This window comes from Heterodontus francisci, chromosome 13, assembly GCF_036365525.1.
Source record: "Heterodontus francisci isolate sHetFra1 chromosome 13, sHetFra1.hap1, whole genome shotgun sequence".
NCBI classification, from domain to species: domain Eukaryota; kingdom Metazoa; phylum Chordata; class Chondrichthyes; order Heterodontiformes; family Heterodontidae; genus Heterodontus; species Heterodontus francisci.
The window spans coordinates 86,924,611-86,996,699 of record NC_090383.1 but is presented as its reverse complement, the minus strand read 5'-3'; the positions used below and the strand labels follow the sequence as shown (position 1 = coordinate 86,996,699).

General features: G+C 43.0%; 1 protein-coding gene across 1 annotated transcript; it reads right to left on the bottom strand.

Annotated features, from left to right (window-relative positions):
- Positions 1 to 15,678: 15,678 nt before the first annotated feature.
- Positions 15,679 to 69,749, bottom strand: pkdcca (protein kinase domain containing, cytoplasmic a). The gene is made up of 7 exons (XM_068045134.1): positions 68,865 to 69,749; positions 56,878 to 57,000; positions 54,790 to 55,061; positions 52,061 to 52,140; positions 48,186 to 48,293; positions 19,918 to 20,091; positions 15,679 to 18,130 (listed from the first exon to the last, which is right to left on the bottom strand). Exons 1-7 carry the CDS (start codon positions 69,579 to 69,581, stop codon positions 18,045 to 18,047), a joined length of 1,560 nt encoding a protein of 519 aa, XP_067901235.1. The 5' UTR covers positions 69,582 to 69,749; the 3' UTR covers positions 15,679 to 18,044.
- Positions 69,750 to 72,089: the final 2,340 nt, after the last annotated feature.

Below are 72,089 nucleotides of genomic sequence, written 5' to 3'. Positions count from 1 at the left end.
TTTCCACTGGTGGGGGAATCTCGAACTAGGGGTCATAGTTACAGAATAAGTGGGCACACATTTAAAACTGAGATGTGAAGGAATTTCTTCTCTCAGAGGGTGGTGAATCTCTGCAATTCTCTATCTCAGAGAGTTGTGGAGGCTAGGTCACTAAATGTATTTAACGAGGAGGTAGACAGATTTTTGAAATGTCGGGCAGTTGAGGGGTATGCGGAGCAGGCCCGAAAGAGGAGATGAGGCCTGGGACTGATCAGTCATGATCTTATTGAATGGCGGGGCAGGCTTGAGGGGCTGAATGGCCTACTCCTGCTCCTATCTTTTATGTTCTTATGTTTTTATATCAATCAGCCATCATCTTCCATTATCATCATTCCTGGGTATGTCCTGCCCCACTGGCAGTATATACACCCTAGAGGTGGGTGAATGGTTGCATATAGTCAGGTGATCTTGGACATATTGACTCCAGACCCCAGAAGTCTCATGTCTTCAAGTCAAACAATAGTTAGGAAACCTCCTGCTGATTGACTCCTGCTGAACCCTATCAATTCACAAATTAGTCCCCTTCCATATGAACAAAACTTGGAGGATGCATTGAGGGAAGTGAAGGCAGAGAAGGTGAGGGATTTCAGTGGTAATTACAAGAAGTGTTTTGGTAACATTTCTGAAGGACATAGCTGGCAGGTTGAGCCTGAATCCGGTGGTGATGGAACCAACATAAGAAGTAACCGATTTCACTTTGTCCTCACTGATTTATTAATTGCAAACATTATGCCCATGATGACACTGGCAGGAGTGACCACTACCCAGTCCTTGTGAAGACCATTGTCTAATTTTCACATTGAGATATCCTCCATCTTGCAGTGTGGCATTGCACCGTGGTAGGCGGAATAGACTAAGCACAGAATTAGCAGGTCAAAACTAGGCACCCATGTGATACTGTGTGCCATCAGTAGAATGTTATACCACTATAATTTATAACCTCACATCCTGACATCCCTCACTTCTCCATCACCATCAAGCTAGAAGATCGACCATTGTTCAATGCAGAGTGGCAAAATGGTGATGGACAATCCATATTTGAAGGGAGCAAGCGGTTCTATAAACTATTCGCTATTCTCAACTATGGTGGAGCCTAGGACATGAGTGCAAAAGGCAAGGTTGATAGGTTTCAAGCACCTTCAGCTAAAAGTGCAAAGTTGACAATCCCACTCAGCTTCCTCTTGTGCTCCCCACCATCATAGAAGATAATGTCCAGCCAATTTGGCTCACAGTGCAACATTAAGGAATGGTTGGACACAGCAAAGACTATGGACCCTGACAACCTATGAAATAGAATTAGTTGCCACCCTAGCCAAGATATTCCATTGCAGCTATGACACTGGCATCCCAACAAAGTGTAAAATTTCCCAGTCATGTCTAATCTAAAAAAACTTGTCATTGCTCATCCTATTCGCCCACTATAAACATCTTGGGGTCACCACTGACCAGAAGCTTAACTGAACCAGTCACATCAACAATGGAGCTGTGAGAACAGAGAAGATACTGGATACAGTATGACAAATAGCTCAACTCCTTGCTCCACAAAGCCTCTCTGCCACCTACAAGGCTCAAGTAGGACTGGGATAGAATGCTCATTACTCACCTGGATGGATGCAACTGCAACAACGATCAAGAAGCCCACCACCATTCAGGACAAAGTAATCTGCTTGATAAGTGCCCCTACCACTAGTTTTGACATCTATCCTTTCCACTGTGGCACACTGTGGCTGCAATATTGGCACAGCAGCAACTCACTAAATTTACTTTAGCAACTCTTCCCAACTCCACAACTTCTACCATCAAGTAGGACAAGAGCAGCAAGATTATGGGAACATCATGGTCTCCTCATTCCCATCCATCCTGACTTGGGCATATGGCACTGCCTTTCATCACTGAGCCAATATCCTGAAATTCCCTAATTCCTTTAAGGGAGCACCATACGCAGAAGAACAGCAATAGTTCAAGGAGAAGGCCCAGGATCACCACCTCAGGGCAACTAGGGATGAACAATAATTGCAGCCTTACAAAGTGTCACACATGTCTTAAGAATAAAATCAAAAAGTATCAGTGATGACTGATTCTTGAACTTGTGTGAAACTGTATGAATGTGGAGAACAGTGTCTCTTGCTATAACTCTGGATTGTGTTGTATTTCTTTCCGTAATGCCATTGAACTTGGCCAAAAGCTTATCAGAAGCAACTCAGCCTTCAAGCACATTACTCACCTACTTTCTGTAGAGACAACTGATATATTGATTTTTTTTTTTACAGAAAACCTCATGAAGATTTCTGTGAAAATATTTGATGAGTTCCTGCCCAATAATATTTTGCAATCTTCTTTAAAAACATTTGGTAGCCTGAAATGCTATGGTAGTTTTGTAAAGGCTTGTACTGCTGCAGTGGCACTAACCCAAACTTCCCCACGTGACACAATACATCAACATGCAATTGAGGGCATTGACAGAAAATCAGAAGTCCTAATTTACTCATGAATCCTGCAATTTTGGGAAGTTTTTTCAACAGCGAGCAGTTCAAGTAGAAACTTAAGCGTGTAGAAAACTGCTGTTACATTTTCCTACCCGAAACATGGGCATTTAAAAACATTCCTGAAAATCTTGGGGTTCATGAATCAATTGATTTTTGGTGCTGCTGGAGTAAGCATACCTGCACCAGGTAACAGAAGAGAAAAGAGCCACAAGAACTTGTCATTTTCATGCTACAGAAATTCCTTTAAACTCTGAAATAAAATCAGAAAATGACCAACCTGTAAATCTATCGCATGGTGTGGCGTTGAGGGAGCCTTTATATGTCATGAAGATCCTATATTTGATTGCCAGTCTGTGATGAATTAATTGATTTCATTTGAGCATTGCGTTGATCTTGATGCCCCTGGCCTGATTCCTGCTCCTGCTCCTGATCACTAACCCGTGAACCTTGCTGCAAGAGCTTGTGATTGGACATTGAATGAGTACAGGATCAATGTTGCCTGTGTTGTCCTTTAAGGGTGCATAACCTGCCAACCTTTACTGTTTTAGGCATCCACGTGAAGTCTGGCCAAATTGTATCCCTGGAAGAGTCTAGAGAGGAGAAATGTCAAAAGAACAAATCAGACAGATCTTTTAATTTTTAACTAATTGTTCTTGGATTTGCCTTATGCTTGCTCCTAAGGCTTCTGAATTATGTATGAAACTCCAGAATCTCCCTGGAGGATTAAAGCAAAACGATGAAAGCAGATGCTTACATTTTCAATGACCTAGTCATCTGAGAGATAGCTCCACTCTGCAGTTTCCCTGACTTCACAACAGAAGATAAAACACTTACAGATTTGTGCCAGACAGGTAATAGCACTTTGTGTGAGTGACTAATAGAGAGATACGTGTGTACTTTGTTGTGGAAACATCCATTTTTGTGACCGATAGGACTGTGCATGTTGGAGATCATAAAACTGAAGTCTATATTAAATACTGCCAACAAATTACTTAATGAAACCATTAGCTTTCTTTAGTGATGGGCATCTATCCAGTTTGGCTGAAAGTTTGAGAACATTAAGCTCCTGGATACCTACAACAAATAATTCAAGCTGACAATTTTCCCTATTCAGCGCTCTGGCTATCATCAAGTATTTCATTTCTCAAATCCCTGGCACAACAGAGCTTTCATTTATATTTTGACAACTAATGGAACTCTTAATAAAAATCTGTGCTTTACAGACAGTAACACTCAAAGCTCTGATGCTGAGTCAGTACTGAGTTAGCTGATTTCAGTTAGGTCCGTAGAATGGGCACCACAATTAGCTTCAGAGCTTCTTGGCTAAGGAGAGAAAAAATGTTTGAGGATTCCTACTCTTTGATGTTATCCAGTGAGATTTGCTGGACAATGTATGTGTGGACATTGGAATCTAGATTTTTCACTTTTTTAAATCATTTGTGGGATGTGAGCATCACTGGCAAGGCCAGAATTTATTGCCCATTGCCCTTGAGAAGGTGGTGGTGAGCTGCCTTCTTGAACTGCTGCAGTCCATGTGGTGTAGGGAGGGAAGTCCAGGATTTTGACCCAGCAACTGCGAAGGAATGGTGATATAGTTCCAAGTTAGGATCGTGTGTGACTTGAAGGGGAACTTGCAGGTGGTGATGCTTCCAAGCGTCTGCTGCCCTTGTTCTTCTAGATTGGTAGATGTTGTGGATTTGGAAGGTGTTGTTGAACGAGCTTTGGCAAGTTGCTGCAGTGCATCTTGTAGATGGTACACACTGCTGCCAGTGTGCACCATTGGGGGAGGGAGGGAATATTCAAGATTGTGCATGGGGTGCTGATCAAGCGGGCTGCTTTGTCCTGGATGGTGTCGAGCTTCTTGAGTGTTGTTGGAGCTGCACTCATTGGGTAGAATTTAATGCAGCCATTTAAGTTGGGAATGGGGGTGTGAGATGACAGAGAATCACATTGGAACTGTCCGCCCGGAAATCTGCCATCATGACATTGTTCCCAGATACCGTCAGTGGCTGGAAAGCACCATGCTGGCATTGATGCCCCCACGTGACGGGAAGCTATTTTAAATCGCTATTTAAATGCATTTAAATGTAATTAAATGTAATTATTTCAGATTTAATGATTGGCCCTTGATTTTGTGGATGGTGGGCAGCACTCACGTGCCTTCGGGTTGATGACCGTTAAAACCTGGTGGCACCGAGGTGAGAGGCCACAGTGCTGCTACAGGGAGGCAGCCCTGAGCATTGCTGCTTACTGGAAGAAGGGGGTTTGGAGACCATTGTTGGACTGTAATGCTGTGTACTCTGCAAGGGTGTTCGGGCACTTGGGGGCCATGTAATGGGGCTTGGGGGCTCTGCAAGGGGGTTTCGGGTCTCGGGGCTATGCTGTTTAAAATCCCCCATGATTAGTGACGTACCTTTCTGACAAGCTCCCATTATTTCTTCCTTTTATACTCTGTGGTTACTGTTTGGGAGCCTGTACACCACTCCCATGACTTCTTACTGTTATCATTTCTCATCTCTACCCAAATCGCTTCTACATCCTGATTTCCTGAACTTAGGTCATCCCTCTCTAATGTGCTAATACCATCTTTAATTAACAAACCTTTCCAGCTTTTCCTAGCTTCCTGTCCTTCCTAAATGCCATGTACCCTTCAATATTCAGGTCCCAATCTATGTCGTCCTGCAGCCATGTCTCTGTAATGGCTATCAGATCGTACTTATTTATTTCTATTTGCGCTATCAGTTCATCTGTTTTGTTTCGAATGCTACGTGCATTCAGATACAGAGCCTTTAGTTTTGTCCTTTTATTATTTTTGTATGTCTTGCCTTGACTGCTGATTTACTCTTATATTTGTACTCTCTATCCTTTCCTGTCACGGTCTGTTTATCATTTCCCATATTAATACCCTTCCCTCTTGCCTTGTCTCTACTTTTTGATTTATTACATCTTCCCAAATTTGATCCCTTGTCCCCACTATTTCGTTTAAAACCCTCTCTATTTCCCTAGTTATGTGGCTCGCTAGAGCACTGGTCTCACCATAGTTCAGGTGTAGACCGTCCCCACTTTCCCGAGTACTGGTGTCAGTGCCCCACAAACCGGAACTCACTTCTAACACACGAGTCTTTGAGCCACACATTTATTTCACAAAACTTATTTGCCTTATGCTAATTTGTACATGGCTCAGATAATAATCCAGAGATAATTACCTTTCTCCATCCACAGATGCAACCAAACCTGCTGAGTATTTCCAGCATTTCTTGTTTTTATTTCAGATTTCCAGCATCTATGGTATTTTGCTTTTAATTACCTTTGAGGTTCTGCTTCTTAATTTTGTGCTTAGCTCCTCATACTGACTATGCAGAACCTCCTTCCTTGTCCTGCCTATGTCTTTTGTACCTGCATTGACCACAATGACTGGATCCTCCCCCTCCTACTATAAGTTCCCCTCCAGCCCTGAGCAGATGTCCCAAACCTTGGCACTGGGCAGACAACACAACCTTCTGGACTGTTGCTCTTTGCTGCAGAGAACAGTGTCAATCCTCCTCATTATACTGTCGCTGCTACCTCTTGAAAGGCTTTCTGTACCATGGTGCATGGTCAGTTAGCTCATCCACATTAGATGTGATTCTGTGATTGGACAAGATTTGCTAAATAATCCACAGTGTGCTAAGAATTACACTGACAACCTATTTAAGAGTGTAGGACTCGCAGTGTGGTGCATTTGCGCATACTGGAAGCTACATATAGTAATGAACAAGGCCCTGTTCTTTGCAGACAGTAAGAACATGTACACACATTGCACCTGTTTCAGCTGAACAAAATAAGTGACAGCCATTCGCTGGTTCATTCCTCAGGGTAATGCCTTGACCAATCAAAGTCAAGCTGCCTGGTTTCAATTTCAAACAAAGCTTGGCAGTTAAGTGTCAATCACCGTAAACTGGTGCATTCTCAATGGAAATGCCTCTACCAATCAGAGTTCACTTGCCAACTAGTCAGCACTCTCCTCTCATGCAGTATAAGTTGTTGTTCTCCCTTACATTGGTTATTCTTGTATATTGTTCTGATGAGTGCAAGACAAAAAGCTTTGACAACATGTCTCTATTTTCAGCAATTCTCAAGTTCTGTACCATCAAACGACTACAAGTCTTATTTCATATTTGATTAGTTTAGATTAAATTAAATTAAAAGCTTACCGTGGCCAACTTTCTGTTCCCCTGCTCGCTCTGTTGATTGTGACGTCACTCTGATGTCACTTTTTGATTTTTTTTCTGCTGCTCTGCTCCCGCTGCACTCTCTCTCTGGCCTCTTAACTTTTGACGCGCTTTTTAAATCTCTACTCTGCTCCCATTGCTCTCTCTCTCCCACTGCAGAGCACTGCAGGGGTGGGGGGAGCCTTACATGATGATGAGATGCCGGAGTGACACTTCTCCACCGATAAGGAGGACGCAGAGGAGGAAGAAGGGCAAGCAGCAATGGATGGTGAAAACCTTATACTGGAACTTTACTGAGCAAGGAGGCAAGAGACAAGCTCATTATCACCTGCTTCCAGCCACTCAGATGTCCACTCACAGAGAGCCCAATAAAAACTCACTTTAATGCATGTAGTCTGTCACCTCCTTTTCATTTGTGTTCCCTATCTTGGAACCAGCTGCAATACGCACTAGTGCCCATGGGAGAACATATGTTAATGAGGGTTGTGGTCACATTGGCCTTGCGCTAAGGGAGAAGGGGGAAGTCAGCAGCTCGCAACTAAGGCATAATGGAACACAGTTTCAGACAATGATGGCTAATGATTTGCACAAAAGAACTTTTAATTAATCACTACATTACATATGTCCCACACCTGTGACATCCAAAGTGTGGCTGCATGGTCTTCTTAATATGTTTGCAAGTGCCCCTACGCGGTGAACCCTGTGACAGCAGCTGGGCTGGAAGCAGGCAGCTGATCAGGCTGCCTCTTGGCCTGTGCTGACTTCAACAGCTGTCCTCTGGCTGCCTGAGGTCTGGAAGACTCCAGCTGCCTGAGGGTGTCCTGGACTGGTGCAGGACTCTCCTGAGGCACCGTGCCTGCTGGAGCTGGGCTCACTGGCAGAGGGGCTGAGGAGCCGCTGTCCATACTCAGAGCGCCATGAGGCGTGCCCCAGCTACGGAGGTCAGCCTCTCCTCCTCCCTTTCAAGGCTCACTTGAACCTCCCTGCTCACCAGAGAAGGACGAGGAGCTGGAGAAGGCTTTATTCTCCTGTTCCTTCTCTCATCTTGTCACTGTTGCATTGAGCTCATGGCCAAGGTGATGGTGTGCAGGTTTGTGCGCATCTGTGGGATCGGGCTGTCCATGAGGGTTGCCAACCTCTTGATGGAGGAAACCAGGTTCTCACATGCCAAAGACATGGCAGCACTCATGGCATGGATGGAGCTCATTCATCATCTGCTCATGGCTGCGCATTGCATCTCCACCAGGTGTTGCCTTACCTTGCTCTGCAACTCCAGCATGCCCTGTGCTGTAGACCCCAGAGGCTCATCATCAGCCTGGGCTCAGCATGGGCCTGGCCACCCACAGTCCTCTGGCTGTCAGAGGCCTTGGCTGTCTCAGCCTCTGCCAGCTGCCTGGGTACATGTGTGGTGCTCTCACCAGCTTGTGACCCTGATTCTCCAACCGAGCGGAAACCCACTGAGGTGAAAGTACCTGCGCCGGTGGAAGGTGCAGAAGCGTCATGGGATGGTGCTTCCTCTGACTGACCTTCCTCTTCAGAGGTTGACGGCTGTCCCCCTGTAGCTGCAGTCTCCTGCGCATGCCGACCTGTATGAGAGAACACTAACGTGTGGGCTTGGCTGTGCAGATCTCATCATGCCCACGTCATGTGGGTCTCCAAGCTTAATAAATATGTCGATGGAAGACAATCCTCACTGTCTTGTGCAGGGAATCCAATCTGCCTGTCTGAAATTGTTGCTCTGGGTCTCCACCAGTTCCATGGCCTCTTCCTTGGCAGTGGTGAGACAACACAGATCAGGAACTCCTCCGCCAGTCTGGGTCTTCTCCCTCCTGTTGTGGGCCCTCTTGTTATGCAAGAGGAAGAATGGAGATCATAGAAATTGGCGGAGATCAGCATGACAGTTCTGCAAGTGTCAGCCCCTCATCCCCTACTGGGGGATCTGCTATATCTCATTCTGCCACATGCTGTCAGGGGAGTTAATGGGGGTGAGCTATGAAGGAAGGTGGCCTGTGGCTCAGATGCGGCCATGCGTCTGTCAGGATGAGGTAATACCCTAGCCTCTCTGCCATCGCCATGTTAGTGCCACCCTCCCCATGTCATGCACGCTCCCGTGTCGTCACATTCAGACCCCCAAAAGGGAGAGTGGTATGGAGCACTCACCTTGGCCGAATGCAGGAGATCGTTGACCCTCTTTTGGCACCGTGCCCAGTTCCAGCGGGTGATCCCACAGCTGCTGACCTCCTTTACGATCTCCAGGCCTGCTTAGTCAGGTGGGAGGACCTCTTCTTGCCATCACTGGGGATGTGATGGCAAGAAGAGGTCATACCACCTTTCCCTTGCAGCCTGGAGTGGGGCCACCTTTTGTCTTGCCTCGGCCATCCTGTGCTCTCCTCCTCACAGGGTTGAGGGGGGTCCAGGAATCAGTTAAGTAAAGTTTTAAGCTGAACAAAGCTGCAAATGACTCTAAGGCAGGAGTGAATGCAGCGTTGGCACCTGCACCAGAGTCATCTGATGCCGTAATTGGTGACTCACATCTCCACCTGTCACGTGATTGTGATGGAGCCGCAGATCACTTGATGGACAGGAATGGCACCCATTTCCGAGCCCGCCACTGGGACTGGCTGAAGATGGTTGCAAATGCTTTAGCCTTGCCTTTTGCACTGATATGTTGGGCACTACCATCATTGAGGATGGGGATGTTTGTGGCGCCTTCTTCTCCAATTATTTGTTTAATTGTCCATCACCATTCACGAATGGATGTGGCAGGACTGAAGATTTTTTATCTGATCCGTTGGTTCTGGGATCATTTATCTCCGCCTATTTCATGCTTCTTCCACTGTTTAACATGCATGTAGTCCTGTGTTTAGCTCACTAGATTGGCAGCTCATTTTTAGGTATGCCTGGTGCTGCTCCTGGCATGCTGTCCTCTACACCTCATTGAACCAGGGTTGATTCCCTGGCTTGATGGTAATGGTAGAGTGAGGGATAGGCTGGTCCATGAGGTTACAAATTGTGTTTGAATACAATTCTGCTGTTGCTGATGGTCCACAGCATCTCATGGATGCCTAGTTGTGAGCTGCTAGATCTGTTCTGAAGCTATCCCATTTAGCATGGTGGTAGTGCCACACAACATGATGGAGCATGCCCTCAGTGTGAAGATGTGACTTTATCTCCACCAGGACTGTGTCCTAATAATACGGCAGATTGGTGAGAGCATGGTCCAGTAGGTTTTTCCCTCTTGTTGATTTTCTCACCACTCGCTGCAGGCCCAGTCTGGCAGATATGTCCTTCAGGACTCAGCCAGTTGGCCAGTAGTGGTGCTACTGAGTCACTCGGTGATGGACATTGAAGTCCTCCACCCAGAGTATATCCTGCGTCCTTGCTACACTCAGTGCTTCTTCTAAGTAGTGTTCAAAATGGAGGAGACTGATTCATTACCTGAGGGAGAGCAGTAGGTGGTAATCAGCAGGCGGTTGCCTTACCCCGATGCTCTGAGACTTCATGAGGTCTGGAGTCAATGTTGAGGATTCCCAGGACCACTCCTTTCTGACTGTATACTACTGTGCGGCCACCTCTGGTGGGTCGGGGCATACCCAGGATGGTGATGGAGGAGTCTGGAACATTGGCTATAAGGAATGATTTGGTGAATATGACTATGTCAGGCTGTTGCTTGAGTAGTCTGTGGGACAGCTCGCCCAATTTTGGCACTAGTCCCCAGATGCTAGTGAGGGGGACTCGGCAGCATCAGCTGGGCAGGGTGTGCCTTTGTTATTTGCAGCACCTAGGTTGCTCATTGGTTGGTCCATCCTATTCTGTTCTTATTTAACTTTGCTGTAGTTGTTTGATATAACTGAATGGCTTGCTCAGCCATTTTAGAGGACAGTTCAGAGTCAACCACATTGCTGTTGGTCTGGAGTCACATGTAGGTCAGATCGGGTCAGGACAGGAGAAGGACGCCAGTAAGCCAGGTGGCTTTTTACAACAATCTGGTAGTTTCATGATCATTGTTACTGAGAATAACTTTTTATTCCAGATTTATTGATGAATTGAATTTAAATTTCCCCTGCCATGGTTGAACATACGAACATATGAATTAGGAGTAGGAGTAGGCCATTCGGCCCCTTCGAGCCTACTCCACCATTTAATAAGATCATGGCTGATCTGATTGTGGCCTCAACTCCACTTTCCCGCCAACCTCCAATACCCTTTGGCTCTCTTGTTTGTCAAGAATTTTCCTACCTCTGCCTTAAAAATATTCAACTCATGCCTCCAGAGCATTAGCCCAGGCCTCTAGATCACTAGTCCAATAAGATTACTACCATGCTACCATCCCCCTACATCAATGAAAAACCAGAGCAGAAAAATGTCAGAGTTTGATTCGCACCTGCTCACTGGGAAGAAGGCCAACCCTGTCAGAATTTCTGAAGTCAGTCCAATTTGAATACTGGGAATAAACATCCTGTACCATGGGTGCTCATTACCATTATTCAAATTAGTCTTTGATGTTGCCAGGTTCACCGATGGATCTGTGCAAGTGCTTTTCCACAAAGTTAGCCAGAGACAGAAGGCATTGTTTGGCACTCAGAAGTCACAAGCACACATGGAGAGCAGAACAGCAACAGGTGAAGGAGCTGGCCAGGGTGGTCAGTGCCAACTCCAAAACTTCATGGTAACAATGCCAGAGTTTAATGACCTCGCCGGGGGGGGGGGGGGGGGGGCAAAGTAAAGGGGACCAGCTACAACTTCCAAGAATACACTAAAGATTGCAGCTTACAATCACCTCTCCCACACTGTGTTAACACTCTTGAATGACATGCCAACAATGTCTATGAGGTAATACAATGTTCTTTATACCTCTAGCCTTCATCTGCAAGTATCCCTCCACTCACATCCTTACATGGTTTCACCCCACTAAAAGCATCACATGGCATGTAATTGCTTGGCTCATGTACCTATCATCACCCCATTATGGGTGGCATGCTGATATCTGAGTTTGACTGCATCTTAACCAGAAGACCACCCATAATAACTTACAAAAACTGATGACAGAGTGAACCACTAAACCACTGTCTACTTATCCCAACAAAGAAGAAGTATTGGAACACTTGGGAGGGTGGCCATAGAGGAAGAAACAGATGGAGAGATAGCAGGGCAAGTGGCAGCTGCAGATTTGTCATTATATTCTGCTTCTCCTTATCCTCTTGTATTGGGCATTAAATAACGTCACAAAACCCTTACGTTACTTTCATAACTGAAAATGACATGTGAACTCTATCCCTTAGCAACTCATTTCTCTTTTCTTCCTCTAGATGTGTCTGGAGAAAATGAAGATGATGATTCAGGCTCCTCTACATCTGGCCCTGCTGGCACTTCAGAATATGTGTCATCGCTCACTCCCTCCCTTTCAAGTACCAGCCCCAAGAAATCTGGGAAATAAGAGAATGTGTCAGAGGGAAATACATTGGTTGAAGCAGGGCACAAATGAGCAGGATTAGCTGTCAGTGGAAGGTAGAGATGAAAATATTGCTGACTAGAATGTTTCCCCTCAGTTCAAGAACCTGGAGGACCAATTCTGACAGATCCTGTTTTTAAAAGGAGATTGCTTGCAGAGTATCAAACATACATGCAAGTACTGAAGAACATTCCAGACAGTGTGGATAAGTGGAGGAGTCCAGTACCTGCATGTATAGTAGAGTGATGGATAGCTTTGAAGTGTGTGGAAGCTTCAGCCAGACCTTCACCAAAACTCTGCAAAACAGACACCATATGGGTCATCTGTGCTTGCTCAATGGATTCTCAGGTTGAGGCCTGGAGCATCAGACTGAGGAGGACTGTCTTGTCTGACCTCAGAGTGATTGGCACCAGAATACAAACTGTTATCTGACTTCTCGATCTCAATAATACTATTAGGCCTTCTTTTCCGTAGATAAACGGCTATGCTGAGGCATTTAATAAGTACTAATGATGTGGCAGAAATTAGTGCAGATGATGTTGCTTTCTCTCATGATTGCAGCATATGTGACCCCCAACTACCCACTTCCCATACTGACGTTTCTGAAATGGCCAGACTGGTCATGCAGCTGTACAAGAGGTGTAGGCTGCAGCAAGTCCATCCTTCCATGAGACGAGGGCCATCTCAGTTCCAAAAGGCTCATATAGATTCACAACAGGCAGCTATTTCCTGGACTGCTACCATTTGTGTAGTGCCCAGAAGACAAGATGACAAGAGTTCACACTGGCACCAAGGAGAAGCATGGCACTAGATATGCACACAATATGGTTTTCGATTAAAATTATGGTTATGTTGTATATTGTAGACATTGCTCTTGACAGGATTTAAGGGTCAATTTTATCTGGTGGAAGGAATGGGATATGCATGTTTTAAAGCATACAGGGAAAATTCTGTCAGTGAGGGCATGCCATTGGTGGGAAGGGGAGAAGATCTGTTGATGGACAGCTTAGATGTGCTACTGAGGAGGTGGTTTCCTGCATCATTGTGGCATGAATGGCTTTTCAGGGGACTAAAGGCCATCCTTCATAACATCTTCCATTTACTGCTCCTGCTCATATGATGATAGAATGATAAAGCACAGAAGGACATTCAGCCCATCGTGCTTGTGCTGGCTGCTTGAAAGAGCCACTCCTCTGACATTTCTCCATAGCCCTGCAAAATGTTCCCCTTCAAGTTTTTATCCAATTCCTCTTTTGAAAGTTACTATTGAATTTGCTTCCACCACTCTTTCAAGCAGTGCATTCCAGATAGTAACAACTTGCTATGTAAAAAAACTTGTAATTTTGCCTCGTGTTCTTTTGCCAATTACCTTAAATAGCAAATACAGGGAGAAGATATAGCCTCTGCTATATCCTCCATCATGAGGGTTCCAGTGCCTAGGTGCCATGTATCTCAACTGCAGCTTTACCAACCTGGTTTCCCAATGTTGCTCCTCCTCTTGAGTAAGAAACGGTGGAGACAATGACCCAAGGAGAAACATATTGCACCTTGTTTGTGAGGATGGTTTGGGGTATTAATTATGGCTGTGTTTGCTGACAACGCAATCACTAGATGGTGCAGTACTAGCACAGGCACAAATGCAGCCTCTTCCACTGGAACGTCACTGTCTGTGACGTTCAGACAGCTGGCAGGATTAAAGATGGCACTGCTCAATTTATCACAGAAAACTAAATGGAACCCAAAAATCCACTCAATGGGTGCCATTGCTGCCTCTATTCCACCCCCAACAGTCACCCGCTCCCTCCTGCCTTTGAGCTTCTCTCTATTGGTCCCTCCTGCACCCGCCTTCTCACCGTTGGCTCCCCGCTGCCTTCCCTTATGCACTCGCTACAGCCTCGCCAGTTCCCCGCCCTGCCATCAGCCAGTCGCTCCACACCTCGCCACTGCTCTCCCCTCCGCCACCCCGCTCTCTGGCCACTCGCTTCCTGCCTCCCACCCTGCTGTCTGGCCGCTCGCTCCCCGTTTCCCGCCCCCCACCCTGCTCCCCAGCTGCTTGCTCCCTACTCCACCTCCTCCAGACACTAGCTCTAGGCCACGCCACTTCCCTCCTCTTGGCCCCACGTTCAGTCATTCTCCACGTGCTGCCTGAAGAAGCAAGGTGGGCCGCAAGGGGTGACGGGGTAATGTAAAAGTGAGTGCCTCGAGGAGGGAATGGCGCGGCTTGGAGGGAGCAGCTGGAGGGGTGGGGGGGGGAGCGGGGACCGAGCAGCCTGAGAGCGTGGTGGCAGGGTGAGGGGAGGTGCGGGAAGCGAAGAGCGGGGAACAATTGGCTGAGGGGAGGGGGCGAAGGGAGCAGTGGCCAGGTCTGAGCCAGTGACTGAGGGGGCAGAGCAGCCAGTGGGGCGGGAGTGAGTAGTTGAGTTGGGGGGAGTGAGTGGCGGGGATCGTTTTCCTGCTCATGCACCCATTAGTCCTGACAAGGGTGCACAGGCACAGCATCTCTCAGAGCAGGAGACCGTTTGCACATTTGAGCAGCTTGGATGGCGTCGGCGGGCTGCTGCATTGCCAGGAGTCACTTTGATTAATTATAGCCCCACAGCCAGTGACAGTCATGCAGTTTATAAAGTGGTTGGGATGAAAAAAAAGATAATAAAGATTTTGAAAAGCTTTCAATTATCTGTGCTTGGCTCATTAAAATAAATAGCGACTTTTTTCCTCTGTACCTAGTGACCCTTGTTTTATAGTCATGATCACTGCTGAGCACAAATGTGGTACCAATGATGAAAGATGGAATGCATGACATTATCAAGTCAGCAAGTCATTACCCGTTTATTTAAATGCTGCAAATGAAAGTGAAAACTTGAGCAAGAACAGAGATGTCAAGGGTCTGGTCTAATGGATCCCCGCTTGATACCCCACCCGCCCAAGGACCAGGTGAAAATCAGGCAATACTTGGCAGAAAATCCAGACTGAGTGGGTGCAAAATCTGGCTAACCTGTAATACACTGTGGAAGAAAGAGCCCTCCAAACTCAATGTTTTTGCATCCCATGTGAAGACTGATTAGGCATGTTACTGAAAAGATTCTTGTCCCTTTGGGATCTATAATCGCAGCATGAACAAGTGTCTTCAGAAGAGGAGAAAACAGGGGAAGGGGGGCTAGGAAGAAATGTCAAGGGCCGTGCAAATTAAACAGCGTGTTCAATATTTTGACAAACGAACACGTTAGTGCCTCAAACCACCCTCACCCCATCCACACAAAGCTGGATTTGCCAAATATCCACCCCAACCTTTATTAGCAAAATAGGTATTTTCACTCCATTGCTGCTGCAATTAAAGATGTTTAGAAACATTGCAGATTGCCCTCAACAGGACAAAGACGTTAATATGGACTATGTATAAAAAATACCAGTAGCATCCAAACATTTGAGGAAATGTATACTGAATCATTCTGTGTTCCTATTCCTAGTCATCCTATTGACCTAGAATCATTTTTCATCAATGGCTGCTGGTCTTGTACTGAGTAAATATTGTTCAGCTGTTTTTTTTTTTCAAATTTGTTTATCTTGTGCTCTAGGTCAGCCATTCAGCAGACCCCTGGATCTTCTGTCAGTGCAAGGGTTAGAGCTTCTCAGCTCTGAAGTAGAGTGAGTGGATGTGTTTGAAAAGGCAAAAGGGCAGGTCAGTCTGTTTGAACCTCACAGTGAGGATAGAGTAACAAGCAATCCATCACACCTGCCCCATTCAACACGGCCATTTCTTTAATCTGAAGCACTGTCCATCTGTTAAATGGTTTAAACACATTATTTGTCTTACAAATTTATCTATTTCAATGAACAGTTTGGGAGGCTGGAACCCTGCTTCTCTCCCCCATATTTTAAGAGGCTTTGATGGACTGTACTGTGTTCTGGTCTAATCAAGCGTATAATCAAAAATCATTTTGTCCCGGCTACCCACAGACACACTAAGCATATCCTTTGCAGATCTGGTTCTGTGATTGCCAGACTGAACAAGTCTGTCATACTTCAGTTTTATGGGACCCACAACACAATGTGCAACCATTGCAGTCCCAATTATCCAGCTACACCCAAATCATGCCAAGCAACCCTCAGAGTGCAAGTGGCAATTTGTGATGTTTCAAATTGCAGTGATGGAGTGTAAATGCCATTACATCGTAACAACACTACCAAGCAATTTCCCCAATGTGACACTACCCATAGTTCACCAAGCAACTACCACTCCCCATCACTCCACCGCTGCCCCCAACCCCTGCCAAGCTGTGGTGCCCACACCATAGCAAGTAAACCATTCCAGATGTGGCTCTCAGAACGCACCACAACTGGAGAAAATAAAAGCTATTGAGAAGCATAACATCTGCCCGAGAGGTCCCACACCACAGCACTTTCACAGGAACCCAGACTGGCACTCAACAAAATACACTTGATGTTCACTTCATCAAGTTTAATGCTGTTTTTAGTACAAAAAATAAATGTTTACTAAAAATATGTATATCACATTTAAAAAAATATTAAAGAGATGATTTTCTGACTTTATGCTCTCAGTGGAAGCCTTACCCACCAAAAGCACATATCAGAAACTCAGGCACAAGTTTTATAATATCTTAAAATCAATAACTAGAAAACCGTGCACAGTGCATACACCAATTTCCAATATGAGCTTCGATGAGTGATGCTCCCACACTGAAGTGAAAGTTGGAAAATTACCCCTGGAGCCAGAAATGATCATGACAGATGTCACTGCATCAATAATACTTTCATTGAAAGCAAATAAGCAAGACAAACTTTGTCCATCACAAAACATTAATTTAAAAATACACCTGATTGGTTGTCACTTGTGGTTGTGCTCTTGGTGTACGTTTATGCTTTGATTTTCTTGTGTTCTTAGGTTCTCCTTCTCTACTAATGTTACTGAACAGCACTTAACTGAGAAACATTGGTACTGTCAAAATAATAAGACTTGTGCTATTAGGTAGCAGATTAGCGCAAGTGAATGGTAGAAGTTAGTGCCTTGGAATTAGGCATCAGGTGCATTAAAAGAAACAGGTAATGCCTCAGTTAAAATAACAGAAAAAATAATTTCATCTGAGCATATTAATATGCCAAGGGCCTAACTTCAAGGGATAGGTTTCAAACCTGAGATTCCCAGAGATTTTTGGAGATGGAGGAAAAATTTGGAATGGAAGATCTGTTTGCACTGCCCACATACATTCCCCTATCAGGTATTAGGAACTGCACCAGTGGGGACCCGAGAATAAGTCATTGCAGGAACTGAGTGTATAGCATGTAGGGTAGGGGAGGGAAAGACAATACCAGGAAATGAAAATAAGGGCAAATAAAACCCCCTTGTTACATTCCAAGATTAAAAATGCCAGGAGCTCAGTGCTACTTAATTTATTCCTGTATCCTGACAAATGGCAAACTGTCAACCTTATTAATAGATTATTTTAAAAATACCCTTTTCATCTACTCCAAGCAATGACTTATGGTTTGGCTTATTTCACTAGGCATCCTGAGATGGTTTTTTCTGCCTGCTTAGTGACAAAAGAAGTGGCGGAGATTTCCAGAAGGAACAACATCTAAACAAAACAACAATGGCCTTACATTAGAAAATCACGTACACATTTGGATTTTTCTTTTGTTCATTTTCCACACCCTCGCAGTATTGCACATTTTCCAGGTGATCCTGATCACCTCCCTTACATCCCATCACACGGCACTCCAGCGGAGAAAGAAAAACACCAGCAACAGTGCAGGAACACTTCATCCCACAGTGCCCCTTGCTTTTTATTCCCTGCCAGGATCGCTCATACTCTTCAGTGTCAGAAGCTCATCTGATACTCAGTCTATCACTTTCACAAATGTTATCTTCTCTGCAGCAGGCACGGTGCGATTTGAACCAGTTTTGAAGAAAGCAAGATGCCGTCCTGTGAATGGAAGAGAAGTAATATCTGGTCATCATTTCACTCAAGTGAGAAAGCAAATTCTGAACAGCTGGAGTCCCACACAGGCTTGTTTCAGTAAAGATAATCACGGTAATATCAAATGATGAGTTTCCTTCACCTGTCTGCTTTAATTAGATCGACTTTATTTTCAAAGCTTCCTGTTAAATTACAGAAGCAGCATATTATGCTGACAGACAAGCACCCATTACAGTTACTGCTACACTGGTTATCCTTCTGCAGCTCATAGAAGTAATTAAAGCCATCTTTCAATGGAGTGTCATTTGCAGATTTCATTGGTGCCTGGTGTTTTTACACTCTGATCTCGTACAAGCTGAGCTGAGCTCCCACTCACATTCTCCAACAGCTGGACTTGATCCTAGTCCGTGCTGACAATGATCACTGGTGCGTGCATCAAGATATGACAGAGAAAAATAGATCAGTGGTTCATCCAGTTCACCATTGGAATGCACATTGTGACTTGCTGTGACTTTTTTTTTTTTAAAACAAAAATCCCTTCCTCCTCTATGCCATCCAATCATACAGCACAGCCCTTTTTCTTTAGAAATCTTCATTTGCAGATTTATTTAGCAGACTTCAATTTCAACATTGTCCAAGACAGTCCCTAAATTTAAGAGTTTCCTTAAGTCTGTGTACATACATTGCTAAAAAAAATCTCATAACACTGCCGTATCCTGTTTGAATTGGGTGCTATACTAGCTGTAAGAGTGGTTACCCTCATTCTGGGGTTCCTCGAGCATTCTAAATATTGAATTACACTGATGGAAACATGCCTTAAATTAACATTGTCATGATGCTGTGTATTTTGACATTTAAATGAAATAAAACCACATCAGTGTGACAAATAGACATTGAAATGTATGTACTGTGCTCCCCCTGACAGTAGTAAGGTTTATCTTGCACTTTGAATGCAAATCATCAGCATGACTGAGGAACATTATGAGCAAGGTCACTTTTTTACAGAAAGACTAATAGAATAAAATACCCCATAACCGAATGTTGTCACCTAACTCTAACCAGGCCAATGTTCTCACCAAACTTGTCCCAATATAGCAGGTTTTACACCCACTCATCTGGGCTGGATTTTGTTGTCCTGCCACTAGGAGCAGCGTCGGGTGCAGAAAATGGAAGCCCCCCCATATGGGACCCACGCTGCTGCACCACTGCGATGATGTGGCGGGCGGCCACTTAACATATTGATGGCGGCCCCCCTCCCCAGCACATAGTGGGGGTGGCATTGGTGCGCTGTCCATGGCGTCACTTGATGGAGAAGCAAGTGCCGGTGCCATTTTTAAAAGTCTGCCAGCCTTGCAAACAGTCTTACATAATGCAGAGTTAACCCTTTCTACTTCTTCCCCAGACAATTCATGCAGAGTTCACCCCTTCTCCACCTTGGTGGCACCAGCTTCTCCTGGATAGGAAAGTGAAGGCGCATGAGTGCCGCATGACGTGCTCAAGATTGGGAACTGAAGGTAAGATCATGTGGAATTAGATTTAAATTTATGCAGAGAAGTATTTTAAATATTTAAATTAGGATCCCGTCGCAGAGTATCGGTGGTGCCGCCATAGAGCCTTGGCACCGCCGGAAAGATCAGGCCCAGCAATCCCGGCGTTGGGCTCTGTGGCGGCTGCTGCTGCTCCAATTGTCCGGCCCCTCCGCCACGAAACCTGACGTCAGGCTGTGGACAAAATCCAGCACATTATTGACACTATATTAGATTAGATTTTGTCTGGACTAGAATAACTCTTACCTGTCCAAGTTGTCTGATTGGTTAGAACAAAAGCATGGCACTGGGAATGATTATCACAGATCTCCATGGCCTCATTGAGGTCGTAAACAGACAGCAGGCAGCCCTCATGGTGGTAAGATGGCCAACACCTATAGTTTTCATCTGGTACAGCAACATTGGCCAATTGCTTGTATTCTGGAAACCAAGCAAAATAAATGAGGTTAACATCATTGATATAAGAACCAAATCAAACTGCAAGAAACTAGTGGAGCGACTCCCGATTTTCAACTATGAACAGTGTGTTTTAGGTATCCATGCATGCCAAAAACAAGCTGCATCTATCACATCATGTCGATTAATTAATTTTATTCTCCTCTCCTTTTATTCTTGTTCCTTGGTCTCACTCTATTCCTAGAAATGTGAGAACTCCTGCCTCCACAACCATAGAGTCATAGAGCGATACAGCACCGAAACAGGCCCTTCAGCCCAACGAGTCCATGCCGACTATCAACCACCCATTTATACTAATCCTACATTAATCCCATTTCCCTCTCACATCCCCACCTACCCTCAATTCTCCTACCACCTACCTACACTAGGGGCAATTTACAATGGCCAATTTACCTATCAACCTACAAGTCTTTGGCATGTGGGAGGAAACCGGAGCACCTGGAGGAAACCCACGTGGTCACAGGGAGAACTTGTAAACTTCGCACAGGCAGTACCCAGAACCGAACCCGGGTTGCTGGAGCTGTGAGGCTGCGTGCTTACCACTGCGCCCTGTGCCGCCCCCCCACTGCGCCACTGTGCTGCACCAGCACAGTGCACATGCCTAGGAGTTGGCAATTCCTAGGAGAACACTATCTCCTACATGATACTCCCACGATCTGCAGGACAGCTAGTTGGCCTGGTAAAATTGCATATCACAGAAGAGTGGAACATGCTATTAACAAATTACCTGTGAGAATACATTAAGTACACTTCCATATATTGTAGAGTTCAGGCACAATCTCAGCCTTGACCAGGACACAATCCTGTACCTGGTACAGGAACCAATGATGCACATTTTCCATTGCAGCACACATCATGTGGCCATTAGTGGAAAATGGGCAGGAGTTATATACCACTGGTATTCCATCCACTTTGCATCTGATGTATTTTCCAGCAATGGTGCAAGTGTCCAGCTCAAACATCCAGACACTCGAGTTAAATATTGATTTAAGGTTTGGAACGTCCTGCACACCAGTTCCCATCATTCTAGCATGCAGGACATCAGATGTAGATCATGTTCCATGTGAAGTGAATGCCCAGGATTGCTTGACAGGGATAAGTAAATAGTAGGTAATGGAAAGATAAAGTTAAGTGTATTTCAGCCATTTTTTAGCCTTTCTTTTTCGTCTTTCACCGGCATCACCCCACCCCCCAACTCTTGAGTCTTTGTGTCAATTGTACATTCTTTTCCATTACTGACACCAATGTTTTGCCCAATGGGAATTCCTTTAGCAGGCATATTTATAAGACAAGTACCAACATGGATGTCAAACAGTTTAGGCCAACTACAGTTACCTGCACCCCCATATCTGCAGATAGAACATACCTCTCTTTGGCTGAGACTCCTATTGCCATTGGATGGGATGGGATGGGTGGCATCACTAAGATATGTGAATGCCTGGCTAAATGTACTATCAGATCCTCCTACAACTTGTCATGTTTTCAATGTCACTGAATGAAAGAAACCATGCCACGATGAACAACAGCCAATGTACCATGATTAGTCGCACTCACCAAGATGCCATTGATCATCTCTGCAAATCCTGGCCTACCAATGATAAAGACAGGCTTGCATTTTATACAGCGGTTTTCATGACCTCAGGATGTCCCAAAGCAACCAATGAAGTACATTTGACGTGTAGTCACTGTTATGTCAGAAACATGGCAGCCAATTTCCACACAGAAAGGTCCCACAAATAATGTGAAAATGACCCAATAATTAGTATGTTGGTTGAGGGATAAATATTGGTCAGAAAACTGGGGAGAACTCCCCACTCTTCTTCAAATTAGTGACCTCTGTAGTGGCTGCCACCACCTTCTCAATGAAGGGCAGTAAATGTGGCCCTACTAAAAACAAAAAAAAGCATGGAATTGATGCTGTGAAGTGGTACAGAGCGCAAACCTCCTTGTAACCACTTGCACTTCAGTAGTCATCAAATAGGGGCAGGTTACTGGGCTGTTCCATCACTTGCCTGCAGACTTGTGCCTGCATTATCATTCTCCTTTCCCTTCATTTCTGCCTATTTGTTTATAGTTCTCAGCCCATTCAATATTGGCAAAGCTTTTCATGGACTGAGATGCTTTTTAAGGAACTTCAAAAGTTCACAGAAATTGTCCCTTTAATTGCTCCATCCCTTTAAATTTCAGTTACACAAAATCTGCCAGCACTCAGGTAAGTGTGGTGACAGGGATTGCAGGAGTGTCTCACAATAGCGAAGGGTAAGTCCAGGGCAGGGAATGACTCATTTTTCCTAGTGGGGCCCAGAGGCACACTCCTGCTTCTCCTCGTGTCACAAAGGAAAGTGAAAGCTTTACCTTGAATAATCCCGAGTGTTTCCGATCTTATAACAGCTTTCCCATTCATTCCAGAGAGTTAAATTGCAGTCAGAGCCCAAGGTCATAATTGGACTCCAATCTGCATATTTAAAGAGGTACCCTACCAGTTTTGGGTGGGCAACGTTGCTGCTTGCCCAGAAGTGCTGGTAAAAATTGGCAATGGGGGGTTCCAGGCGAGGCATCAGCAGGTTGTTACATGGTGGATGTTGACTGCTTACCTGCCTGGCGTAGAGTTAAAATCCATTCCCCATTTATGTATCTATCAGGGTTTCCACCGACCTTCCACCAAAGTTGCAGAGGCCACTTGGGAGAATCCCAGTGGAAATTCCCAGTGATAGCTTTTAGGATGTAAATTACTCAGAATTTGGGTGTATATCACTGAATAAAGATTATTTTCCACAAGGAAATAATGTGTTATATTTCCAATCAAAAGTATGCCCATTATTTCTCAGTAAGAAGAAACATTTCTGTGAACAGTCTTAATTCTTAGCACTGATCGCAATGCCTTTGTACTTGTTTGTAAAGAGCTGTTTGTGCTGTGCTGCTGAAAAGTACAAAAGCTGCATTAGGATTACAGGTATATATGTCTTTCAATACTGAAAGGGCTATTTTATCTGCTGCATAATGAGCGATGGCAGCTTTTTGCCTGCCATTATTGTAAAAGCATCCTAGATGAACTGAAACTGATGGCCCTTTTGGAACTGGAGCAGTGGCTTGCAAATGTCATATTTTCATGACATAACATGGTCTGGGCCTGCAGTTTTTGCAGGCTGGACTACCCAAGTATGACATATCATTTATAATGTTACTTCTACATGAGATTTTGTTGAAACACACTTCTTTGGAATGCTGCTTTTATCTCAATGTAGTGCTTTTGCTAATCTGATACAAAGCCAGAGGGTTAAGATGAACTGCAACAAATAATTAAAAATATAGATGCATTTTTTTTTTACCTTGGTCTAGTTATTTGCAATTATATGAGTCAGTCCTATATTCATTCTTGCATGTGATTCTGATCTACCATCAAATAGTGCCGTACTATCATAGATCAGGACATGGAAAGATTAAATATCTGTAATTACCAGCTGTAACCAATGAGTCTTTGAACTTGGAGTCCTGGTCTGATTTTGATTTCAAAAAAATGTTAATTGCCTTGTCTTTATCACTCATTGAATTTTATTGGAATTTCTTTGCTTATCCCTTTCTAGAGAATAGAGTGGTATTTTGGAACATAGGAATATAGAAACAGGAGTAGACCATTCAGACCCTCAAGCCTGCTCCACCATTCAATTTGTTTGTGGCTGATTTGTATCTTAACTCCATCTACCCACCTTAACTCTTGATACAATTTACCTGACAGAGTAGAACCCACAGTAAGCTTACTCATCACAAAATCCCGGGGTTGATAGTATCTTTTGGGGTGATCCATTTTCTTCCCTAACTTTCTCTCTTCTCAGTGCACTCTCTAAGATCGACCAAGATTCCAGGGATGCCAGCAGCCCTGTAGTCATAGCAGATTGCAGCACAGCAGAAGCCATTTGGCCTGTCATGCCTGTGCCAGTACTTTACCCAAGTGGTCATTTCTTTTAATGTGTGAGTTTCAACAGTGTTTCCATGCAGCAAAACTACTACAATTAGACAAAAGGTAGGTTTGAGATTTTCAGATGTTAGAGCCACCTTCAAATGGCTCGGAACGCATACTGTGCATCTGACTGCTCACCGCCTCTGGTCCAGTACACCTACTCAGCATCTATGCTCCAACACTCTGCTCCCCACCTGAAGTTAAAGACCAGTTCTATGAGGAACTCCATAATATTATTAGTAGCATTCCTAATACCGAATATTTGTTCCTGCTGGGGGACTTCACCGTCAGGGTTGGGGCCGACCATGACTCATGGCCCTCCTGCCTTGAGCGCTATGGCATTAGAAGGATGAATGAGAATGGACAGAGACTGCTGGAGTTGTGTACCTATCATAACCTCTGCCTCACCAACTCGTTCTTTCATACTAAACCCTGTCACCAGGTTTCATGGAGGCACCCAGGATCACGTCATTGGCACCAGCTAGACATCATTGTCACAAGATAGCCTCTATAAACAGTGTCCAAATCACATGCAGCTTCCACAGTGCAGACTGCGACACCAACCACTCCCTGGTGAGCAAAGTTAGACTCAAAACAAAGAAGCTGCATCACTCCAAGCAGAAGGGCCGCCCGCGCATCAACACTAACAGAATTTCTTATCCACAGCTGTTACATAAGATTCTAAATTCACTTGAAAAAGCCCTTCAAAACACTCCTGCAGGGGATGCAAAGACCAAGTGGGCCCACATCAGAGACGCCATCTATGACTCAGCAATGACCACCTGTGGCAAACGTGAGAAGCAGAATGCAGACTGGTTTCAATCTCACTTTAAAGAGCTGGAACCTGTCATAGCTGCCAAGCGCATTGCACTGTTGAACTACAAGAAAGCCCCCAGCAAGCACTTAAAGTAGTCAGAAGCGCTGCACAAAGAACAGCCAGGCGCTGTGCAAATGACTACTGGCAACACCTATGCAGTCGTATTCAGCTGGCCTCCGACACCAGAAACATCAGAGGAATGCATTAAGAGAGCTTTTGGGCCAACCATCAAGATCGCCCCCCTCAAGTCTAAATCAGGGGACACGTTCACTGACGAACGCAAACAAATGGACCGCTGGGTGGAGCACTACCTAGAACTGTACTCCAGGGAAAATGTTGTCACTGATACCGCCCTCAATGCAGCCCAGTCTCTGCCAGTCATGGACGAGCTGGACGAACAGCCAACAAAATCGGAACTCAGTGATGCCACTGATTCTCTAGCCAGTGGAAAAGCCCCTGCAAAGGACAGCATTACCCCTGAAATAATCAAGAGTGCCAAGCCTGCTATACTCTCAGCACTTCATGAACTGCTTTGCCTGTGCTGAGATGAGGGAGCAGTACCATAAGACATGCGCGATGCCAATATCATCACCCTCTATAAGAACAAGGGTGACCGCGGTGACTGCAACAACTGCCATGGAATCTCCCTGTTCAGCATAGTGGGGAAAGTCTTTGCTCGAGTCGTTTTAAACCGACTCCAGAAGCTGGCTGAGCGTGTCTACCCTGAGGCACTGTGTGGCTTTCGAGCAGAGAGATCCACCATTGACATGCTGTTCTCCCTTCACCAGCTACAGGAGAAATGCCGCAAACAACAGATGCCCCTCTATGTTGCTTTCATAGATCTCACCAAAGCCTTTGACCTCGTCAGCAGACGTAGTCTCTTCAGACTACTAGCAAAGATCTGATGTCCGCCAAAGCTACAAAGTATCATCACCTCATTCCATGACAACATGAAAGGCACGATTCAGCATAGCGGTACCTCATCAGACTCCTTTTCTATCCTGAGTGGCGTGAAACAAGGCTGTGTTCTCGCACCTACACTGTTTGGGATCTTCTTCTCCCTGCTGCTCTCACATGCATTCAAGTCTTAAGAAGGAATTTTCCTCCACACAAGATCAGATGACAGGTTGTTCATCCTTGCCCATCTTAGAGTGTAGACCGAAGTACGGAAGGTCGTCATCAGGGAACTCCTCTTTGCTGACGATGCTGCATTAACATCCCACACAGAAGAGTGTCTGCAGAGACTCATCGACAGGATTGCAGCTGCCTGCAACGAATTTGGCCTAACCATCAGCCTCAAGAAAACGAACATCATGGGACAGGACGTCTGAAATGCTCCATCCATCAATATTGGCGATCACGCTCTGGAAGTGGTTCAAGAGTTCACCTACCTAGGCTCAACTATCTCCAGTAACCTGTCTCTCGATGCAGAAATCAGCAAGCACATGGGAAAGGCATCCGCTGCCATGTCCAGACTGGCCAAGAGGGTGTGGGAAAATGGCGCACTGACATGGAACACAAAAGTCCAAGTGTATCAAGCCTGTGTCCTCAGTACCTTGCTATATGGCAGCGAGGCCTGGACAACGTATGTCAGCCAAGAGCGACATCTCAACTCATTCCATCTTCGCTGCCTCCGGAGAATCCTTGGCATCAGGTGGCAGGACCAACACAGAAGTCCTCGGGGCCGCCAACATCCCCAGCATATACACCCTACTGAGCCAGCGGCACTTGAGATGGCTTGGCCATGTGAGCCGCATGGAAAATGGCAGGATCCCCAAGGACGCTTGTCACTGGTATCAGACCCACCAGCCGTTCATTTCTCCGCTTTAAAGATGTCTGCAAACGCAACATGAAGTCCTGTGACATTGACCACAAGTCGTGGGAGTCAGTTGCCAGTGATTGCCAGAGCTGGCGGACAGCCATAAAGGCAGGGCGAAAGAGTGGCAAGTCGAAGAGACTTAGCAGTTGACAGGAAAAAAGACAGAAGCGCAAGGAGAGTGCCAACTGTGTAACAGCCCCAACAACCAATTTTATCTGCAGTGCCTGTGGAAGAGTCTGTCACTCTCGAATTGGCCTTTATAGCCACTCCAGGCGCTGCTTCACAAACCACTGACCACCCCTAGGCGCTTACCCATTGTCTCTCAAGACAAGGAGGCCAAAGAGAAGTTTGAGATTTTCAGTTGTGAGCCATATGAGACATTAAGAGTTGCTTTTAAAACATACACATGGCTAAAAGCAGTCAGCTGCATCTGTCAGATATGCTGCAGGAGTCAGTCAAATGGCATTAACCTACTCTTTTATCCTATTTTCCTCTTTTCTACTCTTTTTTTTCTCTCTCTCACCTCAGACCAACTGGCAGTGCAATTTCTGTTGCTCTCACTTACTAGAGGGCAAGAAAAATACAGGGAAACATTGGCACAAACAATATGGAGAGCACGATCCTGAAACAGGAGGGCAGGAGATCACAACCTCACACGAGACCCCTACCGAATGTAGGAAAGTTGCTAGGTCTGATTGTAACTAGCTTTTTCTTCCAAATAATTTGCACTGTAGAGAGACACACAGCATAGCGGGCTAATCGAAAACAGATGAATTGATGTATTGTGGTGACTTTAAAGCGGGTTCTAAAAAAACAAAATTGACTGTAGCCTGTCCAGCTCTACAAATTTTTCCTTTCATTACTCAGTGAAGCACGCTCTTTAGCAAAGCAGTGCTGACTTGCCACGTGCAAATTAAATGGACAACAACATATTTACAGCCATGGGACCAGGTCAGTCACATTAGGTACTGGCAAACAGATGGTTTGTACTATCAGTACAATGCCATTAAGTGGGACTCAAAACATTAAAAGATGAGCTTTTAAAATTTGACTAAAGAGCAAACCACTTGGCCACTGAACTTCATAAAAAATGTATTTCCTCTTATAAAAAAAAGTTAATAAGCTGTATATTCTTGATAGATATACCACCAAGGGAGCTCTTGTGAAGGCTTAGTTCCTGGCAAAGTCAGTAACACCCTGCCTGGAAAGCTCAGTGTTTGATGACAATGCAAAATGATATATGGATCGGGTTTGGCAAATCTTTTGCTTGGCAGTGTGGTTTCTCCATTTACTTTCCCAATTTGTCACATTTTCCCAAATGCAATGAATTTTGATAGTTCATGCAGATTACACAACGCTCCAGAATCTTGCCCAAGTGACCATGCTCCACATATAAACCTTGACAGTGAGCAAGAGCAGGCTATACTTCCTCACAGTTTCTCTTGACTCTGTTTGCACCCAATATTCATAGATGTGCACTTACTAGCAGAAATAACTGGACAATGATCAGAACTGTAAACCCTGGTTGATTTTAGTCCCTCCTAACACAGGGGTGCTAGGAACAATTGTAACATGTCTACCATCACCAAGGCTGTGACCTACTAACTGAACAGCCCAAGCATTAGACCTTGGACCTTCCTAATTTGTGTGGCTAAGTATTACATCAGGGGACGAACCTACGTAGTAAGCCATTGGACAAGCATGTTGAGTAACTTTATATGCACCATTGTATCTTTGGTATACGAACATGGTAAAGTGTTTACAAGAGACATTAATATGGTAACACACCCCCTTAAATCATTGTTTAATGGTGTTAAGAAAAACAGCACAATCTCAAGCACTTTTACTTCACTAAGTTAGCTCAACATTCATGATGCAGCGAGCGCACTGAAACTCAGCTTTTTTTTTTACGTGCATCTTAAGTACAGCAGCACAGTGACACAGTGGTTTAAAGGCAGAACATGCCATGGACACGTGCTCAGGCACTGTGGTATATCTGGCAGTGAATTAAAATCTGGGCCATACCAATGGAAGGAGGGATCAGCTGGAGGCTAGGCACATACTCAGAGGAATAGAAAGCAATTGCTCCGTCACAGCCCATGCACTAAAACCCAAGACCTGCATTTCAGTCTGCCATCTCCACAATACAGGGGCATTTCATAGATCCCATACTCCCAGGATAGCAGAGGAATCTGCACAGCATTTTCAGAAATAAAATGAAAAACTGTGAATGGTGGAAATCTTCTGAAATAAAAATAGTAAATGGTGGCAATACACTTTGAGACCAAAACATTAATCAGCCTTTTCTTTTTCAGATGTTGACCAACCTGCAGTGCATTTTCAGCATTTTGTGCATTTATTTCTTCAGCTTTCCATTTGCTCGATAACCAATGATGCTTAGTAAATCAAGCAGCAGATTGAAAGCAAGTTTCTCAAGAGCATGCAACTAACTCTTTTTTAAAATAAACAATACATGTTTAACACACTTAAGCAGTCAAGTGTTTAAACGTCGAACTATCGACTTTTTAATTCTTCACAAGCGTATAGGAAAAAGGTGTTTTAAGCCCTTCAATCTCCTCAAAATAAACTGTAAAAAGATGGCATTAACTGAAACTTCAAAAGTTCCTTTGTGATTCACTGCACAAAGCTCTATCTATTAAATCTACAGAAAGCCGACATACTTCTGAAAAAGATGTTGCAGATAAATTTGGTTCAGCAAATTCAATATCCATTACCCTGTGAAGTGCATGTCTCTATTCTATTCAGTTCTCACAGAAAGAATGCAGCTTTTAATAAGTAGCATCCATTCAACTGAACTATTTCTTCATCAAATCCCAAACACTGAGTTTGATTGTTGCTGTTAGAGCAGGACTGGCGTCTTCTGCCCCTCCCCCCAAATCAGAAACTCAAAACTATTTTGCTTTTCTTCTCTCTGAACATGAATGGTGCAGAGGCTTTTAATTAACAAAACTTTTCTTGCTCTGTTTGACAAAAAAGGTTTCTTGATGGGATTCTAAGAAAGGAGTACATGAAGCATGTCGGTTTGATTCTTGCCCAGTTCCTCTGGTCTGCCCTGCTTTGCACCCTTGGCTGCCATTCAGTCTCGCTTCCCTTCATGAACTCCCTCTATTCTATGTGGTTCAAGGAGAAAAAAAAGTGTCCTGTCTCTCAACTCCCCAGCTGCCTCTGAACTTTTCAGCTAAGCCATGCAGCAGCAAATTAAAATAATCACTAATGAAGATTTTTTTTTATTTGCAGCTGTATGTAGACTCCACCTTTTAACCTTCCTATGTTGTTTGAAGTCTTCTGTTGAACTACATTCTCAGCAACAAGTATCCCTATAATGTCACATTCATATTACGGAATAACTTCCACATGAAATGGTTTCTATAGTAACTTTGGCTGCTGCTATATGTAATATGCCCCATTTACATCATGACCGATTAAACAGTAGTGGTAGCTCCGAACAACATCTTTAACTCCTTGTCATGAGTACTCCCTTAATGGCTCGGGAAGATGCATACTAGCTAGTGATTTTATGCTTCCCAAAGAGGGAGCAGAGCAATCCAACAGCCTATGGACAAAAAACAATTTGTTGGCTTGCATCCTATAATCAATAACAACTTATATTTGTATAGCCTTTAATGTAATAAAATGACCCAACGTGCTTCACAGGTGCATTATAAAACAAAACACAAGACCAGGTACTAATGAAGTTGCATAGTTGCCACTTAATTGCTCAAAGACCCTTGATGGACAACAGGAGCCAGGTTGAGATGGCTCAAAGTTGTTTCTTTCCCTCCCCAATTCTCTCCCTCCTTGTGTGAAAGTATTGACTCACTGGGAATATGATTTAGCAGTCCTCTGCAACCTTACCCAAGTGATCATTCTTCATCTGTTATCATGGATATATTGGTCTGTGAAGGGTATCATCGATCCATATACAAGCATTTTCTGGCAGTGGTGATTGCATAGTGATAATGAATGGTAACCTCAGCTGATTTTCCCCCCTCTGTGTCTCACCAGCTATCGTCTCCATCAGAAACCTGACTGAGATCAGCTATCGCAATACACACCAAAAACTGAAACTGGGATATTCCTGGTTTGTGTGGCTCAGAATCATACTAGGTGGCACATTAATTCAATGAGCTATTGAGAGTGCGTTGAAATTAATTTTATGTCAGACCCTTACAGTTGCCAATGAGTGAAGGTTTTCATCCCTCTGATCTGAGCCAAACTTAAATGCAGGTCTCTAAGGTACTAGGGCAGCAGACGAATCTACGGATTCCATATGGTCATCCTGGAACCTTCTTGTTAGACCATACTGAAATTGCTCTCTGGCAGCTGAATCTGCTGATCAGAAGAATGGTGCACTTGAATCTAGGTCATCAGATTCTATTGAATCAGTTCATTGCTAGGTTGACCACCACAGAGAGGCCAGGAAACTGCTGCTCAAAGCGACTTCCTCTCAGATTCCTTAAAGCTTTGGATCAAACATAAGCAGTAGATATCCAAGTTTCAACTGAACTAGTCATCAAGAATAATAGCAAGTACCTTACAGACATTTCATGCATCCAAATTCCAAAATGGAGACACATACAAAAAAACATTACTATGAGCAGTTTCCATCAGGTACATAGGTTACACAAGGAAACCAATTAGTAACTTCAAGATAACAAGAATAAAGTCAGTCAGAAGTTGTTTCAAGGGCTCTGCGCAAAGTAAAATTCAATCAAGTCTGAGACGTTCTGAAGAAGCTTGACTTTGAGCACTGACATCGAGTATCTGAATATGGCGCACTCACACAGAACACAAAAGTCCGAGTGTTTCAAGCCTGTGTCCTCAGTACCTTGCTCTACGGCAGTGAGGCCTGGATAACGTATGTCAGCCAAGAGCGACGTCTCAATGGATTCCATCTTCGCTCTCTCCGGAGAATCCTTGGCATCAGGTGTCAGGATCGTATCTCCAACGCAGAAGTCGAGGCGGCCAACATCCCCAGCATGTATGCCCTACTGAGCCAGCGGCGCTCGAGATGGCTTGGCCATGTGAGCCGCATGGAAGATGGCAGGATCCCCAAGGACGTATTGTATAGTGAGCTCGTCACTGGTATCAGATCCAGTGGCCGTCCATGTCGCCGCTTTAAAGACGTTTGCAAACGTGACATGAAGTCTTGTGACATTGACCACAAGTCATGGGAGCCAGTTGCCAGCGATTGCTAAAGCTGGTGGACAGCTATAAAGGCGGGGCTGAGGAGAGGCGAGTCGAAGAGACTTAGCAGTTGACAGGATAAGAGACAGCAGTGTAAGGACAGAGCCAACTGTGTAACAGCCCCGACAACCAACTTTACCTGCAGCGCCTGTGGAAGAGTCTGTCACTCTATTGGCCTTTATAGCCACTCCAGGTGCAGCTCCACAAACCACTGACCACCTCTAGGTGCTTACCCATTGTCTCTCGAGACAAGGAGGCCAAAAGCAAACACTTTGAATACAGAGCAGCTCCTGTCACAGTCCTACTTATAGAGAGCAGAGCCAGCTTTCGCAGTAACTCAATGTAAAAGTAGTGTGTGACTGAACCATACAGATTACTCGGTCCTAGCTTCCATTCCCAATGTGTGCTAAACTAGCTGAGCTCAGCCAAGGTGGCAGTAGAGTCACCACAATTAAACTGCCTTGGCTCACATCATATCTTAACACAATGGCTTTGAGAGAGGAAGAGAGAAATCAGGCAAAAAATAGATGGCACTCAAGGAAGGATCATTAAACACCCAGTCCATCAATAAAAATGATTCACAGGTTGTGAAACTATTATTTAATTATAATTCTTCAAGGTTTCTCCGTGGGGATTATTGTTCAAAGGGACACAAAGAAATGAGTTGCGCTACTCTAGCTATAAGTAATTTAGTGCGAGCCTTTTTTTAATGTCTTTCATCACTTTATGGTCTAATCACCAAGACATATTTCAGAACATGTCTCAAAGCTTTGTTGCAGGCATAACTGCAAAGCAGCAGCAAGCTGGGGCCAGCTGTTTTCCCCAAAGGAAGCAGAATTATCTCAAGGTCACTGTTGCAAGGTTTCAGAGGAGCACTGATGGTGTTTGGAAAGCTGGACATTCAGTCACCCTTTTGGATATGGACACTGTGGGGGGATTCTTTGCTCTGCTTCACGTCAGGTTTGGAGGCAGGGAGAGCATATTATCGGCAGGATGGTGGTGGGGGGGGGGGTTCCTGCTACCTCCGCGCCTCCACCCAAATTAACTCCGGGGTGGGAAGGCCTGTGAACGGCCATCCTGCTTCCCGCCCCGCTGCCAATTGAGGCCCTTAAGTGGGGAATTAATGCCCATTTAAGGGCATCATCCCACTGCTGCCAGAATTAGCCCACTGGCAGGTGGGCCTGCCATCACATGGGGAACAAGCCAAGCAAATACGTGAAGGTTGCTGGCTTCAGGGGGCGATCCTTCGTTAAAAGGCACTTAGTGTCTGTGCGAGTGACATGGCATCGAGAAGGAGGGGGCCCACTGAATAGCCAACCTTGCCCTTGCTGCCGACCCCCACACCTTCCCTCCCCCGCAACCCCCACCCCACGAAACCCCTCCCCCATGACTTACCTGTGGCCTAGGTAGAGGGCCTCAGGCGAGTCCAGTACTGGCAGCAGCCACCATCTCCATGGCGGCATTGCTCAGTTAAAGAGCTGCTGGTCTCTGATTGGCCAGCAGCTCTCAGCAGGCAGGACTTCCGCTGCCTGGGTCCTTGATCCTGGGGAAGGCCTGCCACTGTCTACTTAAGTGCCTAATTGGCATTTGATCCTGCAGGCCTTCCCCAGAAGAGGCGCCATGGGGTTCTCAGCGGTGTTTTTGTCAGTGGTTGGGACCCCAGCCACCTGGCTAAAGTCCTGACCTGTGTGATGTGGAAAGACTCCACTTGGGCCAGGGAAGTAAATCACTTTTTAAAAAGGAATATCCCTGATCAAAAAAAGTACTTCAAAGTTATACGCAAAGACTATCGCTGATCTTTTGCATTTGCAGTAGACAGTAATAACTGAAGCCACTATTTACAATCTTTCACATGTGTGAAACACTCCAGCACCACATGGTAATGCAATTTCCCAACACTTTCATCATCATTTACTACACTTTCCTGCACATTGTCAGTCAGCATGCCTTCCCTATGCATTAAAACTGTTTACATGGAGCTATTTGAGGTTACTATTAGGCTGGCCTCCCGAATCATGTTAAAGTGGTAACATGTGTTACATGGAGTGCTGGAGTCCTCACAACTGGCCAGGTAAATTGCAAAGGAAAGGCTAAGATGCAATGTTTACATAAGTTTAAATATAGCAGATATTGCCATGTGGAAGCTGCCTAGTTACTCCATAAATGTAAAACACAGTACATATATTACACTATAATTAGTCTGCTACTTGCACAGTTATTAATTTCATTAATCAAAACTGATATTTAGCTGTAAAATGATATTTTAAATTGTATATTAAATAAAAATGGCCTTTGATTGACAGCTGCCCATCTGCATGCCACAGCGATTAATTAAAAAATTAAGTACATTCTACTTATGATTCTGTTACTTAACTTATTGATTAGCTAAGCTATATGACCAACAAGGTCCCTGGACTGTGTGCTGAGTTAGCTGTAGGAATGGTACAAATAGCCTCAGCTTTCTTCGTTTAGAAAGGGGAAGCTGGCCAGTGTTCCTGCTCTTGATCACAATCCAGCACCCCTGCTGAAAGTGCACATGTGCTGATTTTGCAGCGAAAACAGTAGTGTGTGCATAGCCTGCTCCTGAGATCCCAGCAATTCTCTTGTGACCAGCAAGGGGCTACCCAGACATGCATCTTAGTACAGATTCCTCCTACAACCACTAAGAGATGCCACAACTTCACTTGATGCATCCTTTTCATCACAATGGAGCTTCATCAGACTGGAGCCTGCGTGTTCCCTGCATTAATACTCAGCACTCTTACAGTGCTTTTTTTTTTACAGGCAGCAGCTCATTTTCTTCTTTGAAGTATACAATAAGTATAAATTTCCTGCAGTCCTTCAAAGTAAAACTGGCCAGGTTCCTGGAAGAGGACAGCAATTCCAGTTATAGAGGATAGGTTTGCAGCTTAAATAGGCCATTTTTTTGGCCGACGTGTAGAGGTGACACTGAGTTGCCTCAGTGACACCAGACAGAAACATTAAAATATTAAGACAAGTGCTAGGGCACTACAAATATTAGACAGTATTATACAGCAACATTACACAATTAATAATGAAAATGTGTGATTGCGAGGATCAATTAGGAACAATAGGATGTATGAGTTGTTGCAGTTTGCTAGAGCTTTTGCTGATTGCCTCAGGGGGTTGTAGAGGAAATTTGCAAGGTTTTACCCTCAGCTATTCTCACCTCTCCTTGGAATTGTATGACTACGAGAATGGATCAATGATATACATGGCCATACCATTTGGCAAGCTAGACAGGCTGAATGGTCACTTCCCATTTCTCTATTTAAATATTTCAGGTGTGCAAATAACTTATGAAGTACCCTGGCAAGCCACTCAGTTGTATCAAATTGCTAGAAAGGAAAAGAAATATCAAACCAGACGGACCCACTTGGCTGCAACAGAAGCATTGAATCAAGACACAGCAAAGGTACATCCAGTCTATACAACCCTGCAAAGTCCTCAGTATAATCTGGTGATTGTCAAAGACTAGTCAAGCAATAACCTGACATAATGATGCTCACAGAATCATACTATCACCCGAAATCCCAGACTCCTCCATCACCATAGGAATAGGAGTAGTATCATTGAGCTTCTCAAGTCTGTTCCGCCATTCAGTTACACATGATTGATCTGTACCACAATTTTATTAACCCTCCTTTGTTCCCTATCCCTTGATATCCTTACTTGAAAAAATTTAGCAATCTCTCTCGAACATTTCAATTGACCCAGCATTCACAATCTATTGGGGGACAGCCAATTCGAGATATCACTGCACTTTGTGTGAAAAAGTGCTTCCTGATTTCAATCTCAAATGGTTTAGCTGTTATTTTCTTTGTTCTGGATTCCCCCACCAGATTGTTTCTCAGTATTTATCTTATCAAATCCCTTTATCATTTTAAACATCTAAATTAAGTCATCCCTCACCTATCTAAACTCAAGGGAATACAAGTCATGTTTATGCAACCAGTCCATATAATTTAACCCTTTAAGCCCTGATGTTATTCTGGTGAATCTGTGCTGCATGCTTTCAAGGCCAATATATATCTCCTGCGGTTCAGTACTCAAAACTGAACACAGGTATAGTCTGGCCAAGGCTCTGCACAACTGAAGCATCATTTGACATAAAGGCTGCCATTCTCTTTGCCTTTTTGATTACTTTATGTACTTGTGCATAGTTTTTAGTTATTAGTGTACATGGACACCTAAATTCCTTTGCTCCTGAACAGTTCCTAAACTCTCACCATTAAGAATATATTTCACTTTGTTTTTCACAGATCCAAAGTGGATGACCTCACTTTTTCCTACACTGAACTGCATTTGCCATAGTTTTGCCCACTCACTTAGTCTGTCTACCTCTGTTTGTAATTTCCTGCTCCCATCCACATAACCTACTCCCATGACTGGAGTCATAACTGGAACAAAGGAACATAGTTGTGGTCATTGGAAGTCAGCATATCAGTTTCAAGATAGGAGTTCCTCAGGGCAACACCCTAGGCCCAACTATCTTCAGCTGCTTTATCAATGACCTTCCCTCCATCAAAAGGTCAGAAATGGGGATGATCATGATTGCATACATTTAGCTTCACACACATACTCTCAGATAACATACAGGCATATAGCAAGATCTGGAAAATGTCCACGCTTGGGCTTAAACGTGTCAAATAATATTTGTGCCACAATATTGCCAAACAATGACCACCTCCAAGAGAGAGCTTAACCACTTCTCTTTAGCATTCAATGAGGTACATAAATGTTATGGCAATGAGAGCATAGAACATAGAAACATAGGAAATGTATGGTACAGAGGGAGGCAGATCAGGGACTGGGGAGTCTGTGGCAAGTGGCTCACCTCCTGACACCCCAAAACCTTTCCACCATTTGCAAGGCATGTTGGGAGTTTGGTGGAATACTCTCCACTTGCCTGGATGAGTGTGGATGAGTCACGTGGCCTGCAGCAGTTCAAGATAAAAACCATCCACGACCATCTTGGAAACAACTTTGAATGGACAATAAATACCAGCGACCACCATACCCCAAGAATGAATAAAAACTATATTGGTCTCAATTCACTTTTACCTTTGAATAAGAGGGAACATTTTGTCTGATTTACAGTCCTGTCCCAATTATTAGGAGTAATTTTCTGTGAGTGGCGACATTATGTTGCAGAAAGTGGCGCAGTGGTTAGCACCGCAGCCTCACAGCTCCAGCGACCCGGGTTCAATTCTGGGTACTGCCTGTGCGGAGTTTGCAAGTTCTCCCTGTGTTTGCGTGGGTTTTCGCTGGGTGCTCCGGTTTCCTCCCACCACCAAAAGACTTGCAGGTTGGTAGGTAAATTGGCCATTATAAATTGCCCCTAGTATAGGTAGGTGGTAGGGAAATATAGGGACAGGTGGGGATATGGTAGGAATATGGGATTAGTGTATAAATGGGTGGTTGATGGTCGACACAGACTTGGTGGGCCGAAGGGCCTGTTTCAGTGCTGTATCTCTAAATAAAAATAAATAAATAAAGATCACTGCCCACTATGCATAAATCTTTATCCTTTAAATATGGATGATTCTGGATGTTAGCCAAGGTGAGTTTGGCAACAATCAGAGACACCTGCTAGAAAAGGGGGACTTCCGACAATCCATTGTGCAGGTATGCAAAAGGCATGCTTGTGTTGTCAGCTTCTGTTCATCTCTGTGCCAAATCCTCCCCGCAAGTCAGCAATTACTCCTATATCTTTCACAGTCATTCAAAGCCGTTAGCAGGACTGGTTGATTTCAGATGAGGGGACTAAAGATTTCTTGTGAACAACGACCAGCCTTGCACAAAATAGTATGCAACAAACTTCAACTTATCAAAAGACCAAGCACACTCAAGCAGCTGTTCTCAACTTTTACACCCCCCTATTGGAGACATCTCATTGCTTTAAAATAGTTAGATTTTATTGAAGCTTGGTCAAGTTCAGTCTCGTGTCCTGCCAAGAGAGGCCTTCACCTGAAAAGTTTCAATAAAATTTGAAGGCTCATTGTTGTAAATCATAGTACAAAAGGCAAGGTTATGGTTGATTTACACCCTAATGGTCTTTTAAAGTACTAATTACATGTCCATCACCAGATAGGCACAGTAATAAATTCACACATTTTCATTTCTCACAATGCATTTAAATATGAATCTACATTTGCAGTGGTAAATTGCATAAAACAAAATCAACATTTGTCAGAATTATTAAGTTATTTTTTAAAAATATAATTTGAATGTTGATGTCAGCAGTTTTTTGTGAGACTGTGGATAAAATGCCATTTAATCAGACTGTTTGATGTTTTGCTGCCTCCAGACGGCTCGTTTCCCAGACAAGACTTAAGCAGTTTCAAGTTGTAGCCTGTGGTAATATTTCCTGCCAGCTACTCCTGGGTGATTTTGTCATTTCTAATGTTGAACTGTCTTGGTGATCGGGGCATTCCCTTCTGTGCAGTTCTTGTACTTTGAAGCTTTTTATTTTAAGTGACAAATATTACAACTTGCATGCTGCAGCTTCATATGTAGGGACCCTAGAGCCTCTGCTTTGCCCTCATCATGTTAGCTTACAATTTGTATATTTGGATTTTTGTTTTTTTGGGAGGTTTGGCTCCAGCCTTAAAGATTTTTTATTTCATGCAGTCATTTTAAAAATTATTAAAGAAGGACAATTTTTGCTAATGGTACAGTATTTTTCCAGGCTCATGGAACCCTTTTTCAGCTTACATACTTACCTTCTTTTTCCTTGGTTCCTTGAGCCTCTCACCAACTTTGCTTCTGCCAATGCCAAACTGAGCAGCCAACAGGAGTTGATGAGTGTGGCTTTCTTGCTGATTTCCCTTCCTCTCGTGTAGAAGTTTCCACCTGATTTTGCCAATTTTAAAAATTACTACGGGTTAATTCATTGCTTTAGAAAAAAAGTCCTGCCCAGATACTCAATCGATAAATGCACTCCCCAATGTGAGTTGGAGCCAGCAGGCAAGAAAGATCTGAGGTTTGATCCCCAGTCTTTGCTGAGCTGGAGAGGATTAAAATAATCAGGCACCGTTGCTGCTTCTGATTATGATCTGATAATACCTGCAAGTGCATATGTCGACATCGGACAAAGTTGGGTTTGGATTCAGCTGCGATTCCTCTCAATCGAACAATCTGCACACTCTCATTCTCGGCTCAAACATGGAGAATGACGACTTAGGTCAGGTGCCAGAAGACTAAGTTCCCACAGAACCGTACCCCAGAAAGATTCAGTGCCTTCAAAAGAAAAGGGGAGAAAATTTGTGGAAACAAATACTGTTGTAAAGTTTACACTACCAGCCAGCAGATTCTCCATAGCAACTTCTATCTACCACTTTTAAGGGTAGATGGCTGTATGCTGCAAAGCTGACTGAAGGTCTATATTACTGCTAGATCAATTCTTTGGCTTTGCCTAATTGGACATGTTTTTCCTTTAAAAAAATTTCTTGATAAAAATCTTGAAGTTTGTCGATAATTTCCACTTTCGATTTATGTGTTGGAGTTGAATTAACTTGACAGTCATGCTTCTTTCAAAGAACAAATACCATACATCACATGTAAACAGTCTTGGTGAGTACAAAATGATCTGTTACAGTCGCCTGCAGGCAAGTTACTGTGAATACATATAGGTAAAAATAAAAGATTATAACAGCCACAATTCACCAGTAATAACTCTTGTATACATTCTAAATAAGCCCATATCCCCAAAAGCCTGTAGGGTCAAACAAACTCACTTTACAGTTTTAATGCAGTGTAATAGGTGCAATAGATTGTGGTCTCTTTATTCAGCTTGTCTGAAGAACCCCTGAAGCTGAATTTAATCAGCCCTAATGACCATTTACTCTACCCACAGCAGTCAGGTTGTGATTTACTGCTTAGTGCTGATCCTGGCTGGAAAAATGCCAGACTTTCCCAAGTTATCACCTGCAAATACACCATCGTTCCAGAAGTACAGCTGCACCAAAATAAAATGTAAGCCCACCATTTAAGCACCTACCCACAAAAAGGAAAAAAAAACCACTTTGTTTAAATATGAAACCTGACAGAGCATAGTATTCTGTGCAGAAATGAACTAAACTAAACATCATTTTATTAACTTGAGACATTGCAAAGTCTTCACGATTTACGTGTTCAAATCTCAATTGTCCTTTTATCTGTTCTTCACAGGCAGTATAGAATCAGTTTACATCTTCATTGTCTGAGCGGTAATCTGGCAGGTGGATTTCTCAACTGTTATAGAACCCATTTATTTCAAAGGCATGAAGAAAAGGTGAGTAATCTACTCCACTAGATTACTGCCCAGGAGGTGAAGATACAAATCTACCCTTGAGTCTTCCTTCTCTACACATAGCTTCCAACAAGGCTGTGGATGATATACCAAATTTAGTAACTTCTAATAATGTGACTGACATATTTCACCCACAGAAAGCACTGTGCAGTCCAGTCTCCAAAACAGAAAACACACACTGTAGGATCCAATCTTCATACAAAAGCTTTCTAATCTAGAAAGCCAGGTGGTGAAGGATGGAACTGGAGCCAATCTTTCCAGAGTTTTATCAGCCTTTATTTACTGACATACATATTACATGCATGCATCTCCTAACCTAGCCACCACAATTTCAGTCTGAACCTATTTATAGGAGCACAAATGAGTCCCCAGTTAATGTTCACCACCTGCATAAAATTAAATACAATTAATATACAATTAATAGAAGCTGCATCCTATACTGCATAGCTGAACTCATACAGCCTATATGTACCACCCATTTTCTCAACCCTGAGCTGTGCCTGTGCAAACACATCTATTACATAAGCAGCTCTCCCATATTAGTGCAGCGCTGTACATTACTATATAAGCTCTATGGTAAGTGAAAACATTGTTTCAGCCCTGAGACTAGTATTGTGCATTCTTTCCATTGATTTTATTTGATTTAAATCTTCTTGTATTTTTCATTTTTGTAATTCATCCATTAAATTTATACATTTATTTTTGTCCCTTTTTATGGCTTATCCTCTTTCCTACCTGATGTTCACTGGTTCAGAGGGGAGAGAGATACTACAGCCCAGAACTTCCATTTGGCTGTGACACCAGCAGAAATGAGATGGAGCAGGGCCTGTGGTCAGCTCACTTAAATATTGCTAGGTGGGCACACACCACATTTCTGCCAAGGATTGGAGTTTAGCCTGAGGTGGGGGGAGGAGTGGAAAACCTCTTGCTGCAGCAGAACTATCAAGTGTGTTATTCTCTCTCCACTTAGTCAATGTTCAATTGATGGAAGAATACAGGAAGAGCTTTTTCATGAGACTCTAGTTTCAATTTTAACTCCTGGCGGGATTTGAGCTGAGGTGGACAGGAAATTGTCAGGCCCTCTGCAGCGTGAGATTTTAACTCAAGCCTCACATGCATGGGCCCTGTAAGGACCATGCCTGAACCCATCAGCAAGTTTTAGCTGACCAGCAGGTGGGAGTGGGATTGTGATTGTGGTTGGTAGGGGGCTACAATCAAGGGCCCAAAGGTACAGTCTCCAGCAGTCAGGTATGTGGTTAGGAATGAGGTCTGGAGGGCTCACAATCAGGGGAGGGAAGCCTGGGGCAGGGGAGGCTTAAACGTCTTGGGGAGCCCGGAGGAGCACTCCTGCACACTGGACCACTTGCAATTTAGAGAAATTCATATTATCCTGGTACCCAACGCCACAAATCATAAAATAAAATAGAGCAGATCATGAGAACCATACAGTAGGAAGTTGGGTAAGATGGGGACTGGGGATGCGGCAGCCGCCCCCTCTATGTCATAGAACATAGAACAGTACAGCACAGTACAGGCCCTTCGGCCCACGATGTTGTGCCGACCCTTTAACCTACTCTAAGATCAAACTACCTACACACCCTTCATACTACTATCATCCATGTACCTATCCAAGAGTCGCTTAAATGTCCCTAATGTATCTGCTTCTACTACCACCGCTGGCAGTGCATTCCACGCACCCACCAATCTCTGTGTAAAGAACCTACCTCTGACATCTCCCCGAAACCTTCCTCCAATCACCTTAAAATTATGCCCCCTGGTGATAGCCCTTTCCACCCTGGGAAAAAGTCTCTGGCTATTCACTCTATCTATGCATCTCATCATCTTGTACCCCTCTCTATCAAGTCACCTCTCATCCTTCTTCGCTCCAATGAGAAAAGCCCTAGCTCCCTCAACCTTTCTTCGTAGGACAGGCCCTCCAGTCCAGGCAGCAGCCTGGTAAATCTCCTCTGCACCCTCTCTAAAGCTTCCACATCCTTCCTATGATGAGGCGACCAGAACTGAACTCAATATTCCAAGTGTGGTCTAACCAGGGCTTTATAGAGCTGCAGCATAACCTCGCGGCTCTTAAACTCAATCCCCGTTAATGAAAGCCAACACACTATACGCTTTCTTAACAACCCTATCAACTTGGGTAGCAACTTTGAGCGATCTATGGACATGGACCCCAAGATCCCTCTGTTCCTCCACACTACCAAGAATCCTGTCTTTAAGCCTGTATTCTGCATTCAAATTCGACCTTCCAAAATGAATCACTTCACACTTTTCCAGGTTGAACTCCATCTGCCACTTCTCAGCCCAGCTCTGCATCCTGTCAATGTCCCGTTGCAACCTACAACAGCCTTCCACACGATCCACAACTCCAGCAACCTTCGTGTCATCGGCAAACTTGCTAACCCAGCCTTCCACTTCCTCATCCAAGTCATTTATAAAAATCACAAAGAGCAGAGGCCCCAGAACAGATCCCTGCGGAACACCAGTCACCGAGCTCCAGGCTGAATACTTTCAATCTACTACCACCCTCTGTCTTCTATGGGCCAGCCAATTCTGTATCCAGACAGCCAGCTTTCCCTGTATCCCATGCCTCCTTACTTTCTGAATGAGCCTACCATGGGGAACCTTATCAAACGCCTTGCTAAAATCCATATACACCACATACACTGCTTTTCCTTCATCAACGTGTTTTGTCACATCTTCAAAGAATTCAATAAGGCTTGTGAGGCATGACCTGCCCCTCACAAAGCCATGCTGACTGTCTCTAATCAAACTATGCTTTTCCAAATAATCATAAATCCTGTCTCTCAGAATCCTCTCCAATAATGTCATCAGAGACGACCGCTCCGCCCCCCCTCTATTTAAAACAGCTGGTATGTAATATCGTGGAGGAGGTGCGGCAGCCCTTCCATGTCGGAATGCCGCTGAATTCAAAGCTCGCCACTGCAGAGCATGGCGCATGAATAAAATCCAGCCCAAGGTGTGAGAGAGGAAGATGGGGAAAGAGGGGAAGGAAGGAGAAATAATATGACAGGCAGGGAGGGAAAGAAAGACAGAAATGTGACTGGGAGAGGGAAAGGGAGGGAGAAAGATAAAGAAAGGAGAAAGAGTACAAAAAAACAAATTGAGAGAGACAGGGAGGGAGAGATAGGATGTGATAAGGAAAAGGGAGGAAGAGAAAGTGTGACAATTGAAAACAGAGTGAACAAGAGAAGGACAGAGAAAAACTGACCATAGCTTTCCTGCTGTTCCTATACTCTCTCTTTTCTAGATGTAGTACATCTCTCATCAATTTTTTCAAATCAAAACACACAGCAGTTAATCCACATCACCTCACTTTGGGTTCTGATTTGCCACTTAAACTGGGATCAACTACCACCAGACAAACCACAACCTTCCTAGCACTTTTCGACAAAGGAATGTTTGTTATATTGATTGTGGTGCTGAGCATAAATTTAATGCAATGACAGGCGTGTCAGCAGGGAGCATGACAGACATCAGAGAATTAGAAAATCATCGGAACACCTGTGCAGCTTTTCATGCTAATTATGAAGCAAGGTAACTACAGAGAATCTGGGGTTACTTCAGTTCTGTTTGACAATGAATGGATTTTCTGTCTTTTGTGTTCCCCACGATGAACTCCACAATCAATCATCACTCGTCTCCCTCTGCTATACAGCTGCAGTGAAGCAGTAAGCGACAGACGCCCATTTCAAATCAAACAACCGTCAACCAGCCAGAAAAACTGGACAACTCGACTGCAGTAGATTAGGGACTGCCCATAACCCAAACCCGTTCAGAATTCTTCTTTATTTTTATTTTGTCTCATTATGATATTCCTATGAACTGTACTGAGCAATGGAATGTGACAGATTTGAACATTATTACAATATTAAGAGTCAAAAAATGCAATGGCTCTGGAATATACAGGAAACACAATCTGAACTTTAGTTTTGTTCGATTTTTTTATGAAAAGCACATATTCTACATGAACAGGAATGACTGAAAGAAAAAGGGATTGTTTCTAATGAAGAGTCCTTCCCATAATGTTAGCTGCCTTTTCTCCTTCTGGTGCTGACAGACCTGCTATGAATTTCCAGCATTTCTGTTTTTATTTCACTTGAACAAATTTCCTGTGGTGCTACTCAGAGGAAGTCAATGGATGAGCTGTTTTATAAAGAGAGACACATCATATGGAATCTTACCGCCTTAGCTTTAAATCCGATGGTATATGAGGTTCACTCGCCTGTGCAATTTTACTGGAGGCGTCCAATTAACAGGCCACCTCCAGGAGCCCTGTCCAATTAAGGACAGCAGGCAGGCCGCACAGACAGCCAGCAGCCTTACCAGGAGAGATAGGCAGAGTCAATGTAGGTGGGGGAACCATGAGGGCACCTCAAGCTGGAGGCACGCTCTGAAGACTTCAACAACAGCTTAAAACAAACTGTGGTCACAGCTGCCAGGCCATTAATGTAGAGTGGGAACCTCTCCACAGGATGGCCTGCGGCCACAGCTGTAGCCCCCTGGCACTCGATGTTCCAGGGGAGAGGTGGGGAGTAATTAGAGGCCCCGCTAGCCCCCCAACCTGCTCCACTCACCTGCCATGCTTCGGCTTCAGTGGGGGGCCCATCCGCTGCCTGTAAGAGGTAAGGTCCTGGCGGCATCGCCAATTTACCCCTAAGTGGGCAACAGTTCTGCATGTTGGTCCTTGCAAGCCTGAGGCCCATGTCAAATTTGGCTTTGGGCATCATTTAAATGCCAACAGCAAGCTGTGGATGCCAAGTAGGTGCTTCACTGAAGCTCACCGATCAGGGGAGTGCAGGAAATCAGCTGATAAGCCAGGTCTGGGAGAGCCAAGGAGGCAATCAGGGGGAGGGAGAGGAAATGGAACAAACTAGCAAAAGGCCAGCTTTTCTGGTGAGTCTAACAGGAACACTCTTGCTTTAACTGGGCTCTCAAAAAGAAATTAAAATTTCCTGACCTTTTTTGAGCAACTTCCAGTAATCTCTTTAAGGCACTCGATGCCTGGTACTAGGCAAGCTTCACCCATTTTTTACTTTGCTTTTGCGTTTGGTGTCTTAGAACAGCTGCATCAACCATGTCTCAGTTGGTACCAATCTCTCCTCTGTGTCAGAAAGGAATGAGTTCAAGCCCCACTTCAGAGACTTGAGCACAAAATCTAGGCTGACACTCCAGTGCAGTACTGAGGGAGTGCTATACTGTTGGAGGTGCTGCCTTTCCGAAGAGATGTTAAACTGTGACCCTCGTGCTCTCTCAGGAGGATGTAAATGATCCCATGGCACTATTCAAAGATGATAATCTGGTCCTTATTACATTGCTGATTATGGGATTTAGTTGTGTGAAAACTAGCTTCTGTGTTTCTTAAGTTACAACTGTGACTGCACTTCAAAAATTGTAGACCACTTTGGGACATCTGGAGGTTGTGAAAGGCACTATATAAATGCAAGTCTTTCTTTTTCTCTTTGCAAGTCCAATTTGCATATTTCTTCCCTTCTTAGGCAGTCCCTCAGGAACGAGGATGACTTACTTCCACACCAGTTCAATAGGTTCTGAGATAAGTCCAATGCATGAGCTGCAGACTCTGCCACATGAGGGGCAGGTGGTGCTTTAAGGGTCAGGTAGTTGTATAATTTGGAGGTTTGTGCGCTCCCTCCGACACCTCAACTTCACCTCCACATGTTTCCGACATGTGCAGGGACACATCTGCACACAATATGCATTAATTACATATTTTATCTGGGAAATAAGAAATTTGCTCTTAAGCTTCTGCCATTCTTCAGGTCAAAGAAAAATAAGATTTGCAATTAATGTTCACATTAATTTTTCTTCGCAGTGCATGGACTGTTTGTTGCACTGCGTGGTCTCTGTAAGATTGCTGCATGGCTGCATGCACACACAACTTAAAGGGAATGTTGGTTGACTGTGCACTGCATTCCAGATTGCTGCACAGCCACACACCCACGCAAATTAGAGGGAACATTGCTTGCAATTATATAATGCCTTTCATAACCTCAGCACATCTAAAGCACTTTAGAGCCAATTAAAAGCTTTTTTTTTTAAAATGGTGTCAGCCACTGTTGTATTATAGGAAAATGCAGCATTAATTTTCACACAGCAAGGTCTCAAAACAGAAATGAGATAATGATCAGATAATTTGTTTTAGTGATGTTGATTCGGACATAATTATTAGCCAGGACACCAAGTATACTGCCTCTAATCTTTTTCAAAATAGTGCCGTGAGATCTTTTATACCCACCCAAGAGGGCAGACGGGGCCTTGATTGAACATCTCATCTGAAAGTTGGCACCTCTGACAGTGTAGCAATCCCTCAGTATTGCATGGTGCACCAGCCTAAATTTTTTAATTTGTTTCTCTGTAGTGGGACTTGAACCCACAACCTTCTGACTCAGAGGGCTACATTTTACACCACCCCCCAAAGACCGGGAAAGCGGTGGTAGTGGGGGGGGGGGGGGGGGGGAGTAAAATGGAGCAGGAGGCTGGGGGGGACCTTTCCCAACCCACTCCTGCCTCCACTTTGCGCAGGGCAGTGGCGACAAAAAACAGCCTGTCCGCCCCAGACCAATCAAGACCTTTAAGTGGCCAGTTAATGGCCAATTAAGGGCCTCCACCCGCCGCCATGAGGATTTTACCCTTGGCAGGTCGGGTGGCCCAGGCCCAAGGGAAGCTGCCTGAAAAAAGCAGGTGGCTTTGTGATGGGGCTGGGGGGTGGGGCGGGGGAGCGGGGGGGGGCCTCATGATCAGGCCCCACCTTGTGCCAGACGGCAGGCCGCCCCTGATGCCCCAATCACTCGCAACACCCAACACACACCCCCGTCCCCCCAATCAACCACCCTTGCCTTGCCGGGGCCCGACTGATTGCCCCTGGTGAGGCCCCAAAAACATACCGGTTTCCCAGGGCTCCCTGACATCTTCTGTCTTCAGCTGGGTTGCAGTCCCAGCAGTGGACACTGCTCCCGGTGGCGCTGCTGAGACAGAGAGCTGCTGATTGGCCCGCATTTCTATTAGGCAGGGCTTCCTGCCTCAATGAGGTGGAAGTCCCGCCTCAGACCAATTAAAGGCTGAGGGACCGCAAAACGTGGTCCAGATCCCCAGGCCAGACGGAGGCGGGTTCATCACCGACATTTCTGTCGGTGGACGGCTCCTGTCTGCCGAGGGTAAAATTCAGCCCAGAGGCAAAAATGCTACCGCTGAGCAAAAGCTGACATCTTGGAGGAGGGCAATTCGCATTCTGCTTTTTCTTCCCGTACTGTAAAGCGACAGATTCTACTCCTGGCAATTTTGATGTTCAACGAGTTCTGGACATTAACCTATTTCATGGACATACAGTAAAACGGTGTTGATCTATTACCCTTCCCACACCATCCCCCCTCTTCCCCCACCACCACCCCCCCCCCCACCCCACTCAACAATCCCCTCCCCATTGAAAAGGGGCAGGGAGTAATGACACCTAAATGGAAATTTCCTCTTGGAAAATGTTAAATGGTAACATAGATTATGACACTGAAATAAAGTCTCAAAAATCTCAAGTTGTTACTTGTTTTCACAGCATCAATCAAACAAAATTACTTTACATAGATTGCTGTGTAATAAAATAAAAGGTAATTTTTTTAAGTTATCCATAGCAGAGAACCAAACACAGATGTAATGTAACCCCACCTAAACACATGCCAGGATTAATATATGTGGCTATTACATTATAATTATTTTTCTTCATACAGCTCAAACCACAGACTCTTTCATCACAGGACTTTGAACATTTCAATCAATGACACAATATGTGATGAATCAAAGTATCCCTGCCCCCTCCATTTAACCTGATGCTCAAACAGTACACAGCATGTTTGGAGGTTTGGCAGTCTTGCAGTTAGTGTAATTGAGACTGTCTTACCAGAAGTTCGGCTTCTTGTAACATTCTGCAGATATAAACCACTCTTGAACAGGTACAGAACTTCCTCTAGCTGAGCCAGTGTCTCGTCTATCCCCCAGCGTAACTCCCCTGCAAAACAAACAATGTTTCAGTTAAATACTTTCTTGTCTTTTTCAATCACTTGAGCACAATGTGACTTTCTCTTTCCATTTTAGCTTCTCAACATGGCTATGGTCAGTGCTGCTCTGAACAGTTTTCTTTTGTTCCTCTTCTGACCCCCCTACATTCACAATGTGTTGAACTCAATATTCATTGTACTCATTGTTCTGTCTGGCTAATTCTTTTACTCTTCCACAGGGCCTAAAAAACTGTGGAACACCAGTCTTTTTCTCCTCCTACAAACCATACAATCCTCAAAACATTTAAAATCCAAACATAAGAGTCACTTAACTGCTACTTTTTGATATCCATTGTCTTCTATTTTTCTCATCCTTGCACTACAGGCCCTAGACCTGCAGCTAGGCTTCTTAATTTAAAAAACTAGTCGAAACCTAATGTTCAGGGCAGTTCAATGGCACAGAGCAGGTTCTCTCTGCAAGTCCCCAGACAGCAAATTCGTGATTTCAATTATGTCAGAATTCAGGCATGTCACCACATGAAGGAAGGGGGCAATAGAATATTAGATAAGGTTGTTAAACTCCAGAAAGCTTGTTATGGAAGGAAATGCTGGAGCCTATCTTTACTCAGTTTCACATTTATTGTACAGAATAAAAAGGAATGCAAACATGTAGCTCCTCACTCAAACTCTCCACCTGTCACAGTAAGTGCTTATAAATGCTCAAGACCCCAATTAACACCCTCCACCTGCATATAATCAAACAATTGATACACAATTAACAGATTAACAAAGGTCACACTCCTTAATTTCTAACTATAAAATGGCATTTGACCATATCTCCAATTTAGGTAGCAAAAGTACATGATATGGAGCGGACTACAGGAAGGGAAATAGGAGAGCTAGGTGATTACAAAAAAAAACACATGATGTTGAGAGCTTTATATGATTCTCAATGAAATATATTAACATAATGCAAATGTCACAAAGATACTGTTGGCAAACACCACTATAGTCAAAATCCTTCTGGTCTGACAGTAGCATCTGTGTTGGCTACTTTACAATTAGTACCAAGTGGAATGGATTTATCTGAGCTGCATCTCCAGAATGCATTCATTATGTTGTTGCACAGTGGATGTGTTATTAATAAACTGAGTGTGAGATCGGCACTGTGGGCATGATATCCAGCAACATTGTATATTCTTTCAAAATTAAGCAGATCTACAGGAAGAAGAGGAAGAAGTCTGGGTCCCATCCCTGCCCTTTTCATGTTGTAGCTTGACACCACAAATCCATTTCTCAACCAGGTGAGGGTTGCTCAGCTGGTTCAACTACCATCTGTTGTTGAGTCAAACAACAAGGATACAGTAGCACGAGCCATCGAATACAATATTTTTCCCTTTCACCCCCATAAGGGTATATCTTACTGGCATCCATCTAGAAACCTGACTGAGAACAATGTGATTACTTTCATTAGAGTCAAGCACCATGTTTGTTCCAGTGGAAGCAGTGGCTTAATCTTTCCTTTTTGCTGTGGTATCACACAACAGGAGGTCAGAACATTAGTGACAAGATGCATTCATGGTTACCTTGTGAAGAATGAAACAAGTTTGCACCTGTGTTGCAGTAAGCAAGTATTGTTTGAAATACCAAGTCACTGATAAATACTAGAAAGGCTATATCTAATCTGCAAGATCCATTTACTGAATGGACCATTTCCAAAGAGCTGGATTTTACCCAGGTAGAAAGTTGCAAATTTTTGTTATATGATCACATTGGATCTAAAAACAATGTTGAATGAGAATGAATAGTTATAGGTAAGCTTTTTGTTAATCGTATAATTAAAATAGGACCCAAACTTTATAGATTGGTAAAGCCCATAGCTCTCACCTGCAATGTGCTTTTAGCACAACAGGATTTAGATTAGCATTTGGGAAAGGATAATGGATTTTTTGTGGAATGATTTAGAGAATTTGTGAATTCTTGCTCTTCTTAGTAATGCTATTTAATGTTGGATGAAACCATGAATTTTTTTTTGTTCATGGGATGTGGACATCGCTGGCTAGGACAGCATTTATTGCCCATCCCTAATTGCCCTTGATAAGCTGGTGGTGAGCTGCCTTCTTGAACCACTGCAGTGGTTTGAATGGTTTGGTGAAGCTATTCAGTTTTGAAAAAGTTTTTCAACAACCATTTACATCCAGTTGCAGCAAAACAAAAAGCAGGTATGATTTATTGATCTGCATATCTATCTCATACAAAATTCTACTTATTTCCAATAATTTTTACATTCTGATTTTCCCCTGTCCAATCATCTGCTGTTCTTCTGCTCCTCTATAGCTCTAGTATATGCCAATTCCCTTCAGCTATAAATGAAAACCCCAGTTTCTTCCTGGAGCACAACACATATAGCACTGGGATTCTTCGATGGCGTAACACCCCAGCTGGATTCTTAGAGAGAGGTTTGAGTCTCCAATTCTGTTTTCATCTTTGCTTTCAAATAAAGACAAAGGAAACAATATAACACAATGGGATCTGCCTTTGTATGTGTTTGCTGTGAGGACTATCTTCCTTATTCCAATCCATCTCTCATAGTGCAGGTTACACTATCCTCTTAATTGCATAAAGTCACTACTAATAGTAATTCAGCGGATAGCACTCTCTAAAATGTGAAAGATGCAATTTATTAAATAAACAGATTTTCCAGTAAAATGCCCATTGAAATCATTGGAGGTTCAATCTCTCATCACAGGTACTTCTTTGTTCTTTCTGTAAGGTTAAGAAAACCACACAAAACAATGAAACACTTATATTTTCAATTGATTATATCTCTCTACTTGATGAATTCTGCTGCCCATACAGACCTGTGAATACTCCCTGTCTCAATCCCTCAAATCAGATTTCTGCCCTTCCCACACCACTGAAACAGTCCCGACCAAAGACGTGAATAACATTGTCAGACAACCATGGCTTTTTGCCTATAATAAAAGTTAGGTTCTCATTGACATGGATTAACCACTGGTCCCCAATGCTTCAAATGTAAAATTCCAAGTCTTGATTTTAAGACTCTCCATGGCCTCATCCCTGCCTATTTCTGAAACCTTCTCCAGCCCCATCCCGGCTGCTTCTCTATCTCCAGCCTCTTGTGCATGCTCTCCCTTTGCCCCACCATTGGCAGCCATGCCTACAGCAGCCTAGGTCCCGTATTCTGGAATTACCTCCTTAACTCTTTTGCCACTGCACAACCTCTCCTCCTTTAAGACCTTCCTTAAAATGCATCTCTTTGATCAAACTTTTGGTCACCTTTCCTAATTTCTCCTTTGGCTTGGTGTCCATTTTCCCCTTGTGCCTCTGTGAAGCACATTGAACACTTTTTTTCTACATTTTCTACAAAAGATAAATGCAAGTTGTTGCTTGCTGTTAAATTGTACAAGTTAAATTAGGAGATCAAATTAGATGAAATGACAAAGAAGCTGGAAACCAATCAAAACAATGTTATTGGCACTAAGTGGTTTCTTTTTGTACATAGAAATATATTCAATAAAGGGTTTATGTGATTAAGCATAAATCAATGAAACATATCTAATATGTTTGACTGTTTCATCAGATTGAAAAGTCAAGCTGCTTAAAAGTACCCTAGTTACTTATAGATTCCATCCTAATCTATTGCAGGAACAGGATTCTGGTGTCATTCTTGTCAAACTATTTCCAAAAATACACAATTTAAACTGAAACCTTCAGACAGAATGAAGCCAGTGAAATAAAGGTTTCAATTCCATACCTGTAGCATTCACTACAGTATCCAGTAGTGACCGTAGACTTGATGGGGCACTGTGTGGCAAGAGATAGGTAAAGAAGAACCTGCAATAGGAGCAAATATTGAGCTGTGTTAGGCACCTTTTTAATAGGTAAGAGATTTATCATTTTTCTTCCACTACCACTACTGATCTCACCTTACCTGAAGCAATCTTTGGTCTAAAGTCAGTCAGCCAACTTTCTAACAGGCAATGCCACTCTGCTATAAATTACATTTGTTACCAATGATTCTTACACACCATCAATAGTATATTAATTTTAGCTAAAAGCTAGGGTTTAGGCTTTGTCATAAATGTGAGATTGGAGTCATTGGGCATGAAATTCAGCTAGGGCAGAGGTGCAAAATGAATTGTATGAAGACAGTGGAAAGGGAAATCCGAGCAGTTGTAGAATGAATCATCAATCTACTATGGCCCATTTTGCACCCCCACTGAAGTTGAATTTCACCCTCATTATTTTATTAGCTCCATAAGTCTTATTCAAAAGATACCCTGTTAATGTTATTTTAGAAGTAAGTGAGGTTAAAACTGATCTTGGGTAAAACTGCAAAAGGGACGATAGCAAATCAGCAGCCTCAGATCAAATTGCCCAATCTTCTTTTCCATTGAAGTAACTCGGGCAGGGTGTAAAATGAGCTGCAGATTCATTATCACCTGTTTCACATTATCACTAAAAAGCCACTTCCACCTCCCCTCCAACCCTGCCCACTAGGTTTTCTATTATTTGTGAACTTTATCAAGTATTAAAAAAAGCAAAGCTGAGCGTATCCTCTCCCTGCAGGAGCAAAAAACAAGGGTGTATATTTTCATCTTTCCTGTCTGGGTGTTACACTGGCTTTGTGGATCAGCCATTGTAATAGAAACCGCTTGATTTCAAGTTCCACTGAAATCAATAGAAATAAAAAATGGGTGGTTTCTATTACGGGATCCACACTGCCAATTTTACGGCAGCCCACCAGAGATTTTTTTTGTGGCCCAGAAAGCATTTTTCTCCCCTGGCCCCTGCAAATATATAAAAGTTTCCCCTTAAGGACCACTGTATAGATGGCTCAAATCCTGAAAGAAATGGGCAAAGCGTGGGGGTGTCGATGTGCACACTCATCCCATTTGTACCTGAAAAGATGCAGTCAGGGCGCTACGACCAGTGTAAGACGATGATTTGCTTATTTAAACAGCATTCCAGCTGTTTCAGGTTGTTGAACTGCTGGCCCATTTACAGGCGCACCTGAAAATCTTATCAGGCCAAGGCTTGCTTCTGATCTTCAATTACCGGCTGCCTATTTTTCAGGTGGTGGTTAGGAGTTGAAAATCAGCTCCATGATGGCATGGTGTGCAGTAAGAATAGTCAGATAACTAACAGCAAATAAAGCAATGATTAGTCTTTAAATTGATTTTCAGCACAGTCACGTTGCTTTGGACTAAGTAGATGTTTGAGCACTGTGCAAGGATTTCGACAGAAAAATTTAAAACGAAAATGACTTGAATTTTTTTCATGACCTCAGGACATCCCAAGGCACTTTACAACCAATGAAGTACATTAGAACTATAGTAATGCAGGAAACGCAGCAACAAATTTGCACACAGCAAGTTCCCAGAAACATTAAGTAAATGACCTGCTTTAGGTGTTGGCTGAGGGATAAATGCTGGACAGAACACCAGGAGAACTCCCCTGCTCTTCCTTGAATCACAGTGTGAGATCTTTTACATCAATTTGCGAGAGCAGGCAGGATCTCGGTTTTAACATCTCATCCAAAATATGACACCTCCAACATTGCAACAGTCCCTCGGTACTTCACTGAAGTGTCAGCTTAGGTTATGTACCCAAGTCTCTGGCAGTTTTCCATGGATAACTGCAAATCACTTACAGCCGTTCATTACAGTGTAACTTGGTATCTTCGGTTAGTCAGTCGGTAAATTAGCATTTAATGGATGTACATACTCTTTTATTTCTCCCATAATGTTCAGAAATGTTGCACAGGGAGATGTGACCTTTGATCAATATTATCAACTTTGAAAATGAAAACCATTCTCAATTCCCCCTTCAAATGTGCAATTTCTACTCCAGCTTTGTGGCAATGCAAGAAAGTGAGAACACCTGGCAGCAGTTTCTAAAGTATAAAACGTACAAATTCATGTTTTACATATCACATGTAAGTTCAACTCATATCATGCGCATTGAAATTCTACACACAGATCCCACAGAATCTTGTAGAACCAGGTTTATGTTCTCTAACATCCCAACTTGCATATCTTCCTCATAACGATGCTTGTGTTAGTGGCTAAATGATGTTTTGTACAAACTGCATGTTTCTGAAAGGAATTAAATGGAGCAAACTGCACCTATCTGTAAAGATTAGTATGAATTGTTGCTTGTATATGATTGTTTTTTGTTGTTGTCTAGATTGCGACTGAACTGTGTAAAAACATTGGGATCATTGCAAACTCTCACTATTCATTGCTTTCTTCTCCTGTCATAATAAACACTGAGTGCATATCAGACTGTATCATGTTTGGACATATTATCCCTTCTGAGAACCACAGAACGAAGTCAATTACACAAGTTCTTTACAAAATGGAATGCAGTTTCAAAGCAATTTTGCATCGTGATGAAACTGACAAATAGTCAGTTCCAGACAATAGCAGTGGTTGCAATCTGAGCTCTTCTGACATGTTCAGCAGTGAAAGAAGCAATTACCTATATGCGTTGTAAAGATTCCGCTTCTCGTTCATGCTTTGACATCTGCCCTCCAAGGAGCAGATTAAGGTGAAATTTCGGGCGGGAAACTCCATAAAACAATCACTGTTGCTTGAACAGGGCGTTTCATTGATGCTGGCATCATCCAGATCCGTCACTTTTAGTTCACCATCGACAATAACAAATTGGCGAGGACGAAAGTCCAACAATGTCACTGAGCCAAGAGGAGAATGGGCCAAATAGTGTAATAACTGTATCAAACTCAAACATATCTGCAATGAAAATAGCACAGGGTACACTTCATACAATTTGCTTCAGTTTAAAAAAAAACTCCAAATGGATAGAGCTTAGTAAAATATAGCTTCACTTGTTCTCCATTAATAACATATATATAGCTAGGGAATTCACCAAATTGGTTGCATATATAGAATAATCTGCAAACAGAGCTGATCCTACATCTTAAACTTAATGGGCCTTCAGGTACCTATACATTTTGGTTTCCCTTTGTTCCTACAAAAAATGCCTCTTGCTGGAATGCAGTTCCTCCAATGCCACTGCACAATTAAAGCATAGTCCAGAAAGAGGCATTTTCTCTAGAAGCAGTCTGTATCTCACCCAGGTGGCTACTCTTTAAATATACGTGTCAATAGACTATTCAACTATGTAAAACATACAGCCGAGTACAATTCTGTCCTCGCTTAAATATGGCTCTGGATGGTGATCAAATCAAAAACCTCTCTAACCCAGGAACCCCAACTGTTGCTCTGGCTAAGATTAGTTAGCTCAGCACACTAAAAATTGGATCTGAGACTTACTGCTCTGTAATAATACCAAGCAGTGCTTTTACATCACACTTTTATATAATTTGGCATATTCAAATACTAATTGAAGTATGGCACTGCAACAGAGGAAAGTTCACTATGTTTACATTATACAAAAGAACAGACATATTTAATGAATCTAAGACAGTTGCGCAATTTCAGGTATCTGTGCCCTTTGATTTGTTTGGCACCTTATCATTCATTTTACTTAACATTTCTTGGGAAACAAAACAATACATTAAAGAAGGAATACTGAAAAAAAGCCACTCTAGGGCTTTACATTTACATACTTTGGAAAAAACCCAGAAAATACACTGTGACCTAATAAGAGAGAACTCTTCAATTTTGTTTGAAATATTAATAAATAAATCAAAAATGCTGTGTAGTTTGCAGTCTATAACATCAAAGCATTGGATCACTGAGTAAAATGGCTAACATTTGCTGGTCTCATAGCAAGAGGCTTTCTGGGGGTGACAGATAAAGAAAAATCCTCATCAATAGCTGGGGCTTCCTGCACCAGTGAAGGGTGCCTCCCAAAAGGAACAGTATCAATAGCAATGTCTGTATGCTGCATGGACTTAACCATCCTGACTGAGAACACAGGAGGCTTAAGTCAGGAAGAAAGAAAAAGAGGAAAACAAGTTATTTTCTAAAAATAAGAAAGCACATTAAATTTATCTTTTTTTCTCCTGAAAATTCCAAGAGCTCATTTAAGAATGAAACAAATTAGGCAAAGTAAAGGAAATAAATATGAGATGTTAATCATGGCAAATACAAAATGAAATGTGCCACACTGCATGTCTCTTCCCAAAGTGACTGTTGTGTTTGAGGCTAGTCCCTTTCTGGATGCTTTTCCACAACATTCCAGGCTCTGAGCCTCTGACACCAATAAGAAGTACAGTCATTACAAACACGCATTGTAAGTTATATTGAGAAAGATACAGAAGAGCATTTCTTTTATTTTAAATATTGTGATAATTGGAATGTTAATCCCAAGAATTCTAAACAAAAAGAGAGAAGAGATTATCTCATTATGCCTAATCAGATGAAAATATTTTGGTTTGACTAACAACCTCCTGACTAATTAGAAGATTTGAAAAGGCTACCTTGTTTACCAAGCAAGATTTAAAATCCCAGAACAAAAAAAATGTTGTGGAAACAAAATTCTTTTGTGGCTGAGACATTTTCTTTCCATGATTTCCAGCACATTTCCTTTCCTTCCCCCACTTTCTTCCCAATCAAAGCTCCAGAGATCATCATTACTTACTCGGAATCTTTCCTCCCATGAAGTCTGCAAAAGCTGAATCATCTCTAATGGTGATCCAAGCTCTGTGATAGTGGTTAATGTGTCTGCGATGTCATTGCTGTCCTGGTAACAATAACCATATAGCTGCAGAATGGAATCAATTGGGAAGGGAAAAAGACAAAAGAAAAGCAGCATGTTAAGTTGTTTAATCAAAGTTGATCTATAGCTGAAAACAGACAGGTACTGGTGATATTGCTGCAATATAATTAATGCATTAGGAAAACATGCTACCTGGGGCTTTTAGTATAGTATTTGTTAAAGGTTACAGCACAGGAACAGGTCCTTTGGCCCAACTGGTCCATGCTGCTGTTTATGCTCCACATGAGTCTGTTCCAACCTTATTTCAGGTTGCATAACCTTCTATTCCTTTCTCCCGCATCTGTTTATCTAGTTTTCTCTTAAATGCCTCTATGCTATTTGCTTCAACGAGTCCTTGTAAAAGTGAATTCCACATTCTAACCACTTGCTGCATAAAAAAACTTCCTGAATCTCCTAATGGATTTATTGGTGACTATCTTACATAGATGGCCCCTAGTTTTGGACTCCCCTCCTCTCTTGAAAGTACAAATCATGGATAGTGTTAGTCCTCTAATACTTCACTCAAGTGACCATTCCATGGGGTGGATTTTGTGCTGGAATTGGGGTCCTGGCACCGAACAGAAAAGGCCGGGGGAGCCCCACCTCTGCCTTTTCATGCCCCCACCCACCCCCCTGGAGCGATCATCCGGTCTTTTTGAATCAAAATTTTAGGAGGCAGCTCAGCAATGCCATCAGGAGCAGTGACCACTTCCGATATTGCAGAGGCCTCAGACCCAAGCCCAGTAGTGGAACCCCGGGACAGAGGTAGGTGAGGTGGGGTCTCCGGGGCCAGTCCGGAAGGCCCCGGCAAGGAGGGTGGGAGGGGGTGGGGGGGGGGGGGGGGGGGGGTGATCGTGCAGTCCAGGGCCAGGGGTAGGGAGATCCTGGGGGGTAAGGTTGTTCCCGGTGGGGATCCTCTGTGGCAACAAATTGCCCACGAGTAGAGACCTCCCACCCAAACCCACAGCAGAGCACATCATTTTACAAGGTGTGCTCCCCACACATCAGAGGCCTGCCCCCCCACCACCCCGCCACTGGTAAGATCCCAGCGGAGGTGAGAAGAGGCCCTTAATTGGCCATTAATAGGCCAATCAAGGGCCTCAATTTGCCTCTGAGCAGGAAGGCCATCATCGGCCTATCCTGCCCCTGGGAAGATCGCTGGGCAACGGGCCTTCGCCCCACGACACCCCCTCCTCTGATCCTGTCTCAGGGGCCTCATAAAATCTGGGCCTACATGTGTGGCCTTAGGCAATGAATCTTGGTAGGCTATTCAATTATGTAGGGTGTTGTACCCAAGCCAGTCCTGACCTCAACTGCTGACCACACAAGCACAGTTTCTAGCAGGAGTCACTAGGTAATGATCACAAGCAGGAACCCTGGTTGATCTTTTTCTTCTGTAAACTAGGTGAGCTGAGCCTAACTTGTACTTAAATTGCTGTCTTGATTCAGATCAGTCAATTCAGCACAGACCTGGAGTTGAACTTGGGATTTATGATCTGTATGACTTAGTACCACATTAGGTGGTGGAAACTGGAACCTGTTTTCTCATGTGTTTATATCATAAAGTGCTGATAAATATGAGCATTTTGCACTGCAGTAAAAATAAATGTCAATGAAACCAAATGGCTTAATTAACTTGAAGTGGTAGTAGTGAATTTCTTGAAAATTCTGGAACTTTATATAGTCCTGCGATTAAGTTTATTTGTTGCCTTGTGACATGCCCTGTCACATTAGCAGCAAAATCTTTAAAGGTAAAAAAAAATTGTCATCAGATCAAAGGATTTATCACTTCCAAAACATAGGGGTTGAGTTTAACAGTTCCCGCCAGTAAATGAATAGTTAAACTCGATACCATGTAATCATAATGTTACTCTTTAACAATTGCATGAATTCAGTTGGTCCATAAGAGAATTAGAAATTATTAGTAATCGCACAAAAATTATTTTAAGGGTTGGTCAGTTTTAAGTTTGACAAAGAAAGGAATGGCAGCATGTTTCCCCACTTTTTACACCTAGAATCAGCGTCAAGAATGGAGTCAAATTACAGCATTAGTTACATGCCTAGTAAAACTGCCTTTACTCAAACCCAATATGTGTCTGAGCCCCAATCTCCAAACTGCTTACTTCATTAGTGGGACATTTCAATTATCAACACCAGTTTCCTTGCCGTTTCTCAACATAATATATTGACAACCTGATGGTTAGTGATAAATTATGGGCAATTTGTGCTTTTCACTCACAGTGAGTGCACCACCCAACCCTCAATAATTACCATTTCCTAAAATTTACCCTTGTATAAAATGGAGGGCAATCTGGAACTGTTATTGTAGATTTGTACACAATTTAGCTTAGTGTTTCTAAATGTTCACATTTATGGTAAATTCTACACAAGACCTTTCGGAAGAACAATGTTTTAATCAAAAGTTTCAAACGTGCTTCAAAAGTAGTCCACACACAGTCATTCAGAACCAAATAGAGGAATGAATTGATTTTTAAAAAGACATAAAGTAAGATTGTGAAGGACTCAAGCACTGCCTGTATCCCATGCATAAAACAAGATTTCAATCTAATAAACTGATCTCAAATTATTCAAGAACAAATGTAATTTGAGGAAATAGTTTTATCCGACATTTCACAAATCTCTTATTTTACAACCAATTTAATTCTTCCCCCATTATGTATATCCTTGTGACCTTCCCTGTCTTACAGAAATTTATTTTTTTAAGACAAAACACCCCTTTTTACAATTATTTTCAGCCTGACTGCTAAGATTCAGTTCTGTGCACTGCTTGCTGCCTGTTTATAATCATTTTAAAACAGATTTGTTTTGTAATCTGTTCAGTATTTTGCTCACTTTCACATATAACAAAGAAAGTTACACTTTGCAGGCAGCAATTCATTTTTAAAATCAATTTGCACCTCTTCAGGTCACTCTTGATTGTTTCTGAAAACAGTACCTAATCATGTTTGAATAAGGGAATGACCTATAGAATCAAAACTCCTGAATTGACATTCTGCATCTCTCTAACTGTTAAAGGTCCCTCTTTTAACGTGATATGTATTTTTTTTATTTCTAGGATAAATTATCCAACAATGTTTCTAATAATGGAAACCAGAATCGTGTAAATAGGTTTTTATATGTATGACAACCTCAGTGCAATCTGTCACAGCCGTGGTCTCTCAAAAGTCCTCCATTCTTCTAAATAATAGTGACACAGCTGCCCCTTTCTCGGAGAAAAAAAGGAAAGGTTAGCCTGCCACACAAAGCTTGACAAGCTCATTGGGATGAAACACAAAGTGAGGACCTTATTAAGCTGTCATCAGCAAGTTAACGGCATGCAAGCAGCAGCCCCTTGTGAATGAATATGCAAGAAAAATGGGCCCTTTTTGTTGTGTGAAGTGAATAGCAAACAGAATCACTGGGGAGAGAATCCCAGTGCGATTCAGAAGTGGTCTTGTGCCAGTCTCCAGTGAGGCTTTAACACAAAGTGAGAGTTTTTCCTTTCTTTTGTACTCTATAGAGCTGTGACATTTTCCTGAATGTCTGTGAGCATACATTTTTATCCTGCAAGAACCCATGAAGTTCACTGGGAAATTCTTAAAAAGGGATTCAGTGATGCAGGTGAAGTATCTTGCAAAATGCTTTCCTCTGTAAATGGTGATGCAATGAATGGCAACAATTGTACATGTTGCTATTTGTTTTATTTATCTCAGTTTTTATGGAAAATGATTTGGATCTCTCCTCAAAACTCAGTGGGTAAATAAGGTTATCTAAGGATCTGATGCATTCACACTTAGGGTATTTTGGTCTACACATCGGGTGTAGAAGGTATAGAGGAGGGCAACAAGGATGAACATAAATCATTTAAACTTAGAGGGCTTGGGATAGGATCTAGATTTTTTAAAGTTATGACAGAATAAGATATAGTAGCTGTAGGTAACATATTGAAAATAGATTGCGATAGGACTAATGTGCATGCTTAGAAAATATGTAGACAAGATGTCAGATTAGATGCTTGGGAAAGCTTTCTTTTTTAAAAGGGTCGAAGCTCTCTGAAACAGGTTCCTCATGGATATGTTAGGTTTGGACATGCTGTAGACCATGAAAAATTCTTGCTGGTGGAGAACATTGGTGCTTACCAGGGGTGTGCCAGATCCATTTGCCCAGTGACGCATCATGAGTAACCATGGACACCTGGCACTTGCTTGATTACCTTTTGGAGTTGGATAAGAATTTCCCACAGATTTTTCTGAAATTGATCACAGAATTTTGCTTCCCGTCCTCCCTTCCCCATATTATTAATGGTTGGGGAAGGCATTGCATGAGGTTGCACCCATGAAGGGAAAGATTGAGAACTGATTGTCCGAACAGCCTTTTGCTTATCCATCCGTCATGCCAGAAAAGGTGTAAGTTCACTCACTGAGTTAGCTGATCTCAGCCAATGAGATGTTACAATTGGCCTCTGCACCTCTGAGTTGGAGAGGAAGAAAGCCAGCCAGATTTTCTTATCCTGATTCTAGCCAGTGAGCCCTGCTCGAAAGTGTGTATGCATGGATGAGATCAAGCCAATTCCGATGCTTGCCACTGTCATGTAGTCTGCTGACATTCACTGTCTAGGCTTACACTCGCACAGTCGTCATGTGGGTGAGGTGCTGGAGGGCTAATTGTGCCTTCCTAACCATATTTCAGCATGAGTCTGCACCTTTGACAGAGAACACAAGAAATGCGGAGCAAAAATAAAGAGATTGAAAGAGCTATTGCTACAATGGAGATAGCACTCACTGCACTATGAGCGTTGAGACCAGTGATGACTTCCATTGACAATGTTGGTGGACTGCAAATGGTTAGCTTCTTTGAAGGTCTGTATGAAGCAGGTGGGATATCTCAATTGCAAGCATTCTTCGTCAGCCTGAGCCTCCTCAGATACTGCTCCTTGGCATGCCCATACACCCGATTCTGTTGAAGTATGTCAACTGTCTGGGATAAACCCTCCAATGAGCCATAATCCCTTTAAAAAAAAATCATTCTCAGGATGTGGGCATCGTTGGCAAGGCCAACATTTATTGCCTATTCCTAGTTGGCCTAAGAAGTTGATGCTGGGCCTCTTGAACTGCTGCAGTCTACTCTTTGCAGCAGTTTGATACAATTGAATGGTTTGATTGAGTCAAATGTATTAGTGTGGGACTGAACTCATACACAGGCCAGAGGGGGTAAGGGCAGTAAGTTTCCTTCATTAAAGAACAATAGGGAATCAGTTGGGTTTTTTTGACAATCCAACAGCTTCATGACCACTTTTACTGATATAGCAGCTTTTTATTTCCAGATTTTTAAAAATTGAATTCAAATTCTTAAATTGCCATGGAGGAATTTGAAGCCCTCTGTCCTTCTGCTCATTCCTCCTACACCTGCTACTTTCATACTCTGGGGCAAAAACTTTCCCGTACTATTCACTTACATGACTGGTGAGCTTCCTAACTCCAGGTCTGACTTTGAATAAATTGCTCACTTTTTGATTTGATTCTACAACTACAGAATGGGGCAGAAGATTGTGATTCATGATTTCTCCATATCCTTAATAAGCAAAAATACAACTTAATTGTCACTTTTCCCTAGCCTTTTAAACTCATCTTAGCACCAAATATGTTAAATAATATGTTGGCGCTTTCTCCGAACGCTTACTTGTATTTTGTGTATCTTTTTCCTTAAAATTACTGAAGGCAGGAATGGAGGCAAGGAAGACAACCCTTTGGAAATTTGAACTGAATTGAAACAGATCCTGTGACAACTGCAACTTCATTTTGATTGGATTCCAGAGATCAGGATCATAGTCCAGCCATACACATTTACACTAAGTTCAGGTAGACCTATTTTTTCCCCCCTGTTTTAAGAGCCTGCTGCTGGAGTAAGTGAGCTGGAGTTATCAGCGTAAATGCTGAGAGCTGGTTTATGGTACAGGTCTCCCAGATTCTGAACAGCACCAGTTTGAACGTAGCTTGTGGGAAGTTAAATTGATATGAGACAACCTCCTGCAGAAGATCTCACACATAAGTGTGCCTGGTAATCTTCTGGGTTATACTGCACACTTGCATTGATGAGCAAACTAAACCACTTTGCACCAAAGCATGTTGTAATATAAATGAAGCTTAAGCAATAGTTGCTTTACCCATTCTGTGCCTTGTTTGGTCACCAGCTCTCCTTTTCATTTTCTATATCCTAATTCCTCTCTCTCTCACACACACACACACACACACACACAGAAAAATCAGAAGGAATAAAAAAAAATTACTCAGCCCATCAAGCTCACTCCATCTTCACATAATGATGTGACCAGGATTTTTCATCTTTTCCTTACTGCAAACATAGATGCTTCAACTATGTGCAATTGATTCAATTACTTTTGCAATATTTGAACTGAATTGTTATTTATTGGCTGACTGGATTCCATAAGTCAGCAACTCTAAGCCAACAAGAATGTGTTTCTTTTAACTGAATTGTATCACCTCTCCTGGTTTTTCTCTGCCTTACACAATCTGTGGTAGCCACAACAAGCACTCCTTGTCCCTTCCCCTTTCATATCATTATAAATGGATCTGGAACAAAACAGAAGAATAATTAAGCTCACATAAGCTTCGCTCCAAATCTTCTATCCCCAAACACCAGCGCCACACACACATACAGTCTGTCCTCAGTGCACCTCCCTTCAGTGCTGATCAGAGAACCAAGAAACTAGCAGCCGCATACACTCCAACCTATCCTCGGCAGCCGCTTTCATACATGTTATGCTACGGCTGCGATTTTATTTCGCCTGAGTAGCTGGGTTATCACGAGTTAATAATTAACCATTAGATCAGCAGAATAGACCAAATCTGTGCACAATGCCTTCATTCTACGGGCATATTCAGACGATTTTTTCCCCCCGTCACATGATCTGGATCCGACGAGTCACTCCACCGTGTGATGGATTTTATATTTAGTTGGGGGTGCGGGGAGGTTGAAATTAGTAATTCTTTGATAGTTGAATACAGCTCTTCAGTAATTGTAGAAATTATTAGAACCAAAAAAAAAACAAGCTTGTGCTCTGATGAGTGCAAGTAACTGGCATTCCTATTTTTTTTCACTTTATGTGACAGTGAAGAGATGTTTTATGCCCAAGGCTCATTGCAGAGCCGCTCCGACAATGGTCAGAAAGCATTGAGCGGCGCACCCTTCAGACTGGACATCCACCAGGACCGACACAAACATAATGCTCAGTTCCCACAAGAGGTAGAAAAATGAGCAGAGGTTACACCGACAAACCACCCCACCACACTCCCTCCTCCCTCAGGCGTGCAGGGACAAAGATTACCCTCAGTAGTTGGTGAAATGCACCTTTTGCAAAGCGGAAAATGACAGCCAATCGATCAATAGCAACACACCAAGCGGAAAGCAATGAGGTTTAAGAGCTTCTGTCATCGTAGATATCGAGTCGGAGCTCATTCCATTCTCCTGCCAGAATAAACCTGAAGGATTTGATCATTTTTGCCACTTCAGCTTCCAACAATTTTCTTGTTATAAAGTAAATGTTAATTTGACACATTTGCAAAGGGATCCCTCGAATAGAAGGTGTGTTATTCAGAATAACATTATTTCCAAATACAAAGGAAAGCCCCTTCCTGCTCAGATTGCGCCTGTACTGTGCAGACTGCTGACAATTTATGTTCTCTCTCACCCTCCGACAGATAGTTTTTTTTGATCAGCTATTCTTTTTATTGACTATATGGATGCTTGACCAGCCTGCTTCATATATATTGCAGAATGATATATATAACTCACGGCAATGTGAAATACATTAGCGATATGCGCCTCCCACTAACAAATCACTTCAAACTCAAGCAATGCTAATAAACCCGCGGAATTAACCCTCAACCAGGAATTGGTTTGCCGTCTAACCTCATCCATCGATTACATTTTGTTAACTCCTAGCGCTGAGGTGCAAACTCTGTTAAATAAATAACAGACTGAATAAGCGTCAGCTGTCAGGAGCGGATTAACATCCCCTTTGATTACATAGAAAGGCAGCTAAGGCAAAAATGCCTCGATTTCTTGAACAGTAATGTGGGTATATCCACATAGGTGCCCAGGTAAGTATTAATGATCCACTGAGTTGCTGCTTACATTTCTGTCGTCTCGAAATGTGACTTGGACATGAACTACACAACCCACTCAAATTCAGGGTATGCAACACATTATTCCACTGGACATTCCTGCAAATATCCTAGAATGCACAAGTGATCGGGGAAATTACACAGTCGTGTATTCTTCGACTTGGGAACGTCTATGTTTAGAAATACTAGCTCTGTTGTGCGACTTTTGGTGTTCTGCGTTCGAAATTTTAAAATAAGGTTGATTCAAGAAAGTCAGAAATCAGGAAAAAAAAACAGCTAATGCTTGGCGCGAAGGTGGAAACGACAGGACGTTAATGAGTGAGAAAAAAATTCTGAGGGCAGAGGACATCCTCGCTTTAAGTGGTACAGCGAGTGCAATTTGTACCAGCTAAAGGTCTGGCCGTAAATCAGTGATCCACATCGATCCCACTCTGCCGAACTCCAGCTCTAACCCTTATTGATTAAACAGCCCTCACTGAAACCTATAGTTCCCTCCCACTCCCATCAATAACTACAATTTCTGAACAGCTTTCTTTCCATATTGCCATCTGTTCTTGAGTAAGAGAGAAAATGAAGGGTTTTCACCACACGGCAGGGGTTAATGCATATTCAAATCTCCTTCCAAAGGACATCTTTCCCAGGAAACTTATTTATTTTAATGAGCAGACGGACAACGAAAGTACCGTCGCCCCCACCCAATCAAATAAATAATATAGTTTGCATTTAATTTCCAGTAATAGTCATTGGATATCTGTTCTCACGACAGCCCAAACTCGCTTTACCAAAACCTTTGGCGCTGGGCTTTTCAAAGCATCTCCTTGTGCACCTTTTGAGAATCCAGGAGGTATATAGCTCACAGATATATAACTGGAAAGTGAATCAGGTGCCAGTTTAAACTTTACTGGCGACCCGCGTAATGTAGTTAAATAAAAGAAATCACTTAAAAAAAAGTCCAGTCAATGTACAAATTGGAACGGTTTCATTGTATCGTGTTCTGTGTATGCGGATATTCGATCTGTAGATTAAATTCTGTGTAGAATATTTCTTGCCGGAAAAAACGCAACCAAACGGAGTAGGTTCTCGAGTTTTCAGTTAACTTGAAGCTAAGTAAATTGCATTCTGCAATCATTTAATTAACTGGTGTCTTTCATGGGGTACCTCGACAGTTAAATTTTTAAGAGCGACAAGTTATAAAGCGCCTATCATTTAGTGCTGTTATAGGGTGCACTTATTCATTATTCTAAAGTCTATTATGCTATTTGTAGACCGGTAATGCAGTCAAACTATCCTCAGGAAAATCTGATATATTTAATCAGCTGGGATCTTTTTAACAGTTAAACAACAAATATTGACTCACAGAGGACGTTTTACATAAATTTCAGTATAAATCCACACTGGTTTACCATTCTCATGGTACTGGGGCTGGTGTTTAGTTTTTACAGGGACTTGATGCTCTTATTAATCTGGGGCTGGGAGAGAGGTGGGGGGATTCGGGTCAAATCTTATTACTGGGTGCAACATTTACGACCAAGTTAGAATTCGGCCCTTAATCTTACTTTAAATACAGTATCAGAACTACTGTGAGAAGTGAAGAGAAATGGGATTTGTGGCAGATCCAGAGTAAGTGTTGCTGGGTGTTCTATCTCTCTCTTTGGCATTCGATTACTGTATCTATCCGCAAAAAAGAGCTCCTTTAGTAATGAAAATCATTAGTATAAGCATTTGCATAATGAAGGCAGTTTTGCCTAGATAACGTACTGCTTTAGTTTATAGGTTAAACCTTTTGGCCGTTGCTATGATACGCCTCGAACTTACTTATATTTAAAGCCAGAATCAGGCTGGGCGGATTGTACAAGGCGTATGATAGATCTGCTCAATAATACAGAACATGCCTGTTATCTCGCAAATTACACTTAAACCTGCCATCTGCCCTGGGCATCCCATAAAATCCCTTTCCCCAGTAAAGAAACGAAGCACGGCTACTATAGAAACGGGAACAACGCTCCTGGATTTGACACCTTCCACGACAGGCAACACAAATTCATCCGTTTCCCAAAAATCATTCAAATTCCTGACCGAAAGTGCGCAAGTGGTCTCTTAAACTACATTCGTTTCCCCTTTCTTTCTTCTTATCATTATTGTTACGGTTGATCTATCCTCACTCCTTCCGAGGTTGATTTAAGCACCAAAGTCTTGTAGAAAGCGATCTATTCAAATGGTGTCAAAGGAAATAATACGGACCAAACTCGTTCTGGCTGTCGAAAGCAGCTCCATACAATCGACTAATTGAAGGGCCGATTCTACACTATTTTTAAAACAAATCATTAATAGTGAACAAAGCCCGAGACAGACCCAGCTGGACGGATCACCCGAGTTTGTGACGGGCTCATTAGGGTCTGGCAGAGGGAATTAACACACGAGCAGGCGAGCTGACAAACCAAATGACAAGTTGAACGTCTTGTCCGTACAAGCGGTGTAAATGCAGTGGATTCACTAAATTTGCAAGAAAACGTGCAACATGTCTACCTGCATCATGTGTGTGTGTGCCTTTAAAAAAAATATCATGAGCCACGTGGTGATGAGTGAAGTGATTGGTTTTATATTCTGTGCAATGTTCCAAACGTTATTTCAGTTATTTTTAAATACTGCAGAGACAGCCTTTTGGCATCAGTTACATTATAACCCATTGGTGTTCGGGTCGGAGCTATGATTTACTGATTTCTATTTTAAACTTTAATATTTGCAGCGGAGCCAATGCCCGTTTAAAGCCGCGGCGATAAAAAAAAATCGATCACAATCCTGCCAGCAACAGTCCTACACATACGTTGGTTTAAAACTCTTCGGGTTCAAAGGTCTTGGAGAAAGTCTGTACATGGTGCTGACAATACATTCCAGTTTCTCAGCCAATGTGTTTTAGACAGGAGTGATCTCGTCCTCGGTTTCCCTCGGCAAGATCCCTTAAAGCAAAATGAAGACGGAATCTGAAGCCGAACCCGGCAGGATAACAATCACTTTCGCACATCTCCTCCGATACCACAGTGCCGGCGTCCTGAGGAGATCTGCCCCCTTTCAACAATTCTAAAAATCCAAAAGCAAGTATTTCCTAAAGATCACTAGGAACTGAATAATAGAATCAAATATCTGTCCAAAGAGAGACAGTAAATGGACGACAGAATATAAAAACAACTTCAAAAACTTCACTTTTTAAACTTCAGCGCATAATTGTGTTTCCTGACTTTTAAAGATGAAGTCTTACTGAGAAGTTCAAGACTGTTTGCACGTTTATACCGTGAGCCAATTCTACAATTGCATTATGATCCGAAATGATGCTGAATAACTGACGAGTCTGAGTATTGAATCTTATGTAAGTTTAATAGCACAAATCCGTGAAAAATCAATGTGTGGTCAAACGCACGTGAAGTAAATATCTTTAATGAGCTGAAATGTTTGTTTTTGCACATTACTTCATTCTGTTAATAGGATATGCAAGGTATTTAGAAACATCATGAATGAGTTAAGATGATGTTGGTTTAGCAATGTTTTCATTAAGCACCCGGTAGAACTACATTTTCCATGCATATATTTGACCAAAATAGATAAGTCAGAAGGATGGGTTCTAAATACTGCATAAAGAAATTAATCCCCTAATAAACCGAATATTTTCTGTCTTCCCATTAACAAATTGCTTCATGAATAAGTTGCTGATGGACAGTGCCTGCCACTTACCTTAAGAATGTTTGAGTGCTGCAACCGTTGTAAAAGTGTCATCTCTTTGACAAGTTTGTACGACGCCAGTCTGTAGCAATCTTCCAGTGTCCCATACTGTTTGATACAGTTTTCCATGTCGTGTCCTCCAAAGTCCACTGACTTTAAGGCCACTGCCAGCGTTTCGTTAAGAACCGCTTTGTACACTGCTTTTGTGTATCCAGAGCCCAAGTAATGGACACTGCTCGCGTTATTAATATCTGGACAGCTCAGAGAAAGCGAATGGAACCGAAAGTCAATCTTTGAGCTGCTGGAAACGAAGGTGCTTTCTCCTGCCACAGTCAATAGTTTGTTCCTTTGCAAGCCCGTGCTTCTCTGTTGTTGCCGCTGATGCTGGGTTTGCAGTTGATCAGGGGAGCTATTCTGTGCTAGGTCCATCAAGCGCCTTTCCAGCGGTCTGGCCAGCCTTCCTGCAGCCGCTGGAGAGACTGGCTGCTGCCGGTAGCGGACAACCTCCTCGTACCTTTCTTTAATTTGCTTCAACAGGTCCTGGTGGGTCACCCGGTTGAAAAAGGACGGGTCGATGCTGAGGTGATCCTGCTCTGGTCCCTCAAAACGTTGATGCCGCTGCTGCTGATGGTGATGGTCAAACCCAGGAATAAATAACAAGTTCAGTAAAGTGCCCAGGAAGAATGAGAAGCAAAACCCAGCTGCGATGGCAATCTTTCTGCGTTTCATTTCGTTGTTAACCTGCGAAAGGAGTTCTGTGAAACACTATAGGAGGCGGCTGTGTGAAACTGAAGTTTTCACATTGTACAGTAAAATTTCTACCCTGCAGGGAAGATAACACTTGGGGATTTTTTTTTTCTCTTTCCTTATGTATTCTTCACATTGGCTGCGCCCCCACCCCCTCTAAAACCTTGATAAGCAAAGCAGCGTGACGCGCAGTGATTGACAGGGTTAAACGAGCCAAGCGGAAGGGGCCGCGCAGCAGCATGGGAATTGTAGTCCCTTCAGTTTGGCGGTGCCGGCTCGGGACACATAGGACTACATGTTCCAGCGTGCACTGCGGCACCAGGGCTGGCCTTGGCGCTGGGGAAAGCTATAATAGGAATTCCCCGTATATGGGTCTCAACCAATCAGCGCGCCGACTGGCAGCATTCAGCCGTCAGTGCGCGAATTCTATTGGCGAAGCTTAGTGGCAATCATTCAGAGCCATTATTACGAACCGCTCTCGCCCCGCCCTACCAGACGGTGCACGTGACAGATCTGGGCGCAAACACTCCCGCCCCGCGCCGCTGGGAATATGAATGAGTGGCGTGATTGGCAATGACACGGTTATCCATCAAACGCACATTACCTCGCTATTAGCGACTAATTAACAAATGCAATCATGCTTCAAATTCTAGAGGAGCCGGAAAGAGGCAAAAAATAATAAATGTTTTGATTAGTGCGAGAATTGATGAATGGTAAAAAAGTGAAGGGCGCGCAACCCGGGCATCCTAATTCAGTTTTTCATCCAGGTTATTCATTATTGTTGTCAGCAAATGTTACAATTTGCCGGCTGAAATACGGATTTAAAGTCAATGGGTCATGCTGGATAGCTTACTTCTTTACAAGCCTCATCCAGTCAGCAACAGGTCGACATTTGAAACCTACCGTACGATTTCTTTTTAAATTGTAGCAGTAATTTGACCCGTGGCCCCTGTTGAATTCTGATTGACTGTATTCTCATAATAATGCAGATGCTATTTATCGGGTATATTTGTGCTTGAAGCAAAAGCACTTTAGGAAAGTAGAGCAAGAGTAACTGTGCATAGAGCGCACACACACCGTAGAGGTGAAAAGGAGTGCGGGATGCAGCTGCGTTTAAAGCTTTATTGATGCTACTTTATAATGCGTCGTTTCTCAAATCTAAGAAGCAAATAATAGAAATGAAGAGCAACAACTAAATTAAAACACCTTGTATTTATATAGTGCCTTTAAAGTAATAAAACGTCCCAAGGTGCTTCGCAATGTTATGTTGCACTGTGTACGGTATTTAATATTTATGTAGAGAAACCCAACAACAGTATTTTATACAAAATGCATATATGGGTGGGTCATTATGGATTCTTAAGGATCCTCCAGACAACTTAAGTTTCACCATCACGAACCCTTCTAAAAGAAGTCAATCAAAATTCTGATGAACATGCATATCCTCTTGGTTACAGCACTCAGATGAATTTGTGGTTTAAAGAAAATGGACACTGTAAAGGGAGCTGAATTAACACATATTTCGGTTGAAGAGCCCACAACTGAAACGTTTCGTCGTTTTTGCCTTTCTCTCTCTCCACAGATGCTGCCTGGCCGACTGAGAGTTTCTGGCACGTTCAGTCTCTGTTTTAGTTTTTGTGCGTGTGTTAAATATGCTGTGACTCTTGTATCACTCCAAGTCATTTCTTGAATCACATCAGCGACTTACAAAGCATTGCACAATATATTTACTGTGTCATTCAAAGCCATATAATGCGTGTAGGGTTCAATGTTTTTTCTTTACTGCTTCATGTGCCGCTTTTTCAAGGCAACCTCTGCATAATTTTCCTACTTAAAAAAAAGTTTGTCTTTTTTAAAGTTGTAGTTTACTGTGGTTAGGCCTATTTTGATAGAAATTTTGCTTTAATGTGGTTAGAACAACTAACACATTTCGGAGGCCGAAAGTCGAGAAATGATCTTTTGCAATTAAGAAATACGCCATCTACTGTTTCACGCTGCTGAAACCCGAGAAGCGAACATTCCGGGATTGGGTGGCCAGGAGGACTCAAAGCAATAAATCCAGCTCGTTTCAAACAGATACCATTCCCACTGCTCAGTTACCCACAACATGTCGAACTTCTTTAAAAAATATACACGGCGCCCATTTTTCCCAGAATATAACCGAGTCTTCAATGTTGCCAATAATACAATCATGAAGCACACAGGCTATATAAAATGATTTATCAACACTATTCTCTGCCCCATACTAACTTAAACTAGAATACACCATGCCACGTATTGTGGTTTAGTAGAGGGAGAGAAACTTGTTATAGTTGAATGTAACTTTTTAATGTTTATACAATCTGCACACTCATTTTCTGCTCATTTTCACAACCACAAAATTAACGAATTAGAAATCCCCCGCGGCCCGTCTAAAAACAGGTTCGAAAATCTCTGTTTCAGTCCTTTTTTGAATGTGTTAATTCCTTTAAAACGAAAGCAATGTTGTCC

What these genes read in the sequence shown, in the direction of transcription:
- pkdcca (XM_068045134.1), bottom strand. Translation starts at nt 69,581, where the DNA reads ATGAAACGCAGAAAGATTGCCATCGCAGCTGGGTTTTGCTTCTCATTC. An exon ending in TACAAGAAGCCGAACTTCTG is followed by an intron (nt 20,092 to 48,185) that starts GTAAGACAGTCT and finishes CTTGGTTTCCAG; the next exon opens with AATACAAGCAATTGGCCAAT. An exon ending in CAATCAGACAACTTGGACAG is followed by an intron (nt 18,131 to 19,917) that starts GTAAGAGTTATT and finishes TTCCATTCACAG; the next exon opens with GACGGCATCTTGCTTTCTTC.